Here is a 57,751-nt window from a genome sequence, read left to right on the forward strand (position 1 = left end):
TATTGTTACACGTTTTTTTTTTTTTTTTTTTTTTTTTTTAGAAACAACAGCAAATAACAGAAGTAGAAAAGTTGTATCAAAAAATACTGCAATAAATCAGTGCAATGAGTGCAATGCAATACCTCGGCTCCAGACGTCCCGCCCCCTTGAGAGACGCTCCGCTGCACCTCTCCCAGATTGTAGCTGACCGCAAACAGTGCACCAGACAGGAGGCCGGCTTGTTTTGTTTTTATGACCGAAATTGCGGAAAACAACTCGTGAAGTTTCACCCGCTAGAAGAGCGAGGTGCGCAGGAACACTGGGACCCTTTTTCCACCTGGATCTCCGCTCTTTTTGGCCCTCATGTCTCTCCGTCGTCGGACTAAACTCGCCCCCACTTCCTCACCGCCTCGGCCGTATCTAGACCCACAGCGTGTAGCTCAGACCACGCTGCAATATTGAGAATAATTGAAAAATGTCTGTTTCAAGCTTACTGCAACACACTGCTGTAAGAGAATAACCAGGAAGCGAGGTAGGAGGGCAAAATAGGTTTAGCGCCACCGCAGCACGGGAGGAAGAATTATGTCTAGGAGCAAATGGATAAAAATGGACCGGAGAAAAAAAAAACATGAATCGATACTCTAGCGGACGTGTTGATGCATCGGATAGTCGGCTGTAGGATCGATGCATCGATACAAAACGATTATTTACACCCCTAGTTGCTTATGGGCCTATTGTTGGGTAGTTACGCCATTGATCACTGGTCTATAATCATTCAATCACACTGACCCACATTGATTCAAGGAGTCTTTTTTTTTTGTTGATTAATGAAATCATCCTCTGTTCGTATGTAATCAGATTATCTTTGTAACATTATAAGCGTAGTATATTGAGGCAAATTTGAGTTTCACATAAAGCAGATAAAATGTTTGAATCTGTTTCCACTGCAGTGTGGTAGATCTGCTGTTTCACCTGTCTACTACAGCCTTTTGGAAGACACAGCAGACAGAACAGGGAATGGAAGATGAAAACTTAATTACGGAGCAGATTTTTCTAAACATCAGCTAATTTTGCTGCTTCTCTTTTTTCACATTGAATAAGCAAAAACATAATCCAAAAAATGAATAAAGGCTGACGTGAGCACAATATAATGTACAAAGTGAAGTACCTGCACCACATCCTGCAGCCCGACGTCTGAGTTTGTCTCCTTCCACAGAACACGTCACACTCCTGGTCCGAACTCTGGGATGGAGGTTGTGTGACTCAGCTAGCGAGGCTTCTGTCTCATTGCTCCCTGAGCTGCTTGATTCATTCCTGTTCACACAGTAAGTTGCTTTGCTTCATGCTGGTCAGACTAATTAGTGGAGAGCTGACGCACAGCTGACACTGATGAGCTTTCTCGCCTTCTGTCTCGCTCACGGACTTTACACTCAGTCGTTAATGATTTTAAAACAGTCAAAATAATGTTTTGTGATCATTTAAGCACATCTTTCTACTCTGTCTGGTAGACAAAGGATATAAATAGGCTTTAGTGACCAGCAATTGGATATGACCTATTGACTGTTTAATTCTTTAAACCTCTGCCTCCCAGATCTTTTATCCTATTAAAACCCACAGTTTTATGCTTTTGACCTAGTTTCAGAATGCAGGAAAAATTTCAACTGTAACATTTTTATCAAAATAGACAGGTTAGACGTCCTTAGAATACTTAGATTCTTCACAATTCAACCACCAAGTTCCTTATATGGACACAGCGAGCACCAGAGCACAATTAACACATATAAAGCAGCATCTGAAAATGTAAACAAACATACCTTTGAAGGCATCAAGAAGCCGTATTATGAATCCAATCCTTAACATTTGAAAACAAACAGTGCAAAGAGCAGTTTTGCCAACTTGGTGCTTTTGTCGCTATCTTTAGTGACTTTTAAGACCCCTGTAGTCCTTTAATTTTTAAAAAGCGCCTAGCGCCCAATCTAGCTACTCTCTTCTGCAGACTTTGGCGCCAACATCTAAAAGCAGCGAACTCTGCTCTCCAGAGCGAGTAGATTGGTAACCCCGCCTCCTGCTCTCCTCTATCTTGTCTGCTGTCATGATTCATGCAGCTATTATTTCATCCAAATGAAAAATGGAGAACAGATAAGCAGATCATGGCTTGTCTACAGTGAAAAGAAGGACTGGGTTATTTACTTTGGCCTTTTTGGAAACACAGGAAGGAGCAATCAGCTAAGTGAGCTTAGTGCTTGGAAAAAATCTTATATTATATTGTGCGAGCATACTCGCGCTACTATTGAGCAATGCCAGACCAAACTTCCCGACCTCAAATGTTGTGGGCGGGACTAAGTTCGCAAATGCACCCAGGCTACTGTTTTATGTGTGGTCTTCTCAAATCAGAGGGTTTACAGGTCCAAAGGTATTTGCTTTTCCATTTGGGTATGCAAAATACGTGAGGAATCCTCAAAATTAGGTGGGTTTTAAGATTGTTATTAGCAACCTGCTTTACACTTTGGTGGTAAAGATCATACTTAGAAGATTTAAGACATCTAAAGAACTATGAAAAGTAGAAAGAGAATCTACTCTGGAATAATCCCAATCATACTGGATTAGATCTAGCTAGCTAGCTGGGATGAGTGATGGACCTGACCTGCCATCAAAGACGGAGTCCTCATGGAACAAGTAGCTAGTAGAGTTGGTGCACACCTGACTTTATGATGGTCACAGAGCAGAGGACCATGGGAGGCATAGTGCTGCTCGATTACAGGCTGTAATTATTTATATTAATGGAAGATTAAGTTTAAAGGTAATCCATAAATTCTTTATCCTGATGTAAAGTCATTTTGCTGTGGCAACTAACTTGATTCTGATTAGGGTGATGGGATGGAGGCCTGCTAACCTCATAGGCTGCTGCAGAGCAACTCGGTGCTGCATGTGCTGGTTTGTCTGACAAAAGGACAGCATGAATCCATTTTTCCATACGTGGGACAGCACCATCCTGAACCTGTGCAACCTCTCCTGCTCCTCATCTGCTTAAACTATTGTCTTCACATTAATTCTTCGGGAACTGTTTCAGATGATTGTCACAGTGGATCAGTTAATAGGCCATCAGTTACTAACTTTCCTTAATGCAATAATACTCTGCATATATAGAGCTAATGTGACAAGTTCACTTTTACAGAAATCGCATCTCCTGTCTACTTTTAAGGGGAGATTAAAACGTTTTTCTTATAGTAGCTGCGCCTCGTCTGTTTCTGTTTGGCTGTGACTCCATCCTGGAGAGAAATATCAGATGTGCTGCTTCCATCAACACCTTTGTTTCTAGATGTTGGAGCTTGGCCTGTTTTCCAGTGTAGTCCTGTTTCCCTGACTCTGAATAACTGGATGTGCTCTCTTCATCTTCTTACATGGGAGCTGAAATACTCCTCAACATGAAGGAGGTGTATGTGGAAAGGAACTCTGGTGTCTCTGTTGAGGCTGCTGCCCCTCAGAGTGGAGTGGTTACCACAAAGGAAAAATCCGTTTTCTTGGGTCTAAGTTTGAGAACCAGGACATGATTGAATTTCATAAAATTCACAAAGACCAGTTTGCCCAATGCCGTTAATGGGAAGAAAACTGCTCTGAATTTCTTCAACCACATTATTAGTGGAAATGTGAAGCTCAGTGGAACCTCCGCCTCAGTCCAAGCATGTTAAAGATGAAAAGTAGGTCAGAAATTGGTATCAAATTGTTCAGATTATTAGGATCTGCACCTATGGCAGAAATCTGAGTCATGCTGCGATCACTCAAGTCATCAGAGAAGACAGCAAAGGTGAACGGGCTAAAACTAGGTGTAAAGGAAGTGGATCACGCTGACAGGATTCATGATGAGACTGCAAACCTCTCCTTAAGACAGGAGTTGGAATCTGGGATGAGGGATGGTAGAGGAGTTTTTTTTCTAGGACGCAGATATAAGACCAGAAGACCATAGTAATGCATCATGGACTAGTCTTGATAAATTGTTAATATTAAAGAAATCCATAAATCTGTTACAATAATCACTAGGAATACATGTGTGATAGACCAGTTACCTGGAGCTCTTAATTAGGCTGACAGTAGAAAACCAGTCGGATGTCCCTGTTACTCACATCAATCAGTTTGAACACTGGGCTGGTTTGGTTTTGCACTTTTACTCTTCCTCATTAGGATCCTAATAAAAGTAGTCCAAGAATTCTGAAGGCCCAATTAAAGGGAAAACCTTAAATTGCTTAATCTAAACCCCAAACGAGCCTGTTTCTTTTAATGGGATTCATAAACTGCATAATACCAGAGTCCTTAGAAAAAACATGTTTCTCAGTGCTGTTTTGTGAGAGAATCATACATACAGACATATGTACTCCTGTCACTATGGAGGAAAAAAAGTGCCAAAATTAAATAAATAAATACAGCATTAAATAAATGATTAAACGTGTCAATAATTAATTTAATGTGGAATTAAATAAATAAATGTGTCATTCATTAATTAAAACCACGTCACTAATATAAAGTGCCACAATTAAATAAATAAATGCAGCGATAAACAATTAATTAAATGTGTAATTCATTAAATAAAAAAGGAATTAAATATATAAATGTGTCATTAACTTAATAAAATACGTCTTCATTTTATTAAAAATATATATATAATTATTTCAGTGTGTATTTAATTATTTCATGGTCCTGTGTCGCAGTGTTAAAAGAATTAAAAGAATCTGTCAAACTCACCCATCAATGTTAGGGGGCGGTTATCTAACACCTGATTGGTCACCCTGCACATTAAGGCGAAGCAAATCGATTACAGAGACTGTGATCCACAGGTTGTGAACATACTCTGATACAGTAGGTGGCGACTCGATTCGCGTTAACCCCGCCCCCTAACTTTGATGGGTGATATATATACGTATATATATATATATATATATATATATATATGACATATATATATATATGACACATTTATATATTGATATATTTAATGCCTTACTTATTTAATGAATTACACATTTAATTAATTGTTTATCACTGTATTTATTTAATTGTGGCACTTATATTAGTGACGTGGTTTTAATTAATGAATGACACATTTATTTATTTAATTCCACGTTTAATTAATTATTGACACATTTAATGATTTTTTTAATGCTGTATTTAATTATTTAATTTTGGCACTTTTTATCCACCATATATGTACTCTTGTCACTGCTTCCATGAGCAAATAAAAAGAAAAGGAACGGACAAAGGGGATAATGAGTCTTACCAAAACACTCAGCTTCAGTGGTTCCCTTTGGTCTTATTAATTCATTTTTTTACCATTTGAAAGGGAAACAACTCAAGAAACAAATGCTGGACAACTCATGCGATAATTAGTTAGTCGGGAATATAGCCTGTTCATCGCCATTCTAACTATAAAAAATAGGTCTAAATTTACGGTTGTTTTATTCTAGAAAGTGTGTGTAACAGAGGATTTCATATCAAAACTCTGAAATGAACACCTGGAATCATTGTTTAAATGTGATTGGGAATAAGTACTGAAGCTTCTGCATAAAACTTAAACCTAATAAAAGGAGGTTTATAGGACCAGAATTATAATTTTGAGTCCCCAGTCAATCTGAAGTATGAAAGAATCCCATATTAGGACCCCACCCACCACCTGAAGTCAAACCAGTAGAATCGAAAATGATCCCAAGTAAAATGACAAGTTAACATTTTGACAGGTTTTGATGCAGAGCTGCATTTCCAAAGGTGTCAGATGGTGGATGAAGTCACAGGTTTAGCAGCTGGTCCTAATGACACTGATTGGTGTGAAATAGACAGCTTCAGATTTAGTGGCTAATTGAAAGGATATTTTCAGTTTTACTTTTTAGCCCCAAAATCTGAAACCCAGTGCCAGCGCAGACTTATTGCAGAAATTTGTCTCATAAGGATGCTGGAAAAATAAGGCAGCGAAAGTAATTGCCTCCTTACAGAATTCGCTTTAATGTTTTAAAAGACTAAATTCCCTACTTCTTTAAAATATCTGTTTAATGTATGATTCTGTTATCCATCAAATCAAAACATATAAAAAAAAAAAATAATATATATATATATATATATATATATATATATATATATATATATATATATATATATATATATATATATATATATATATATATGTCGATGTTATGAGATGAGCCGAGGCTTCCTGCCGTGTGTCAAGTAGTGGAGGGGGCGTTTCCACAAAGCGCGTGTCGAGGCTTCCTTCATTTGGGGGAGGAGCCAAAATAGATGTTGTCAGAAACCTCGTTACCCAGCCATACCACATGATTACTTTGGGAACTGGTTCAGCTTGCTAGCAAACTTTAACAGACATTTAAACAGTCTCAGTATTAAGTCAAGATGTGTGGGTTAGTAGGAGAGTTGCTGTCACATGAATCGAGTTTGGTTATATTCTACATTAGGTTGGTTAGAAAAACCAACCTGGTTGTTTAAAATTATTTTTGGTTAGATTAAAAAATGTAATCATCAAAATCTGAGCAAACCACTAGTTACAGTTGTAACATTAGTGCTAAATAGTATTGCTTTCTTTAGTTACCATAGCTAGTGGCGTCTACTGTAAGACATTGACTTCCAATCCTGAGGTTGTTGATTTCAGACCCACTTTAGACTTTTGAAAGATGGTATTTTGGCTAATGTGACTAATTTGTATTGGTTTAACCTTGGATAAATATAGCTAAAACAACAGCCAAATTAGATTGGTTTAGCCAAAAGATCGGTTGAACACTTAACTTCCAACCAGATTAAAACCAAAAACTGTGGAAAAACTATTATTTTTGAATAAAAATGACTAACACCTTTCTTTTTGCACATCATTGCTGAATTTGCACAAGCACTTTCACTGTCTGCTTGAGTTTATTTCACTAAAATGGCAGAAAAACAGTATACCTTAAATGATTGTTGTCTTCTAAGACATTTTACACACAAATGAGAAACTTAAAAAATATTTTGTTATACAGAACAAAATCATTATTTTCAAATGAACTTAAATGGGAAAAAAAAAAAAAACAAGAAAAACAATTGCAAAAAAAATAAAGATTATATTAATAACTGTAGTTATGAACTCCACCAGTAGGTGGTGACATGTTCACATGAAGCTTCATGAACTGTGGGGATGGTTGAAGCAACAGTAGAGTGCCTCATGAGGCTTCATCTCACCATCATCACTAGTAAGGAGCTGGGTTTACACTAATGGTGAAAAGAAGTAACAGAGCTTGGACTGACTGACACAAACCTATTGACTGGAAACAGTTAATCATGACTATTATGTATGCTGACAGTTCAGAATTCATATTTACTTGAATAAACACTTATTAATGCATCTTATTGAATATTATTCATTCTCATCAGCAGATATCATAGTGGCTTTATCAAGCAGTTTGTGATGCATTTTGGAAACAGGACATGAGCCCCTGGTCTAACACACCACCTGGCTTGAAAAACCTGTTCAGAGACTTATTTTTACTTATTATTAAGGCCAGTATTACAGTGAGATCTGTATCAGATTTATGCCGTGGTTATAAAGGGACATGATGTCAGAGGGCTTGGTCATCATTGATAATTGTAACGTGTAACATTTATCTACTAAATATGTTAGTTGAGTTGTCTGAAATCAAAATGTGTTAAATTGTCAGTTAGTTTTTCATTACACAAAGGCAACTGAAGAAACCTGAAGATGTTTTGGAAAAAAAAAAAAAAAAAACGTTTTAAATTCTAGTGGTTAGATATGGTGTTGGTCCTTCATCTTCCTTTCTTGTAACCACCTCTGCTTATTCATTCATTATACCAAAATAAATAGATCCTAGGTTTGGTATTAAAATGAACCTTTACATGAACTCTGGTGGATTTAGTACACCTATGTACAAAAAGGCAAATAAATGATAAAGATATGGTATATCTGAAAATGGCTGGTTCTGCTGGAGGTTTATTCCTGTTAAAAGGTGTTTTTCCTCTTTACTGTTGCTACAAGCATGCTTAGTGTGAGGGATTTCGTTTGAGTCGATTAGTCGATGCAATCAACTGGTTTCCCTTAGGTAGAAAACTTTTAATCAGTTTGATTATATAATCTGGTTGAACTGTAAAGAGCCTTCGGATGTAGTTGTGAATTGGTGCTATAGAAATAAACTGAACTAATTGAAGTGATAGACTCAAGACTTACAAGAAAACTGAGGACAGAAACATGGAGTATCGGAGAAACAAGAGAGTAGAAGCTTAAATGCAACAGAGACAATATCAGCAAGATCCCAGGATCTATGGATGCTGAGTTTTGTCAGTGTGTTGCATGCATGCTTGTTGTGAGGGACTGCTGTGCAATCATTGAGTCGATGCAAACAGCAGGTTTTCATCAACTAAATGTTAGAAAACTTTGAGCCAATCTGAGTAGATGATCTGGTTAACTGTGTCCATAAGGCGCCTTGAGTTGACATGTGTTAAGAATTGGAGCTATAGAAAATAACTGAATTGAATTGTACTGAAAACTGACTTAAGCACACAAAAGTATATTTCAGCATGTAGGTACAGTTGATTTTTGGGCAAAATGTTTCTGGCAGGTTATGGGTGATATGAAATATGTTGAATATGGGTAAGCTGAACGGAAAGAGACAGCAAAGCTCTACTAACCGGTCACTGAAAATATCACATGAAGGACATGCAGCACCAGGTGCTTGGTAACTTTTTTCAATCTCTAGCCTAGATGATAAAGAAAAAGAGCATTTCAAAACCACCCTGGCCTGTCATGCTTTCTGTGGATGGATCAAGAGAACAGTACAGGCCAAAAGAACAGATAGAAAAATAAGAATATCTCATTAAGGCTTTTGACAGAACAGACAGTAAAGGGCTTTTATTGAACTTTAGGTCAATACTGTTGAATTTTGATGCATTGCACAAGATGTCGATGTCTTGTTGAACACACTGCATCACTCTTCAGATAAATCTGTTGCACAAAAACAACAGAGGAATGATTCCAGTTATAGAAAAAGAAAGACTAAATTAGCAGCACAAGTAATTTTGTACGTTTTCCATACTGTTCAAAGCAAAGACAACAATGGAGACTGAACAACCTGTCTATCTTTCTCCCTCTGATCCTTCTATATCTCTAATGATGAATGAGGGGATGTGCTGTAAATCTGGGATAGTGAGACTCACACGCACAGACAGGCGGGGAATCTGGGCTGGTTGGCTCTTTTATAAATGAGCTCTGCTGTGCAGGGATGGCTGCAGTGATGACAATGCAGAAAGCCATGACACAAGCACCCAGCTTCTGCTGACACACTTAGACATGCTTAGGCTTAAACTCTATGGAACCACCAACCAGGCTAGTCATGGAAATGAAAGTTGGAATAAAATAAAAATGGTGGTGGGGTAAGTTCAGAGCTGAATAAAAGCCTGAATAATTCAGGCCATCTCCTCTCTGCTCTTTGATTGATGAGTGAATTCATACACATGAATCAGCCACACATCCTCTGTCTTTCTCTCACATGCAAACAACATTCTGGCTCTACATCAGGACCAACTGTTCATGTGTTCAAGTGAAAAATGACCTAACTGTTGAGGAATTGTGTCCTCATCATCATTCCTGCTTTTCTTCCTATGATTAGAGAGCATATTTAAAACAGGAGCTGCTGCTTTGATTTCTGGGTAAAGCCCCCATCTCTGCCCCATTCCTACTGCTTTAAATTTTCATCCTGTCAATGAAAGTCTGTGTTAAATAATGGTAGAAGACCTCCTTGAATCCCTGGAGCTTCATTTCTCCTCAGAGGGGCTTCTCTGCTGACACCCTTACCTTAGTTGGATTTAGCCTGTTTCTTTAGGTCAAATGCTTTTTGCTACACAATAAACAGCAAAGCGAAGTAAAAAGCTAACGATGTGGGGAAATTTGACAGAATTGTCAGGGTTCTGCCCTCTGCTTAGGTTTATTTTTTAGTTTCAATGTGTTCTGTGCCTTTGCAGTTTATTTCTACCAGTGCCGAGTTCTGTAGTTGCCCTCTTTTGTCCCTTTGCAAGTGTTTCCTTTCCCCTTGGCTTATAGTTGGTCTTGCCCACACCTGCTCCCAGTCTGCTGACTAGCCTGTCTTGGTTGAGTCTCCCAATATATACACCACTTCTGGAGTCACTCAGTGCTGGTTTCTTATTTTGTTGCTTCCTCATCTCTGATTACCAACTTGTGTATTTCTTGATTTGTTTTTTTTTGGTTCTTTGTATTCTTGGTGTTTGGATTTTGGGATTTTACCTCAGGTACCTCATTACATTTGCAAGACTCACTGTGACGGCCCTGCTGTGAAGCAAGTGGCTGGTAATTGTTTGTTCAACGCAGGTCCTTCTAATTACGTGGCCAACTGGATGGTAGTTAAGGAGTGCTGTTCATTATCGAGGTTGTTGGCACCATGTAAGGAGGTGTGTTTGAAGGAGTCTCCACGCACCAGTGGCTCCAGGGGGGACTAGAGAGGACCAGGATTGATCCAGGGGACCAACAGGGTCTAGGACCACAGCTGAGTCCTGGGTGCCGTCGGGTCCTGAGGTCCGGAATCGGCCGGCAGAGAGAGAGAACCAGGCGGCGGGATTGCCTGCTGGAAGCACATCGTGGGCTGCCTGTCACTCATTCATGTCTTCAATAAATGCCTCTGTAGGGCTAAAAACGTTCCTGGTTGCTGTGTCCTCCCTGTTTTGTCATGGCGGTGGGAGCTGTGCCGTAACACTCACCTTTGCCTCCTGATCTCTACATTTGGGTCCTCAAAAACCTCCACCCAACCTTGACACCAAAAACTGGCATGAATAGGGGTGGTGAGCATTAGCTGGGATTAAGGTTCTAATATTCTGAAGGTTCAGATTCTGCAGGAGTGATATGAGATTATGGTTTATGCCGACTGACATATATTCAGCATGCATGTAACCGAAGGTCATCAAGTTATTCTCAATAAAGAAAACTGACTTGAGTGTGGCTGTTCCATATTTCTGTCACGTCTTGGTTGAGGTTTGGAGAACCCAGATGCAGAGACAGAGAGGCTGAGGTGAATACTTGTAGTTTTAATGATGAAAAATGTTAATAAAGGCAGTCCAAAAATCCAACTAAAAATGTAACAGACCAGAAACATGGAGACATCCAGGGAAAAACACGCACAAGGAGCCGGGGAGAGACGAGGTGAGACGACAGCAGCGATGACAGGACCAGCAACAACAAGGAACCAACATGGAGTGATTGCAGAGGGAGAGCATATGTAGCTGACAGACAAAGGCAGGGCTAACGAGCTGACAAGGAGCAGGTGTGAGAGGAGACAACGAGGAAGCCAAGGGGAAAGGAACACACACACACACACAAGAGGGCAACAGAGGACAACCGGAAAACATGAGAACATAAATCTAGAAATTACAACAAAACTGGAATTAAACCAATAAAAACAGAAAAAAAAGGAGCAAAGTAAAGAACAACAGAACCAAGACCATGACAATTTCTACACTGAACAAAAATATAAATGCAACAGTTTTGGTTATATGATGATCTCAAAGATCTCTAACTTTTTCCTCATAACCAGTGTAACCATTTCCCTCCAAAAACATTATACACAAACCAGTCTAAATCTGTGATAGTGAGCACTTCTCCTTTGCTAAAATAATCATCCCACCTCACAGGTGTGCCATGTAAAGATGCTGATTAGACACCAGGATTAGTGAACAAGCACACCTTAGACTACCCCAGTGTTGGGCACGTTACTTTGAAAAAGTAATTACTTATAGTTACTAGTTACTTCTCCGAAAACTGAGTTACTCCACAATAAAGGTAACTAGTTACTAGTAAAAGTAACTACTGCGTTACTTTTGCGTTTCTCGGCCCCGTTACCCTCACCACCCCGGCCCCCACCTTCTCGCCGTGTGTTTCAAAGCCAGCTGAAAAGAGCGGACGACAAAGACAAGAACCTGCAGAGAGTTTAGCATTTATTGCAACTCAACGTAAATGACATCAGGGGGAACGCCATGTGAAGTTTTTTAACAGGGCATTCAGATCTGGTGAGTGTATGAAATTAATAACTGGGGATGTCTAATTCTGAAATCCTGCGTGTTTGGGTTGTTATAGATATTGCAACATCTATCTATCTATCTATCTATCTATCTATCTATCTATCTATCTATCTATCTATCTATCTATCTATCTATCTATCTATCTATCTATCTATCTATCTATCTATCTATCTATCTATCTATCTATCTATCTATCCATCTAGATGTATACTGTGTGTGTGACATAAAATATGGAACTCCATCCCTGCCACAAAGGCCATCAAATAATGTTTAAAATAAAAAAAAAACAGTAGGTTGAAAAGGCAGAGTATCCATCCATCCATCCATCCATCCATCCATCCATCCATCCATCCATCCATCCATCCATCCATCCATCCATCCATCCATCCATCCATCCAGATTTCTCCCTTTCTCCATATAGGCTATCATTTGATCGTTCACGCTCTCCGTAGTTCTCCTGTGGCGCGAGCACAGGGCGACTGTTGCGCGTTTCCTGTCGCTTGCGCGGTGAATCGTGCCGCCTGCGCTGTGCACAGATGCAGGGGAAACTGTATCTGATGGGGAAACGCAGCTCGACGTAACACCGGTATTTCCATCTGGAAAGCGCTGTTTTGCTGCTGGAGTCCTCCTCACTCTCCATCTCTCTGTGTGTGCTGTACGTTAACACCCACCAGCAGAAACACCCACCTACCCAACTGACAGACGGAATCTCACTATACATCAGCCATTCTCATCCTCCCCTCTCTCATGACAAGGCGCGCACGAGTCCTATCATGAAAAAAGGTTCATTGTGAGACCTGAGTAACGCGCAGTAACGGGGTGTCTGCAATGGTAACTGCGTTATAGATACAGTCAAAGTAATTAGTTAGATTATCTCATTACTAAAACAAGGTAACACCGTTAGTAATGCCGTTACTTTCAACGCTGTTAGTCCCATCACTGGACTATCAACAATAAAAGGCCACTCTGAATGGTGCAGTTTGATCACACAGCAAGCAAAATGTAACAGATGCCTCAAGAATTGAGGGACATTCAATCTGAGGACCCCACAGCGCTTTATACTACATTCACTTAAACACCCATCCACAAACTGAATAGCTCTTGTTGGCTTTGAGATTGACCATGAGCTGAAGATATACTCCTGTCTGCTGCAACCCTGCAAGGACAACTTTTTGTGGAAAATAAATGAAAGGAATGACATAAAGCTCAAAGACACACCTTTTTTTTTCAATAGCTAGAAATGTATCTAATATGAGAAACAACTTATAATTAAATTAAAAAGGAAATGCACTGCCTATTCCATGGCCTACTTATTTGATAACCTGCATGATTAAACTATTGAAATCGATCCTGTTTTACATCTTTTTTTTACTAGAATGCTGTAATTTTTCTTTCTTATTTATTCTTTCTTAGATTCGGACAACCCAAGTATATTTAAAACATGTTGTTCACTGTATATAATATTTTTTTATGATCTTAGTGTGCTTGTTATTTTTGATAAATTAATATATGTTTTTATTTATCCGTATCCCTGTAGAATTTTCTTAGCAGATTTCTCTTTAGCCATTTAGTTCTACCACAGATTTTTCCTTCTCCTGTATTTCTTCAATGCGCCATAAATATAAAAACAGCGGGGCAGGCTTCACTGCCCCAGCTTCTCTCCCGTTGGTCTAAGTCAGTAGCTGCTGGTGGCCGTCTGCGCAGCTGATTAGAGCCGGTAGCAGAGGCTAACTTCCATTGTGTTCTTGCTAACAGGGCTTTCAACTCTAACACATTGGGTGTGAGACTCCCGCATCTCAGTGTCTTCACACACTTTCACTTAATATTTTCACGCTCCAAAAATGACGGACATTAAAACTCCATTCCACCTATTTATGTAAAAATACAATGTTGATAAAAATTCAGTTCAACAAGACCTTTGTGCTAACACACCAGGACAGCCAGGTTCATCTCCAGTCCTTATTTTTGCACCAGCACCACTTATTATCGGTGCTGACAGCAGCGAGTTGAAGGATCTGCACCAACTATTAAAAAAAATCAGGATTTCTGAGCAGTTATAATCCGTGTATCATTCGTTCTTTCTATTTTCAATTGTCAATCAAAAAATAAAAAATTGACTGGTTATTTTGTTTTTTATGGTTAAACCAAAAACGAAAAAAGGATTTGTTTTTCATATATCAATTCTAAGCTCAGATCAAGAATACGAAATGGAAAAACGCAGAATTTGATTTTAATATTTAATCGGTACAGTTTACGTGACCCGGAAATAGCTCTTTGCGAGGCAGTGGGGTGATGAAGTGGCTACCATGGCGACGCTAGAACGCTGTTTGTTGTTGCTAGTTAAAAGTACAGTGCACAGAAAAGTTTCAAGAAAAAAGTTATACCTGGAAAATCCTGCTGATTTTCTCCGTTGTCATGTCCTCCTCCTTAAGAGTCACACGCTTGGATCCTCGACCGTAACTGTCCATGGCTGATAGGTCCGACTGCCTTATCTGGTGCAGCTTGATCGAACGTGGTGGGGGTAAGCATAGATATCCATAATAAAGCCTTTATTATGGATATCTATGGGGGTAAGCCAATTGTTTTTTTTTTAGCTAAAGCTCCACCAAACTTCCGGGTCACGTAAACTGTACCGATTAAATATTAAAATCAAATTCTGCGTTGCTGTCCGTTTTTCCATTTCGTATTCTAGATCTGAGCTTAGAATTGATATATGAAAAACAAATCCTTTTTTCGTTTTTGGTTTAACCATAAAAAACAAAAAACAAAATAACCAGTCAATTTTTTATTTTTTGATTGACAATTGAAAATAGAAAGAACGAATGATACACGGATTAGTTATTACCACAAAGATATTCAATTTATTAGTAAGTTACTAAGATGAATCAACATTAATGAAGGAGATTCAGCAGACCTTTATTGTGTTGGTTGATGGTGAACTCATTAACATCAGATGTTGCTCCTCTTGCCTCCATCCATTCTTTTCTTTGGCTGTTTACAGTTCGAATGATTTTTATTCTTACATTGTTCTCTTTTTTATCCTTTTACTTCTGAAATCGCAACCAACTATAATTAAGATTTTAAGCAATTTGGCACTTGTTTAAATATGAATAATATAGAATATATAGCAACTAGCGTAAATTATATGGTGGGTGAATGTAGGATCACAACAAATTGACATCAAATGGTTTGTTTTCTCTACAGTAGCAGCCATTCAAAATGGCCGTTCCCAGTCAAAAACCAGCCGAATGGCAGCAAAATCCCCTGCAACTTCCAGCCACTGGAGTGACCCCCATATTTTTTTACTCTGACTCCACCCTTTCACTGAATTACAGGGTCTGGTCAGGAGATGACGCTTCTCTTTAGATCTTAATGTCAACAAATCATGACAGAAGGAACATCTTAGATGTTTAAAAAGGAATTATAGGGGAATAGCCAAGGGCCCTTCAAGGAAAGTGTGGACATTTTAAATGGCTGTACATTTAGTGCTTAAAAAAAAAAAAAACTTTATTCCTTGTTTACTCGAATTTAGCCTCCTGAAAATAATAATAATAATTTAGCCACCTGATTTAGTTCCAGTGCTAGTCCATGTTTTGCTCAGAAGTTAAATAAATATTGCTCAGTCTGGTTGAATAATTACCAATTGGAATTTAAGACTACTTAAACCAACACAAATATCATTTTTTTTTAAAGCTTTCAAGTTTGCCTCACAAACCAAGAGGAGGTCCACAAGAAAAGAAAAAGAACCATTGCATTTTATTTTACAAAAGACAGAAAAGTCCTACCACATTAGACACAGAGAGGATGTGCAGAACAGCTCAGTTACCCAGGATTGATAAGAGAGAAACCACAGAGGGAACAGTTCTTATTTTATTATTAATTATCTTGTTTATTTATGCTTATTTTGGTCCTTTGGATATCTTTAAAAACTTAATTTCTATCACCTTTTCCAAAATTAAACAGCCAAAGAAGTGCTGTCTTGTACCATGGTGAGTTATTATAGAACTACAGTGGGGCTGCAACTAATGATTATTTTGCAAATCAATTAATTTTTTTCGATGAATCAAGTAATAATCTAAAAAAAAAAGGTTCCATAAAGGAATAGTACACCCAAAACATGATTAGCCTTCATTTTCTACTCACCCCCATGCTGAACAACACTCTGGAGTACTTTTTTGATATCTCAAATGCATCTGGAGATCTGGGAGGCTTCTTGCTGTCTGCTGACATTCAAATAATGGAGGTCTATGGTGACCGAGGCAGAAAGGTCCATAAAAGTCCACAAAAAACGTGTCAATATTCCTTCATACTGCTCATCCAATGTATTCCAAGTGTCCTGAGTGGGTAGCATCCAGAATTTACTCGAAACGAAGTCATTTAGAATGTTTTTAGAGCATAAACAGTAGTGTATAGGATTTCCTAAAAGCGCGTTCACGAGTCTACGGAAACCGCGGCAGACCAAACCAGACGAAAGTGCGCATTCAGCTCGGCAAAGAACTCATGCTCTTCCTCAACACTGAAGTCCTCAGACATTTTTCTTTCGTTGTTTCTTTCTTTGCACAGGTAAACAGCACATTTCTTCTTCTACGCTTGCATTATCGGCAGAGCAGACGCTGAATGCGCACTTTCGTCTGGTTTGGTCTGCCGTGGTTTCCGTAGACTCGTGAACGCGCTTTCAGGAAATCCTATACATTCTAGATTTTGCCGTTTTGTTTCAGTTAAATGTCCTGAAAAACTACAACCTATAGCTGCACCTATCCTCATAGCCTTTTGATCTAATAAGGGTTGGCTGTCCAATATATTTCACTCCAAGATTTGGTAAAAAGTTGTCAGCCCTGTCCTAATGAACTTAGAAGTGTTAGATTTAGAATTAGAGTTAGAGCAGTGCAGTTAGCAGCAGGTAGTGCAGTTACACTTCAGTTTGCAGGAGCAGGAAGGTGCATTGGTTTTCAGGGTGCCTTTAAAATAAAAGCAAGTGCAAAAGAGGGACTATTTTGCACATGTAATCACACAAAATATAATGTAGGTATGGGGCCAAAATGGTAGCTTTAATATTTGCAAATGTGTGTGGAGAGTTGTGTGTCTGTATCTCCAGTGTTGGGAAAGTTCTCTTTCTACGTGAACTAGTTCAAAGTTCAGTTCACACATTTTAAAATGAACTAGTTCAGTTCATAGTTCACAATTCCAAAAAATGAACTAGTTCATAGTTCTTTTTTTTTTTTTTTTTTCATATATTGCTCAATTACACCATAGCCTACTGTAGAACCACAGACAGCCATTATTTTATCAGTTGTAACTCTGAAACTGTGCGTCAGATTTCATCTTCATATCCAGTTTTGAATCCTTATCCAACCAGGGTTTACATTAGCATTGAGGGGACAGCATTTCCCCATTGTTGCTTTAACGCTTTGTTGCTGTCCATTCACTTCACACTAGTAGCAGCTGCAGCTTTCACCCCTATAGTATATTCTCAAAAACATCAGGAAAAATGTGCTGCTTGAATGGTCTTTTTTATGAGTAATTATTAAAAGAAAAATAGGAAAGTAGTCTTTAAGGTGCAAATGTTTTTTTTTTATTTTAATAATTTTTTCCATTTGAAATTCCATTTCAATACATACTAAAAAGGAATTCTGGAATCCTGGAAAATTATACCAGGCAGGTTTAACAAACAAGTTACATGGATAGTAAAACCCTCAAGAACAGGGGTCTTCTTTTCCAGACCAAGGACCCCCAAACTGATGGCGAGATGGAGCGGGGACCCCCTAACTATATATATTGTATGAAATTGTGTCCTATAGTCACTCTATTACAGATGGAGTAATGTAAAGAAATAAATTTCTCCCTGGGATTATTAAAGTTTTTCTGATTCTGATTCCTGGTTGTTGTGAAGGAAACGGTGCCCAGCTTGAAAGAGCTCCTGTGTGTCGCTGAATGTGAGCATTGATGACTGAAAGACATCTTCTGCCTCCATTTATCTGTTTACTACAGTGTGTTGATTTCATGTTAATGAGTATTTAAAGACATTTCAATTAGTGGGGGAAAAAAATGCAGGGGGGGAATATAAAAATATCAACTAACCATGCAGACCCTCATGCAGTACCTCCGTAGACCCCCTAGGGGTCGCGGATCCCCTGTTGAAGACCTCCGCTCAAGAAGATTTTACTAACACAAACTGAGGGACCAGGCTGAGGTAAGAATTTAAGGTTACTGAAGTGCAGATTTTTTTACTGAAAGCCGGTGGGCAAACTTGTTGCCATCATCCTCACCGACCACCTGGTCATAAACCTGTTTTAAGTCGCCTCCGTGCTGCTGTGGCTTCCACGTTGCATTTTGTTTTGATGACGCACGCGGCTGTAGGCTACGACGCTGGTAGCTGGTGTTGCCAGATTGGGTGTTTTTCCCGCTACATATTAAGGCCTGTTTACGGTGTGATTTAGCCGGGGTTTCGCCTGGAGGGCTCTATAGAAATCTGGCAACCTATTGAACGGAGTTGAACTGAGAGAGCGTGCCGTTCACAGACACCAGAATGAACGAGTTCACAATAACGTTCATCAGGCAATAATGCAGTACGTTCAGTTCACGTTCGCCCAAAATATGAACGAGTTCATGAACTTTCGTTCAATGAACGAGTTCAGGCACAACACTGTGTATCTCGATGTGTGTGTGTGCAGTGGGATTTGAAAATGTGTAAATAAATCTGTAAATGTGTGAGGAGATTTGTGTGTCTGTACAACAATCTGCAAATGTGTAAAAGTACTTGTGTGTAATCCGTTTTGCAAATGTGTAAAAAATCCACAAATCTGTATTCAGATCTGCAAATGTGTACTGAGACTTGCAAATGTGTAGATCAATCTGTAAGCACACACAGAGACACTTGTGTCTGAAGTATTTTCGCTTCAAGACCCAGAAATACAGACAAATCATTGGTTACAAGTCAAGCGGTTTTTCGGTTAGCTCTCTTTACACACGTGATTTTTGCTACTCTTCTGCCGCGTGAGATGCACAAATGTGTAGAAGGATTTGTATGTGTATTTTCGCGATTTGTAACCCCTTGCGCAGGCTCGCAGGCTCACATGCTGCCCTGACCGCAGGCTCACAGACAGCCTCTACCTTTTTTTCCCTCCGCTGCGGGAGTTGACGTGACAAGGATGATATATTGATACCATTCAGTAAGGAAAAATTTTTATCTATTATTAAACAAAAGGTTACGGAAAGATGGCAGAAGCTGTGGGAAGAGCATAGAACTGGAAGGTGGCTTTATAGTATTCAAAGGAAAATTGGTGAAATGAGGAGAACGGAAAGGAATAAAAAAGAGGTTATATCTAGATTAAGTTTTGGAAACACGGGGTTAAATGGAAACTTATTTAGAATGGGAACAGGAGGTTGTGGTTTTTGTTATCAAGGGGAGACGGTGGAGCATGTTTTGTTGTTTTGTTATAAATATTCTATGGAGAGAAGGGTTACAAGAAAATAAATGACAGTTAAATATACAAGATATTTTGGGGAAAGAAAATCTACTTATGATTATTTTTGTAATTTGATAAACAATCTTGAAAAAACAAAATTGGTAGAAAGGATATAAGTCTATTTATGTAAATATTGTTAATATTTATTTTTATTTTTCAGTGGGAAAATACATAGCATCCCGATCCACACTCCACTGAAGTAGATGGTGGTAATGCACATCATAAAGTTGCTTGCCAACCGCCATAAAACAGAAGCAGAAGAAGAAGAAACAGTTTTACTAATGCAAACTATAGAAAAAATTTAAGAAATATACTTACAGAAAGCTGACGGGATTCCATTGCTCTCAACTTAGCAGGTACAACCCCTAGGACCCCAGTAACGTCACGTACTGTACAATACCGCCAACTGGTGGTGTGTGGCTGTATGTGAAGCAAGTTGTGCTGAACTGTCGCAGCAGAGAGAGGCTGCCTGTGAGCCTGCGCAAGGGGTTACAAATCGCGAAAATACACATACAAATCCTTCTACGCATTTGTGCATCTCACGCGGCAGAAGAGTAGCAAAAATCACGTGTGTAAAGAGAGCCAACCGAAAAACCGCTTGACTTGTAACCAATGATTTGTCTGTATTTCTGGGTCTTGAAGCGAAAATACTTCAGACACAAGTGTCTCTGTGTGTGCTTACAGATTGATCTACACATTTGCAAGTCTCAGTACACATTTGCAGATCTGAATACAGATTTGTGGATTTTTTACACATTTGCAAATTTCAATACACATTTGCAGATCTGAATACAGATTTGTGGATTTTTTACACATTTGCAAAACGGATTACACACAAGTACTTTTACACATTTGCAGATTGTTGTACAGACACACAAATCTCCTCACACATTTACAGATTTATTTACACATTTTCAAATCCCACTGCACACACACACATCGAGATACAGACACACAACTCTCCACACACATTTGCAAATATTAAAGCTACCATTTTGGCCCCATATGTAGGAACCTCACAGTTGAATTAAAGTTTTATAACCTAAATGCGGGCAATACAGCTAACATCACACTACTGATCACACTAAGCCGGGTTCTGCTGGAGGTTTCTTCCTGTTAAAAGGGGAGTTTTTCCTCTCCACTGTCGCTACAAGCATGCTTAGTGTGAGGGATTGCTGAAGAGTCAATGAGTCGATGCAATCTGCTGGTTTTCCTTAGATAGAAAACTTTAAATCAATTTGATAGTATGATCTGGTGAAATGTAAAGTGCCTTGAGATGACATGTGTTGTAAATTGGCACTATATAAATAAACAGAATTTTATAGAATTAATCATTTTTAACTATCATACAAGGATTATATCTGTCTACTATAAGCTTCTAGTGTCTTTCTTGATTTAAGAATGACTTCCTGTCACAGTAGGAACTTCATGTGTCACACAATATAGAGATCATTTAATTTGAAATACTGCATATATGTATCTGATAAAAGCTGTAGGGTTTATGGCTTATATGGCCCCTAACAGGAACAGGAAGAACAAACTCTGAAACAACAACAAAGACGTCATCATTCATTAAATCAACAGTAACATTGATTGATAAAAACATCTTTTCTTTCTAAACACTAACAGCTGTATTCAGGATAAGGAAAAAAGATACATATTAAGTTTGAATGTCTTCAAAAAGCTTGTGATCTTAGCAGGAGATCAATCGGTGATCTAAGGATAAATCAGGTTAGTTCACCTCTCATTGTGAACATCCAGTCTTTAGACGGGTAAGGTCAGAACTTACCCGTCGAAAGACTGAAGCCATTACAGGGAAGGTAAGACACAGGAAAGAAATCAGCAAAGGAATCCCATTGTTCCTGATGAAAATCATTGTTGTTGAGTTTATGAAGTTCAGTGATCGTTGGCTCACAGCTGAGGGAAATTTCAGGATGGATCCAGGTTGGTGGTTCTTTGAGCACAATTGACACAAGGAACAAGAAACAATCAGAGTATAGAACTATGAGAACATGATAACAACCAAATGGAAATCCTGCCAAGGTCCAGGAGTCTTACATGCCCTTTTTAAATATAGCTTGATGAGATCATTTCAATTAGGTGAGTCAGCAAGAACATGGTTTAGGCGTTCAGGTCTCTGTCCAATGAGGCAAGCTGCCTTCCTCTCACTCTTTGCACCTACCACGGTCCAGTTTCTCAGACACTTCATGTCAGCAATGACTCATCAAGGGCCTTGTCTCAAATTCAAAGCACCTCATTTCTGTTTCTCTCAACACGATCCTTTCAAGCAACGTATCCCTCCCTGTCCTCTACGATTGAGTGGACTCAAGTCTCAGAAAATCCCAGGGACATCCACAGACAAATGTCCGGTGGCTCCAGTCTCTAGTTTGTAGCATATATATTTTGCATGAACAGGGTATCAGGGACATCTCTATTTCTAGGGACCAGTTAAAGCTGGGAATTGCTTTTCGTAAAACTCCTGTAACATTTCTGGTTAGTTTTTTGACCTTTCAATTCAATATTAAACTTAGAGGGGGTCACTCCAGTGGCTGGAGGTTGGAGGGGATATTGCTGGGAGTTGCAGGGAAGTGGGATGCCATTCAGCTGGGGTTTGACAGGGAAGGGCCATTTTGAATGGCTCCTACAGTAAGGAGAATTTAGAGAAGCCTACTAGCCTAACAGTCATCTTTTTGGACTGTGGGAGGAAGCCAAAGTACACTGCAAAAAATATAAATCTCAATAAGTTATTTTTTCTTAAAATAAGTGTGTTTTTCCTTGATTTGAGGAGGTAAGTAAGACACTTTGCCAATGGAACAAGACAATTTCCTTTTAAAATAAGAAAAAACTATTTTTATCGTCTTATTTCAAGTAAATATTATCTAACTATCTTATTTTAAGAGTGAAAATACTCATTCCATTGGCAAATCATCTTATTTACCTGCTCAAATTAAGGCTAAATATACTTAATTTAAGCCATTTTTTACTTATTTCTGGATTGTTTTTGCAGTGTACCTGGAGAGAACCCAAGCATGCACATGAAAACTGCATGCAGAAAGACCCCAGGCAAGGCAGCAGTGCCACCCACTGTGCCACTAAGCAGCAACACATCAGATTCAATACATTTTCTGAACTTCAGTGAATGATCCTAGATTATCCTCCTAAACCTGATGCAGTCCACCTGTGTGAGGAGTGTTCATGAGTAATGTAGATCTGCATAAGTACTGCCTCGATTATTCCGTATCAGGCTACGACTTCCCACGCCTCTTTGAATGAACACGTAGAATTAAAGGACCAGTGAAAGCCAAGCAGTGGGGAATAAATCAAAAGAGCTGCATATGCTCTGGTTGCGATTTCAGAAGTAAAAGAATAAAAAAAGAGAACAATGTAAGAATAAAAATCATTTGAACTGTAAACAGCCGAAGAAAAGAATGGATGGAGGCAAGAGGAGCAACATCTGGTGTTAATGAGTTCACCGCCAACCAACAAGACAAAATTCTGCTAAATCTCCTTTTAATTGATCCACACACCTCTACTGTACATCTCCACACCATGTCTGTCATCCCTTACTCTACTCTCCATCGCTCTCAAACAGAAACATACAGTATTTAAAATATTGATGGCAAAGCTCTAATTTAAAAGTCAGACAAACCCAAACACAAATACTCTGATTTTAATGTAATAATAAAGTCAAGGAGCTGCGATGAGAGAAGAAATAGGAGAAAAATGGTGAATGCGTCATTTTCTCTCATATCACTTGTATGAACGATTTAATGAGGGAGCATTGTTGCCAAAGCAACAGTTGGATAATCGTTTTACAGCTTTAGAAAATAAACATCACATGATCAGACTTGACTTATTATTTTTGACACTTTCCGAATGGAATAATTGTTTTAAAAAAGAAGATATAGGATGTCAAAATCTTCAGGGTTTTATAAATCTTCACTGTTTTTCACTAATTGAAAAAGAAATATATATAAATTGATAAGCCGGTCTTAAGCAGATATATTTAACTGATGGAATTTGGAAAAAAGAATCTCTAAATTCATTTTATTTCCTTTTTCTTATGACAGCTACTATTCACAATTTACCACATGTCATCTCAGGTCACTCTCTAGATCCAGATCAACCAGATCATCGTTTAAAGTTTCTATCTAACGGAAATCAGCTGATTACATCCAGTCATTGTTTCCCTCATCCTGGATAACCAGGTAGAGACAGGAGATATTGACTCTGCAGAAATCCCTCAATCTAAACATGCATGCAGCGACAGTGGAGAGGAAAAATTCCCTTGAACAGGAAGAAACCTCCAGGGGAACCAGAACCAGGCTTACTGTGAGAGGCCATCTGCTGAGGCCGGCTGGCTGTATGATGTTCATTAGCAGCAACTCAACTCTGTTACTTTTTTATTCCTGTTTTTATAGTCCTTTTTATATGGTTTTACCCTGTTTGAGTTAAGAATAGTGCTCCAGGAAAAGAACCTGTAGGGAAGTTCTGAGGCGCAGCCGCTATCATGGGGACCTAACCTCCATATTAACAAGAGAAAATAATGGAAAAAGGGTTCCATCATTAAGTTTGTACAATTTTCCTGAAACTGAACCCTTCTCTGAAGGCATCACTGTTAAGTTCTGTGATAGTTTGGTTCAGCTTTAGATATCAGTGTCCATGGATGGATGGCTCTATAAAGGGACTGGAAACCCAGCTACTTCTCACCCACTGACTGCAGGAGATAGGTATGTATTGGTTCCTGAAGGTTGGCAACATTTCTGCTGTGCAGAAACTCAAAAGTCTATCCAAAACATTCAACAAAAGCAACAAAGTCAGTCCTGTCAAACCAGGAAATATCTATTTTGTTGTATTAATAAGTAGCTCTTTTCCACTGCGCTAATCGTTTCCCTTCTTTCTTTTCAAAAGGTGCCTTGCAAAATTCTATTACACAATTCTGGATTCATCTGTATCCAAACATCACCTCCACTTCTGCTTGTTCAGGACTTCAGATGAGAAAAGTCCTCACCTACTCACACACACTCATCTCCCACACAGGCCTCCCCTTGGGTCTGGGATATTGACCTTGTCATCGAAATGCAGCAACCCTGAAATAACAAATAATGAAGGGTTTGATATCAGAAAGTGCTGAGATAATGGAAGCTGGGCAGCCACAGGTTTGCTGTACCAGCAGTTTAGCCATGCTAAGATGTTTTTAGACGTAGAGTTGTAGTGGAGCTCAATAATAGTACAGGTTACTGTCTAAAAACTAAAACATTTCAGTCCCTAGATAGTTAGTCTGTTTAATAATAATAATGATTGAACTTTATTGATCTCACATTGCATAAATATACCTCTGCATTTAACCCATCCCCTCGGGGGGCCATCGTGGGGCACCCGGGGAGCAGTGTGGGGTTAAGGGTCTTGCTCAGAGACCCAGAGTGGCAGTCTGTGGGAGTGAGGCTCCAACTCAGAACCTTAGGATTTCACAGATTTCACCTGCTTGACTTAAATGTTTTGGATCAGGGATTCCCAAAGTGGTGGGTGCACCCCAGTGGTGCGGGAGCTGCCCCTAGATCAGGGGCCTTCAACATTTTCCAGGCCAAAGACCCCCAAACTGATGGCAAGATGGAGCGGGGACCCCCTGATTATATATATTATATGAATTTGTGTTCTATCAAACTGGTCCTATAGTCACTATTACAGATATTCCGTAAAAATTCAAAAAATATCCACTGGACTTGGTTTTCAAGATTTGAAGACTTTTCGCCACCTCTCCAGGAAGCTTTCTCAATTCAAATGTCTGGATCCGCAGTGAGTTTGAGTCTTATATAGACAACGCCTTGTATCGCTTGGAAACATGCAATAGAAACCGATGCATGTTTCCAAGCGATACAAGGCGTTGTCTATATAAGACTCAAACTCACTGCGGATCCAGACATTTGAATTGAGAAAGCTTCCTGGAGAGGTGGCGAAAAGTCTTCAAATCTTGAAAACCAAGTCCAGTGGATATTTTTTGAATTTTTACGGAATGACTTTGACCTGGATGACTGAGAACCTTCATCAGCACTATTACAGATGGTTTCATGTAACTAAAGTAATTCCTCCCTGGGATTTTTAAAGTATTTTTGATTCTGGTTCCTGGTTGATGGGACAGGTGTTGTGAATGAAACGGTGCCCAGCTTGAAAGAGCTCCTGTGTGTCGCTGAATGTGTGCATTGATGACTGAAAGACATCTTCTGCCTCCATTTATCTGTTTACTACAGTGTGCTGAATTCATGTTAATGTGGAATTAAAGACATTTCAGTTAGTGAAAAAAATTGCAGGGGGGAATATTAAAAAAGTCTAATCAACCAAAATTTTGTGACCCTCATGCAGTACCTCCATGGACCCCATAGGGGTTTAAAGAAATCTGCCCTAGAGGGTTTGGTTATTTTTCTTTTTGAGTTTTGATGGCACTAGTAGCTTGTTTTTCTGACAGTAGGCTGACAGGACAGGAGGTATTGGAGAGAGGGACACAGGCCGGATCGAACCCCGGTCGCCGGCCTCGAAGACTAAGGCCTCCTTAATGGGTCGTGAGCGCTAACCACTGCACCACCTACATGCCCTAGGGTTTGGTTATTTCTTCATTTTATTCCCTCACATAACAAAGATGCGTAAAGAAACATCCATTGATCCATTTTCCATCACGCTTATCCCAAGAGGGGTCATAAGGGGTACTGCTGGTGCCTATCTCCAGCTGTCTATGGGAAAGAGGGGGGGGTCCACTCTGGATAGGTCAGTCCATTGCAGGGCGTAAAGAAACATTTAATTAAAAAAAATATATATAATAATTAATACAGTTATTTTGATAAATAAGTAGGTTTATTCACAGAGAAATTGTATTTAATTAGAATAAGTCTTTTTCTATGCTTCATTTTAAGATGCATTATAGAGAAAGTTATCCTTCTATGCGTTGCAAGTCATGGCTAACCTCTGGCCTCTTACATACTATATATAAATATAATTATAATAATCTGAAGTCCATGTTTTAACATTTAACAAAAGCACTCTTCTCTGAGTTGTTTCATTTATTATATATAAGTTATATATATATATATATATATATATATATATATATATATATATATATATATATATATATATATATATATATATATATATATATAGTTTACATATAAACAATTCTAAGCATACTTAGAAATGTTTACACATTAAATGCAATTATGATCTACAAGACACATTTCATCCTAGTCACAATAATGCAAATTATTACTTAAAAAAATAGAAATATGGAGGTCCGAAATATATTTTAAGACATCCAGAATGTTTATTCTGGATATGAAGAATGTCATTTTTGATGTCTGAATTTTCATTTTGAGTATGAAGAAATATAAACATCTAAAATACAGATTGACTCAAATTGATATATCTCAATATGACCTGCCTGTATTACCATGGTTACACGGTAACACCTAATATTACTCCTTGAATGGCAGTGGATTAGGGTATTCTATTTCGGGGCAATCATATGATAGTCCCTAGTAGACTAAATATACAGTTTTTCTCACATGCACAGATAAGCCCTCACAGAATAAAAACTATTCAATTCTATAAAGTCAAACAAACCCTCTCACAACTGCCATTATATTCTTAATGTCTCACACAAAAGCCATCAAACTTTGTTACATAAACCAGTATTTTCATTCTGTCACTCATTTGTATCTCTCAAATTAATGTTAAATAAATAAGGGTATTCGTTTATTATAGTATATGGGATAATTTTGAAGACATTTTTACTACATGAAAATTTATTTACCAATACAATAACCCAAAAGCTAAAGCAAAATGTTTTAAATTTAATATTTTTGTCTTAGAATCAAATAATTACAAATAATATTTACTGTTACTGGTCTGCACAGTGAAACACTGGGTAGTGCTGTTGTCTTGTAGCATTTCCCGGCCTGGGGTCTTTCTGCATGGAGTTTGCATGTTCTCATAGGAGACAATGGCTGACCCTAAACGATGGGCAGCTACAGACCACTCTGGACAGCCTAAAAGCAACAAAAACGCACAACAATAATATACTTTTTTTTTTTTCTAACAGTGTCCTGTCTGGCAATGTGGGAATAAGAATAATTGTCTTGATGCCAAAAAGAGCTCAACAGATTTTACTTTCACAAGTGGAGCAATACGGCAATTGCCATATTGCTCCGCTTGTTTCATGCATATAAATCGCTTTATTATAATTATGCAGGGAGTTTTACAGTTTATATGGACACTGCAATGTAAATAGAGCAGAAGAGGAAAAACAGAAGAAGAAAAATAAAAAAAGAGAAAAGATGAAGGAAAGAAGAGATAGAAAGGAGACAATGACAAAACATTTTCAGTCTGCTTCATCACCTGCAACGAGATGCAAAAAGATCAGCACAACCGAAAGACACGGTACGAGACATACAATAAAGCAACACCTTGAAACTATAGCTAAAGTAATATTATTTAGTCTGACATGTACTCTGTGTTACCTGAAGATATGAATGTGGGGTTTCTGTATGGAAGTGAATCTCTGAGTACCTGGAACCAAACACCTGTAGTTGATTGTGAGAGTGCACTTGTGCATGTAAAGTTTATCGAAAGGAAAAATGCTCAATAGTGGTTGTGGAGAGGCGAAGAGGCGCCCCCCCAGTGCACTGAGTCGAGCGGCGGCAGACCCAAAGCCCCAGACGCCCAAAGGGACCCCAAGAGCGAAGGCACCAAGGAGGGGCCAGCCCCGGAATTCAGACCCCCACCAAGGGAGGAGGAGAGACAGCCCTGAGGAAGCCCCCCAGCCACCGCAATGCCGGCGCCCCGGGGAGCCACAGGGACGAGTCCGCGGGCTCTGCCAGCACCCGGCCACCCTGAAGTGAATCCGGCCCTGGGCCCCAGGGATCCGAGGCCCCAGGAGCGCCCGACCCCCAGACAGGAGCCCCAGCAAGGCTTGGCTGGCCGGGCCCCACGGAGAGGCCGCCAGAAATGAGCCAGCAGCCACCCGGGCATCCACCCCCAAACCCCGAGCTCCGCCAGTGCACCGGCGAGCCCCGGTGCACTTTGCCATCGCAAATATGGACAAACATCACTAATCATCTCAACATTGAGCACAGAGCATTTCTTCTAAATACAGAATGATCCCACTTTACAAGGGTTGGCTGGAAACCCTAGACTGTAAACATCCTTTCAATAAACAAACCAACAGCTACACCAACACCTCACATGTAGCCTAAGCTGCTAACGGCCTCTATCTACTGCTAAAAAAAAGTAATTTAACATGAGCACACTTTCAGAATTACTGAAGATATATTTTTGGGAAAGACTGTTTGTGAAACACAGAAAAGACTATCCATCTTATAAAAAGAACTTCTTATCAAAATAACCAAGGAGACAAAGATTAGCTGCAGTGCTAGCGTGTTTACAGGCTACCACTCTAAGTCTGTCCCAGACTGTCACTACCCAATCCAAACTGGTAGCTGGATCCATACCATCATCGTATTTTGGCATACTCATCCAGAAATACTTCTGGATACTTTATAAAAAAAGGGTTCTCTAGCTGTACAAAACTACAAAGTGTAAGTGGTTCATAATATATTTTCTGAGAATATAAATTCATCTAAATCATTTCTTTTTTACCACTCGACTGGGGCAATGGGATCTACTTCCAGTAGCGAACATTTTCAAGTTTGGAGTTCTATATAAATGTTATCCTTTTGAGTTTTCCTTTCTTTTAACCTTTCATGGTATATAATGCATAATCTAAAGAAAGCTAAAATGCATATAAACGCTGTGAAATTATATTTCCACTGTGTTATCGATCCACTCTTCAATATAAGGTATGCAGAGAAGCCTGCTTTATTAGGACCAATGTCTTGAAGGAATCCTTTGAGAAGCATAGCATACTGACGCTAACAAAAATAAAATTAATAAGAGCATTTTTACTAAAAAATCTGAAACTTTTTAAATATGATTTAATTTTTAAATGCTATGAATAAATTCAGATTTTCTTATAGCTTCACAAAATCTTCTAAGATTCCAAAAATTTGCCGGGGAAGATTCTCAGTCATCCAAAAAGGTAAAAAAAAAACAATCCACTGGACTTTGTTTCAGAGTTTGAAGACGTTTCTCTTCCCATCCAGGAAGCTTTTTCAGTTCAAAATGTCAGAAATAGGGTTGAGTTTGAGACTTTTTGGCAAACTGAACTGGATGAACGGTTTCGCCGCTTTTGAATGGGAGTTGTTTGGGATCTTTGTTAGCATGCAATACCTGATACTGGTCTAGGTCTCTGAAAGTTTTTTTAAAGGATATTGTTGGCCTGGCTGAAAAGGTGAGGTGTTCTGTTCCCCTGTAAGGCAGTTTTGTTCCCCGTGACGCAGCAGTTACTTATGTCCTTTTTAGAACAGAGTTCGATTTGGAGATGATCCATTTTGTTATCCAGTGAGCGGATGTTGGAGAGCTGGATTGATGGGATTAGTATTCTGTGTTAATTGTTTATTAGCCTCACCTTTAGCCCTCCTCTGCTGCCTGGCTTACGTCGCCTTACACAAAACTTCCTCTGGCCTTCTCTTCATCCTTGCCTGCTCCTAGGGTGGCCATTTCTATAGCACCAAAAAGGAGGACATTGTGCAACATATCAATAAATTACTAAGGTGTACATAAGAATCGGGTAAAGTCACATTTATAGCACAATTCTTAATAGTTTAAAGAGGATGCTTGTGTAGCTGAATAGAACAAAATATTGAAGAAATGTAAAAAAGAATTGGTTCCCAGCATTTGTATTTATTTGATACATTGTGGTGTTTAAAACGTGACCACCGAGATAAATATTAAAGGCAGAATACCACAAAGTATAAGATGTGTGGACTTAAACGTTAAAAAAATCTTTTTAACAAGAAATATTTATAATAAAATAGCCTAATATATTTTTTTAAACAACAAAAGCGATTGTAGAAAACACATTCAACTGCTCTAAAAGTACAGCTTTATTTTGAAGAGCCTCAGTCTTTTGGGAACTTATCTTAAGTGTGTGTGTGTGCAGCAGCTGTCTTTATGGTCATGCCTTTAGCTACGGGCGAATCACTGAAATCCACTTTCACGTCACAGTCTACACTTCCGTAGGACTAGTGATGTTTTATAGTATAGTCCACCTTGCAGCTCTGCACAAGTTACTTTAGCATCCAGGCGCGACAAAACTTAATGTAAAAGCCAACATTGAAGAGTTCGCTGCTGCACGTTTATTACTTTTATGTTAATCAGTACTTGCACGCAGTTCGATTGCAGCTTTTCCTCGACACATCGACAAAGTGGCAGAAACCATGGAATGAATCTCCACAACCTTTGGTCATAAATTCACGCTCTTTTGTCCATTCTGGTTTAAACGACGTCCTGGTTTTGACAGGATGCTAACTTTAACATTTAGCATCAGTAATTCTGATCCTTGTTTACTTTTGTAACCAATGACAAGCAGATCTTTATCTGACATGCCGCAACTCTTACCCAATCATCTGTTAGATCAGATAGTGATGCATTTTTGATGATTGGATATTGTGTTGCAGCCCAGCAAAAAAAATAAAAAAATAATAATAAAAATCTGCTCTACAAAGCCTAGTGCCTCATAAAGATGGACAAATACACGTCCGGCTGGATGCGGTGGCGGACGCCGGACAGTGCAATGAAAATCTCTAAAGCCGGACATCTGGCCACCCTGCCTGCTCCGTGAGCCCACAGCTTCGTTTACATCCGTCCGTAGCAGTCCGCAGCTTTTTAAATGATTAAGCTTGGCTGCATTTAAAATATTATGTGACTGTAGCTCCAGCAGGCATTGGCCGTCTTAGATGTGGGGTCGATGCCTGGTTTGTAGCATTCTAAACATGTTATGAATGGCATTTTTTTGTGGAATTGTCCAGAGAATTGCGGAGAGCTGCACCAGGCCGCTGCTGCCAGGCACCTCCAAGATAATCAGAACTCTGGATGATCTTTGAGAGATTGTTTTGCAAATATCAATACGAAGGTAGAAGCTGAGAGAGATGAGACATCCAGAATCTTGGCGAATATTCTTCATTCGTGTTTCTGTGAGCTGATCTTTCTTTAGAAAGGACTTCTTTTTCATTTTGTTGCAAATGGCTTCAGATTTATACCACTAGCTGCCAGTGCTGCATTGTTCTACTGACACTCACCCTCTTCACTGCTTCTACAGTTGTTACAGTATTTGGGTAAAAAAACAACTATACATGTGAAAGTAATCAGAAGTTGCCATTTTGTTGTCTATATTTGGACTTTCTTACTGGTAAAAGAAGGAGTGTTTCTGCATCGACCTTTCCAGTGCCTGGGGTCATAATTTCTTCAGACTTTTTCTGGCAAGTGTCCTGGATTATCTCTCTGAACATCAGGGGATTGAGCATTGTTGGCAATATTTTTCACACACTAGAGCTTTGTTGTCTGGCCTCATAAATGGATGGTGTCCCTCTCCTCAGAGTATTGATCCGGATAAGAGGTGAGATTTGGACTGCTTCCTGTTCATGACTTCTTTTTCTAAAATCACACAAATACTGCAAGCTCTGAACACAAACTCAGTGGTGGGCTTAGACAACACACATTTACAAAATGTCTAACTTATGCAGAATGAGCACCTTTGGTTAGAATTATCATATGTATCACTGATGCTACTTAACAATAAATTAAGCAAAAAAACAAAAAAAATCATATTTATTGACTGATCATTATGAGGTCTATCTACTTTGCTCTAGTGAAAGTGAGCCTGGATAAATCTGATGATGGATGTTGCGATTCGATGTGTCCCGATACTTGAGTCATGATACAATATTATCACAATATTTCAATATCACTATATGTTGCACTATTTTTCAAGCTATCAACATCAAATGAATGGATAAGAACGTGCTGTAGCCTATATGTTCATCAGAAGATATTCATTATTTAGTTATTTTGGTATTCATGTTTTTTTGGGGTTTGAGTTGGTCGACGTCTTAAACTGTGACAGCCTCAAATAAAGATATGGCGCACAGCAAGAGATCCACAGTGCTTTCTGCCAGAGTGTGGAGCAGAGGTAGCCCATTTTACCTCTTTGTTTTCGGTAACCATGTTTTTTTTTTTTTATCGATATTAAAAGAACGATATTATCTTGGGCACCCAAATATCACAAGATAGATTCTCACACTCCTACCAAAAAGGGACCTTCATCACATAGACCAACCTACATACCAGAGGAAACTGGTGGAAACACTCGAGCATGAACGTCTAAATAAAGATTGTAATTAGCAAGAAAAAGCAGCATGATTTCAGCTCAAGTTTTTATTTCACTCATGGTCTTAAATATTCGGTTAGCTATGGTGACATAAATAAATAGGGAATTTTATGTGTGAGTAGGGAAATCTAAAACAGAAACCTAAAAAAAATCCCATGCGGGGTTCCTCAAGGCTTTATTCTAGAGCCCCTCCTATTCAGTATCTATATGATCTGCTTGGCTCAGACGACACCCATCAGAGTGTTAGCTAGATGCTTAGAACAGATCGATGTGGATGCAGAATAATTTTCTGCTCAGAATAAAAACAAAACTGGGGTAATCATCTTCGAACGGAAGGAGGTTAGCATCCAGAGTCAGCTTACAGCTTCAGCTACTACAGCTAGAAACCAGATTATGACTGAAGTCTTGCTGTCATCATGGACTCAGACCTGAACCTTCAGAGGCACATTTACTAAAGCTTGGCTTACTCTGTACAATTTTTTCAATCGTTGCATGGAGCTACAGCTCACACCGTATGAGAAAACTGCAGGGTTTAAAAGTTGTCAGCTAACAATGTTTGTTCTCACACTGAGCGGCGATCTACCTGCTCACACTGTACTTTTAAAAACCACGTTGGACTCGGCTCCCAAGTGAGATGATGATACTCGTACTCATCTATCCGGAAACGAGTAGAAGAGAAAAAAGACGGAAGTGTTTATGCCTCCTTGCTTTATTGGCCCCTGGTCTGATGAAACCAAGCCAAAATGTTCAAGCCACAATTTCAGAAAATATGCAGGAAAAAAAAACTGCTCCACGCTGAGAGAACCTTACCTGCATTATGAGTTGACATTTTTGTCCAACAACAAAATGCAAGCAAAGGTTGTCGCTGCAGGCTCATCCATGAGGAGCATGTCTCCAAGTCAATGACTGCATGCACTAAATTGGTTCTCTTTACCAATCTGACAGAACTGTCTCTGTGAAGTGCCTGTAGATGACATGTTGTGAATTGGCGATAAATAAACTAATTTGAAAGTTTAAAATCGAAAGGAGTTCTCTAAATTATCCCAGCAAACATAGGCTATGGCTTGAAGTTATGCATAAAATAAATATTCCAGTCAGAATGCTGGAGTCAAATGCTGGATTCAGAAAAACTATAAAGATAACCTCAATATTGTTTTTTTATGTGTTTGAACAAGCATGGTGTCAAGGTTTTTGCTGCTTTTGTGATGTGTTTGTTTTTCATCAATAACCAGTAATATTTTTATGTTCATATTACAGTAGCAGTCATTCAAAATGGCAATTCCCAGTCAAAAGCGAGTGAAAGGCAGCAAAATCCCCTCAAACTTCCAGCCACTGGCCTTCTCATAGTCATGCATATTTTTTTTTTAGTCTGACTCCACCCTCTTACTGAATTACAGGGTCTGACAAGGAGATAATGCTTTTCTTTAGGTCTTAACGTCCAAAAATCATGACAGATGGAATATTTTAGAAAAAGGAATTGTAGTGGACTAGCCAAGGACCAGCTTCAATTACAGGGGAGTCACACTCTTAAGCCTCCCCGGCAAGGTCTATTCGGCGGTGCTGGAGAGGAGGGTCCATTGGATAGTCGAACCTCGGATTCAGGAAGAGCAGTGTGGTCGTGGAACACTGGACCAGCTCTACAGCCTAACAGGGTCCTGGAGGGTGCATGGGAGTTCGCCAACCAGTCTACATGTGCTTTGTGGACTTGGAGAAGGCGTTCGACCATGTCCCTCGGGGGGCCCTGTGGGGGGTTCTCCGGGAGTACGGGGTGCCGGGCCCTTTGATACGGGCTGTCAGGTCCCTGTATGACCGGTGTCAGAGTCTGGTCCCCATTGCCAGCAGTAAGTCGGGCTTGTTTCCGGTGAGAGTTGGACTCCGCCAGGGCTGCCCTTTGTCACCCATTCTGTTCATTACCTTCATGGACAGAATTTCTAGATGCAGCCCAGGTGTTGAGGGGATCCGTTTTGATGGCCTTAGGATTGCGTCTCTGCTTTTTGCAGATGATGTGTTCCTATTGGCTTCATCAGGTCGTGATCTGCAGCTCTCGCTGGATCGGTTCGCAGCCGAGTGTGAAGCGGCCGGGATGGGGATCAGTGCCTCCAAATCCGAGGCCATGGTCTTGAGCCGGAAAAGGGTAGAGTGCCTTCTCCGGGTCAGGGGGGGTGTCCTGCCCCAAGTGGAGGAGTTTAAGTATCTCGGGATCTTGTTCACAAATGAGGGAAGAAGGGAGCGGGAGACAAACAGGCGGATTGGCGCAGCGTCTTACGTGAAGTGGGCGCTGTACCGGTCCGTCGTGGTGAAGAGAGAGCTGAGTCAAAAAGCGAAGCTCTCGATTTACCGGTCGATCTACGTTCCTACCCTCATCTATGGTCATGAACTCTGGGTCATGACCGAAAGAACGAGATCGCGGATACAAGCGGCCGAAATGGGTTTCCTCCGTAGGGTGGCTGGGCTCTCCCTAAGAGATAGGGTGAGAAGCTCGGTCATCCGGGAGGGACTCGGAGTAGAACTGCTGCTCCTCTACGTTGAGAGGAGCCAGTTGAGGTGGCTTGGGCATCTGTTTAGGATGCCTCCTGGACGCCTCCCTGGTGAGGTGTTCCAGGCACATCACCGGTGGGAGGCGCCGGGGAAGATCCAGGACAAGCTGGAGAGACTATGTTTCTCGGCTGGCCTGGGAACGCCTTGGGGATCCTCCTGAGGGGCTAAAAGAGGTGGCTGGGGAGAGGGAAGTCTGGGCCTCCCTTCTTAAGCTGCTGCCCCCACGACCCGACCCCAGATAAGCGGAGGAAGATGGATGGATGGATGGATGGATGGATGGATAGCCAAGGACCAGCCAAGGGCCCATCAAGTAAAGTGAGGAAATGTTGAATGGCTACTACTGTAAGTAACAGACACACTTCACATCGGGGGTGGAAAAGTTTTAACTTTTAAAATTATCATCCGCCCATTTATTTCCAATGCAAACACTTTACTACAAAACTGGTGAAGGTACAACTCAAATACAGTAGCAATAACCCGATCACAGCTTGACACGAGTCCACTCAAGTACTCAGTCTGCGCCAATGAACATTCACTGACCAACATCATAGTTTGAACACTAGTTTAACACTTTTTACTCCTTATAGGTATTTTTGGACTTGATGTTTGCAAATAATCCTCACTTAACACTGAATTACTTGCATTTTTAAACACATGGTAATTTTTTAGACATTTAGAACAAGATAGAGTGAAGTCTATGGCAGCAGTTATAAGAAAGTTACCTTTTGCTCACGTAGCCACTCCTTTCACATGGCTATATTACATTTTGGCTCTGTGTAAGTGTAATACGCTTTAGAAAAGTTGTGGTTGGACAGTCGATCCGGATACTTGCAAACGGCGACAGCATATAAAGGAGACAAAAAGGCTCATTGAATCCACTGCTATTGTGTTTTGTAAGGAGCCTGCATTTTAGACTGTTGCTGAGCTCATCAGTTTGTTCTTCTCCTTAAGAATATACTAATCTCTCTCTGACAATCATCAATGTATAATTCCGCTGCTCATCTTCCAGTCTGACTACCTTACTTTCATTGAATGCTCCTTTTGCATTGAGATAAAAAAAAAAAATCTATATCTGGTCCCTTTCAAACAGACGGGCAGAGGAAATCATTAGCCTATTTACCCCCATTGATTCTGAATTGGATCCAATCTGGATTGTCGCTCTGTTGCTGTTGTTTCATCAAACTGAATTAGTGAGCTAAGACTTTTTCTTTTTGTAAAACTAAGAGGTTGGAAAATGTTAGAGATTGGGGAAACACATGAAATAAGAAAAATAATAAAAAGATCTGATTTTTAGAAGGGGGTTGTGATGATTAGATTTGGTTCATTTACATGAATCAGGCTGGTCTGGTGATAGAGCATGGAGAGCATAGCCTTGCATCCCATACTGCAGATTACTGGTTCCCTAGGCTGACTTCCATGTGGGAAGTTGACCCTGGTAACTAGCAGATCAATAGTCAGAAACATGGCATTACAGATGCCAGGAACCTTACAGTGGAAACAACCTATTTCTAAATAATTCTTTCTTTTCCTAAAATAGGTGGTTTTGTTTTTGAATTGAGGAGATAAGTGAGACACTTTGCCAATGGAACAAGATAATTCACATTTAAAATAAGAGAAAAATATTGCATTGTCTTATTTCAAGTGAGTATTATCTAATTATCTTATTTTAAGAGAAAAAAACTTTCATTGACCAATTAACGTATTTACATACTCAAAAGGGTAAATACAATAGCATAACTATCGGTAAGCAGAGACTGCAGTTGCTTAGCGGCCCCCGACTTCTTAGGGGCCCGCTGACACCTGGTGGGTCCTCTACGCAATTGTGAACAAGGACGTCTCTTTACGTCTCTTTATCAGATAGTGCAGTTATGCATTTTAAAGAATCTGCTTCACTTTCTCTCTCCTTTGTGTTGCTGAACAGTGCTGCAGAATGCAAAAGCTTAGTTTATTCCCCTTCACAGGTTGATGATTTTGTTGATGGGGTTGCTAGTTCTCTGCGTACTGCCTTAGACAACGCAGCTCCTTTGAAAATGAAAACAGTTAAAAATAGAATGCTTGCTCCTTGGTTTAATGCAGAGCTGCACACTTTGCAGCAAAATGCTAGGAAACTGGAGAGAAAATATCGCTCCACAGGCCTGCGGGAGTCCTTCCTAGTCTGGAAAAATAGTTTACTGCTGTATAAGAGGACCCTTTGTAAAGCAAGAGCAGCATACTTCTCCTCATTAATAGAGGAGAATAAGAATAATCCTAGATTTCTTTTTAATACAGTTGCCAAACTTACCCAGAGCCATAGCTTAGTTGAACCGTCCATTCCACCTACTCTTGGAAGTAATGATTTTATGGGATTCTTTATAAATAAGATTGATCTTATTAAAAATAAGATCATTAGCACTCCTCTATCCGTATCCGGGGCAGCATCTGAGGTAGTCATGGAATCTGAACCGAGTTTAGACTGCTTTGATCCAGTTGAACTCTCAGAGTTAGCAAAACTATTGTCTTCATCTAAGCCCTCAACTTGTATGTTAGATCCAGTTCCAACCAGGTTATTTAAGGAGGTATTCCCTTTGATCTCCTCCTCCATTTTAGATGTGATTAATCTATCTCTGTTACAGGGATATGTACCAAAGGCTTTTAAGGTTGCTGTAATTAAACCTCTGCTTAAGAAACCGTCTCTTGACCCAGATGACTTGGTCAATTATAGACCTATATCCAAACTTCCTTTCTTATCTAAAATTCTTGAGAAAGTAGTTGCCATACAAGTGTGCGATCACTTCCACCATAATGAACTTTTTGAAGAGTTTCAGTCTGGCTTTAGAGCTCATCATAGCACTGAAACAGCTCTGGTGAAAGTCACTAATGATATTCTCAGGGCCTCAGATAATGGACTTGTATCTGTGCTCGTCCTGGGTTTAAATGGAGACAAAGCCATTCTAAAGCACATATCAAGGAGTTCATTCTGAGCCTGGATCCATATTTAGTTTTTCTTCTGTTCATGGTGGAGAATCATCCTTCACCGCAGCAGGTTGCGCCAAACTAACCCTTAATGTTCAGGCTCCGAGGGAAAACAAACCCAAAGACAATTTGTCTGATCAGCAGGTCAGCTACCTGCAGTGTTTGTATAGATGATAAAATGTGAAACTATGTTTAATTAGGTTAGAGTTAAAGTTTAATTATTTGCTATGGTTTTAGGTCCTTGCATAGGTCAGTTACTAACCATAACACTTTCTTCTTACCAGGTGATTCTCCCTACAAGTAGGCTACACTGGATAAAGGTATGTAACTTTCAATAAATTAGTTTATTGTAGTGAGAAAACTGGGATAAGTCATAATAACTTAATGGTACTTAACTAAAGCATTAATTGGCTATATTCAACATATGTAATTAATGATGGGATTTTTTTTTAAATAACTGGTATGTTATTGTTTTTGCCAGCATTGTTCACCCATCCTTCTAAAGGTTAGTTGACACTGATTGTCTTGTAGGTGTTTAATTTTTGCAAACCTCACTTTATATTAATCATATAGGCTATATGTATATTTTCAGCTAAAGTAAAGGGAGTGTTATTTAAGTGAATAAATGTGCAGTAGATCTAACGGTGTTGGGGGGGAAAAATAGGTGAATGGAAACTAAAATATATGAATAGAAAAGTAGAGCTGAAAGTGCCAAAATTTGACCCAGAATAAATTATTGGTCTCATTCTGATAAGTTCTGTTATTAATCTTGTGGGTCTCTGACTATGGAACACCTTTACACTATAACTGAGTGCAGCAGTAATTGTGGCATTAAGATTGAAACTCTGAAAGATGTACATGTCTCTTAGTTCTTCCTTAGCAGGAACCCTACTCTGAAATAAAAATATGTTATACAGCTATAAAATCCAAGACTACTGTATTTTTCATGTAATCTGGCTAAATTAGTTTATCTATACTAAGTAATTTAAAATAAATGATAACTGTAACTGGATTATTTTCTTAATCCCTGTATATTGTAATAATCTCAGGTTTTGGACAGGTGTAATGTAGCCTCTGTGTGCTCGTTTGATGTTGCTCACAGAGGTCAGTCGATTGCTCAGGGAGTCAGGAACATTGCTCATGACTATGGCTATTGGTTGACTACGCCCTGTGATCACAACAAAAATTGAGTTAAATACCAACACAGCTAAAAACTACCACAGCAACTCATGTATTCACACCCAAATGCCGACAACACACAGCAGATTCTTCGAGTGCTGTTCGGGGACAAATTGTACATAAGTATATGAATCAAAACTACCACAGCAACCACGTAATTCCACCCAGATTTCCGTTCATAGCAAAGAGCTATATGCATTCTTCACATTATTAAACAAAGGAGGTTAAACTCTCTTTGATATATTTCACAAGTTTGTGATGACGATTATTCTGCAGCCATCTAAGAGGCCATCACTACATTTGTACTCAACATCTTTAGGGTCAGCAAAGCCCGGGATGGAGTTCTCGAAAAGCAAGCTGGAGTTGCCATTTAGGGAGCAGAGGTCCTTTTTGGTATTCCCAGTGTAGCACATGCTTGCACATACCTTATGGGCCTTATTTATGCCTTGGAACTTAGCTATACAAAGAAGCTAAAATACACCTTTGAAGTATTTCAGAAGATCTTTCTAGAGCTGGAAGATGTTAAGAAAAAAATGTCCGAATTCACTTTCTAGTTGCACTACTGCATTTTCTTATAGCGATGTTAAGAGAGTAATGTTTAACTTATGTTTAATTTACGTTTGTGAGTTTCTTAATGAGCATTTGAAGGAAAGATTACTGTAAATAAGCGAGAAACATCTGATTCATTTAAAATGTTTTGCACAATGAGAATATATTGTAATTTTATTTTTGTCATGATTTTACTAAAGTTCAGACCCAAATGCAGAAGACCAAACAGGAAGACCAGGGGAAAAGCTTTAACAGGTTTTATTGAAGAGATAATGCAGAGAGAAGTTTTGCTCTGAACTCTGCTCAACCGGAACTGAAAAGTGAGGGGAAGACACAGCGATTAGTTCAGGCTCAGCGGAAAAATATATTTGTGAACTTGGAGAAGAGGATTTGGTTGCTGACTTACGTTTCCAGACAAGTTGTTGAATCTTTGACCCCAGTCTGTATGCTGTAGTTCCAGTGTTTGTCTGATTCAGTGGAGGGCGGAACAGGGTTACCCAGAAAGCGGTTGTTTGTAGGTGAACGGAAAAACTGACTGCCACTCAGATTTCCTGCGGTACTTAAACGGGTCGTAGTGGAGATGAATCCCTTTCTCAGTGTGAAGCTCAAACGATCTCTTGGGGAAAGTGGATCCAAACCTCCTGTTTGAACACCAGCTCAGCTTGAAGCTCAGTTGATCCTTCCAGGGAGAGAAGGTCCGAAACATCCAGTTTGCAGGATGACTTCCTGCCGAGAGGCAAAAGACAAACAATGTTAAAACTCCGATTGACAAGAATTCAGTTTGACTCAGCAAACTCAGCTTGGCTAGAGTACCCAAAACTGGCAAACACTCTGGTGCGAGGTAGTGGCAGTCAGCAGCTTAAGAACACTCCGTTAACAAGGAAACCATCAGCAGGTGTGTGAGGAGGCGGACAAACACAGAACACAAACACACAGACAGGAGTCTTGACAGTACCCCCCCTCAACGACCGCCACCCGGCAGTCCAGAGGAACCGGAGGGCTGAGAGAGACGGAAGTCCCTAATGAGGGAGGGGTCTACGATGTACAATCCCAGGACCCAAGAGCAATCCTCGGGAGCGTAACCCTCCCAATCGTCCAAATATTGGGACCCTTGCCCACGGGGACGAGCATCAACGCTGCATTGAACCGTGTAGGCGGGGTGGCCATCAATGCCCAAAGGGGGAGGGGGCTCAGCGGGTGGGCACAAAGGACTAGACAAGACTGGCTTGACCTGGGAGACGTGGAATGTAGGGTGTATACGAACGGAGGATGGAAGACGGAGACGGACTGCAGACTCTCCCATTGTTTTCTTCACTTCGTAGGAACCAATGAATTTGGGTGACAGTTTGCGTGACATCGCTTTGAGCGGGATGTAATGGGCCAGACCTTCTGGACTGGGCGATAGGATGGGGCAACCCTCCTCCTGCAATTTGCCCACCTCTGATTCTGCTGGGAGGTCCTTCCCAGGGCCGTCCTGGCGCGGTTCCAGAAGGTCCGGCAGCAGCTGATGTGTTGCTGGACGGAGGGTACGGCGATTTCAGCCCCTTTAGATGGGAAAAGGGGTGGCTGGCAACTAGTGGGAAAATGTTACTTTCTCCTTTAAGAAAAAAAACGTTACTCTCAATTATTACAAATTAATCCAGACAAGAATAAATGTATTTTAACATTTCTCTCTATGTAAGGATCAGATTGTAACATAATTTCTTATCTCAATCCAGAGCATGAGAAAGACGTGCCAGTCAGGGTTGGGCTACTATTTTTTGAAAGTGGGTAGTAGGTGATTGTTTGGGGAGGAGGGATCAATATGTGTCACTAAGATTAGCTTTAGCAGCTTGTGCCACAGGCAGCAACCTATCTGACCTATTCAAAGAACCAGCCCAGGACTGACCTCTGTTAACGTTGGAGGTAGAGTCACAAAATCACAAAGGGATGATTTCAATCCAACCCTGGTCTTTATTCCGGCCTCAGTGGTAGCTGGGCTGAAATAGTGAGATCTTAAATGCATTTGAAGCATAGCGTTTCTCCACGGGGTTCCATCTTATAAATTCAGTGGAGCCAATTAAGGAGCTCTGGAGACCCGGTGGAAAAGATTCTACCACCAAAAGTCTAATCAAACTTGCAATTTTCCCTTTCAGGAGTTTTAATTTTTCATAGGGTTTCAATGATGTCAAAATAAGACCAAAAAATATATTTCTAACAAGTAAATAAAGATAAAAAGTGAATATGAAAATGGAGTATTATACATATTGATTGTATTATAACGTGATTAGAATTTCTATCACATTTTGATTAATACAATTAATATGCTCAAAGTGATATTGCATGCTTTAGTTAAATTAGTAGACAGAAGAATGACCTACTTTTACTCCATAATGACTAATAAAGATTTGTAAAAAAGCAGTACCAGTACTACTCATAGTAGCAATTATATCAACTCCCTCACTAGTGAATGCATGAAGTAATTGCTTTTTGGATTGGTTTTAGTTTTTCATAGAGCTGTTTCATAGAGCTTGGAATCCTAAGTTTCTGAGTTTGAGCCCCTCTCCGCCAGACTGCCACTCTGGGTCCCTGAGCAAGACCCTTAACCTGTGATATCTCCCCAGGTGCCCCACAATGGCAGCCCACTGCTCCCCAAGGGGATGGGTTAAATGCAAACAGCTTCAACACTAGCAACACTGTGTTGGAACATATTTTAGAATTAAAAAAACATCCTGCAGATTATTTACGGAACAAAAAAATTTTTGAACCAAGTGTTTGTCTGGAGAGCTTCATTTATTATTAGTGTGAGTGTGTTTAGAGGTGTTGTCTGAGTTGGATGGTCAACTTGTTAAGCCATAGACCTGAGGAAGAGGCTCAGCTGATCCAACCCTACCTGCTCCTACCTTCTGATCTGCCACAGAAATCTCCTTGATAACTCCATCGTAACACAATGAGGCCACTCACTTCATTGACACACTGGAACCTCCCTCTCTGAGCCACCTCCTTCATGGATACACGGTAGGCTTGAGATGTCTTATTTATATTTCATCTCCAGTGATCAAGAACAGAGAACTTAATTGACCACATTACCTGACACCAACCGGTCACATGGAGGGAAATTTCAGCAGCAGTGGTTGAAAAAGCCTCTTTGATGGGTCCCTTTAGGGGATTGAATACTTTACATGTTTTTGATTTTAGTTTCCTAAGGTGGTAATAATAAACAATTTCAAATATGACAATAGAACTCCCATGAGCCTAGCTGGCATAGTCATTGGTCTGTTCGTGGGGCCCTGGTGTGGTGCCACATTCTAGTTGTCAGAAGAACATTGACACACATGCTACCCATAATATCCTAAATAAAACACAGGCAATACTAAGGCCAGCTTTGTTTTTTGGTGGCCCCAACAGGACCTCCTCAGCACTGTGTGCTTTTCTTATGGTTGCTTAGAGATAGAACCCAATCAGTTGCAATGCTCTCTGTCACTTTGGTCATTCAACCACATCCTCAGAAGAAAACACTTGCAAAACAAGACAGAGGAAGTAAATCCTTGGCTGAACACAGTCTGTAGGGATGAGTATGGAAATAGATGTCAGACTGTTAGCAGGTGTTTACAATGGTGCACAGCTACCTCTAAGCCCGGGAACTGAGCATATTATGGTCTGTTAAAATGGGCTAAAGTTAGAGTTATATTCTATTTATATTATACTCTGTTGGAAACAATCATCTAAGAACTAAAATGGAAAATTTTTGAAGCACTGAGAGGTAAGTCGGTGTACTCTTGAACCTTGAATAAGGAACCAAATCCAAACCACGGCGCCCTCTGTTTTGAGAAAACAGTTTGGATTGCCCTTTAATGAAACTGTATCACTGGCGTAACTTTCTGAAGGACTGGTGTGGACATGTCCCCTTCAAATTTGAAATGGGTGGGGCCAGTCCCCACCAATAATTTGTACATTAGTGTTTGGCTCATTTACTTTAGCCAACAACAGTAACCTCAGGACGCGCCCGGCTGTGTGTGTTCTGAGAGTTTTCAGTCAGCATTTCTGTCTCACTCCCCCTGCTCCTGAGTCCCGCCTACTGCTATTACATCATTGGATCCTATGTCAATTGCTCTACGTCTGTCACTTTATGATAGAACATGATTGGCGGTTGTTACAAAAGAGCCACTTAAGGGAACCAGTCTATCTGTACATTATAATTTTTTTATTTAGTTACTGTTGTATTCTCAGCAATATGAAAGCACTGAATACATGTGTGGCATTCAAATTTGTGTTTGGGCTTATTTTTGGCTAAGTAAAAAAACCTTTAAATCCTGTAATTACAGGTTCATCATCCCTCACTCTTATAGCAGGGGGAACCAATTAAAAAACCAGCAGGGCTAGAATAAATGAAATCATCAACCAGTAAAGGTCTGGAGACAATTTAACGATCTGTTACTTTAAACAGAATTTAACACTGAAATAAAAAGAGGGGTTTATCTACCATCTCATCTACTGGGTTGCAGCCCAAGGTTGAACTAGCAGAGTAAGCTTGAACAAAACTTTCTGTCCCCCAGATAACATGCAGTAATTTATAAATCTTTTAAATCAGGTTGAGTCTGGATTAGCCAGCAGGTGGATCCGGATCCGGACCCTGGTCCGCTAATCCGTGACCTCTGCCATAACCTTCTGAGACCCAGCCCATTCATTTATGTCCATTATGGTGGACATTTTGTTTACCTGTATCTCCGTTAGGTATCTGGAGTTACCCTATTAAGCTCTATGGTATTTTGTAGAGGACATCCTGGGATTTCCTGTGATGTGTCACGGTACGATATTTAGTGCGATATTGTGGAAAAGCTCACGGTACTGTTAAATAGCTCACAATAGTGTTTTTGATGATAATACCAAAAAAATACAGACATTTTTTCTGCTTTTGCCAGTCAACAGGCAATTTATTTTTGTATTTATGGATCATTACAACAGAAAACGCTGATCACATAGTGCTTTTAAAGTGCAAGTTGTAGTCAGGAACATCAATATTCTGTTGATTCTTCTGTGCAATGTTCAAGTTAAGAAGTAACCAGAACAATTGTAAACAATAGGGAATTCCCTTTAAGTGCAAACAAATATCAAGTTAAGTCAGGTTTAAATATGCAAGGCAAGTAAAATCAGCCTTTTAAAACTGGTATTTAGGAACAGAACTTAAACTTAAATAAAATAGTCAGTCAAAAAGCCTTTTAAAAAAACAATAACCCATCAGATAGCTTATGTTCGGGTTTTTCATCAGAAAGATCAAAAGATCTAAATTTCAAGAAAAAAAAAACCTGAAACAGTTCAGCAAAAAGCCTTCTGAAAAACATTGAACTATCCTTTAGCTAATGTTCAAGTTTTTCTTTTAGAAAGATCAAAAGGTCTACATTGCATTGGAGAAGAAGAGACCTCTGGGCATTTACAATATCCCCTGCTGTTGAAAATACCCTTTCAATGGGCACCAAAGTAGCCGGTATACACAGGTCTTTCCACCACCTTCTCTCCTTTAGCGTTTTTTGACACGGCGAAACCAAAATGTTTCCAGACATCTGACTTAAAAGCTGCAGGGCTGGCACAATCTCAACTTCCGGGTTGTTGTATTTATCCTTACAACTATCGCTGTCGACCATGCTAGCTTGCTTTGAGCTTGTGTGGACAGCGTAGAATCCCCGTGCAATCCGCTTAAGAACAGTTGGTATGACGACGCAGTGCAAAGGATCATGGTCTATGTAGTTAACAATGAATTGTTCCGTGGGACTGTGTTTAATCCTCTTGCTTTTTGACGGACACCTGTCCTTTTATTATTGTAACCCAACTACGATGATATCGAGACACGTTTACCACCGCGATAGCGCGATAATGTCAATATCGTTACACCTCTAGTGTCATGTGATAGGTTTGATTGCAGGGAACTTTACTTTTTTCTCTCACAAGATGGCAGCCATACCAAAAACCACATTTTATGGAAAGAGGAGAGGTAAGTAAGATATTCTTTATCTATTGCTGTTTTTACCATGATAATTATATATATTCTTGTTTATTAATGTTCCATCAACAATATTATTACATCTGAAAACAATTTTATTATTTTTGTTTTAAAATAACAGTCATTTAATGAATGTCAACTGTAGTGGACACCGGGACCATTTTATAGGTGTACTATGCAACCGGTGTTGATTTTCCAGCGAGGCTCCCCCCAGAGGGCGAAAGTAAAAGTGCACTGTCGTAAATATGCACAGCTGTTCTCCTGGTTTCTCCGTCAAGCCAGGCGCGGTTGTTTTGAGCTTAGCAGAGAGGCGAACGCAACGAATGACTAACACAGTGAAAATATGAACATGCACACACAGAGAGAGAAACCATTCCAATGTTACTTACAATCGCATCAGCAGAGACGCGAGGTCCGCGTCAGCCTTCTTTTTGTTTTAGCTAGCAACGAGCATGCTTTTAACTGGGGGCGTGTAGCAGTTCTCGCCGTAAAGCAAGACCGACTCTCGCGAGACTTCTGAGCCTGTGGGTGCGGGCCGAGGGCTCCTGCAATTGCAAGTGCGGTATTTCCCCCACAGACCACCAGGGCGGCCGAGAACACCTTTGTTCGACCTGAAATGACTCATTTAATCATCCAAAACATTATGGAACACATTAATTAACTGAAAAATATTGCATAGTGTGCCTTTAATGTATTTAATAAACGCACATTTTTAAGGAGACAGAAGCGAAGCAGAGAGGATTCTATACCGGATGATACGATAGGAAGCCAGGACAAACTTGTATGTTTTATTTAGTTTCAGGCTAATGTAATCAATTTTATTATCATGTTACTGTAGATTATTGTAGAATTTGTAGTCTGTATAACCGATCTTAAATGTATGCAAATTGCCTAAAAAAATGCTTGTGAGGTTGTTCAATACTACATCCACGACACGGAAATTATGGCATTGATCAAAATTTATGTGTAAAAAAATTAGTGTTTTTAATAACTTTATTTTTTCCCCATCCCATTATAATAGATTCATACCTGTACTCCCTGGGTTTCCTGCCTACCAGGATGACCCTAAAATCCATGAATACTGGAGTCCAATATAATACTTTTCACAGTACATCAATTACAAAATCTTTGAAGATCTGGCATCTTTCACGAATCAAAGACTGCTGCAAACTACAGGAGTGTCACTGAATACTACTGCCCAAGAAATCAAAATTTTCTTTGGCATATCAGTCCACATGGCCTGCCTTGGCTATCCCAGAGTGAAAATGTTTTGGGCTAAAAAACCAAAGTACCAGTCATTAGTAAAAAGATGATAAGGGACAGGTTCTACAAGCTAAGAAGCTCACTTAAGATTGTCAATGACCTGGATGTAACTGAAGAGAAGACAGACATTCTTTGGGAAGTCAGACCATTGCTTGACCATGTAAGGCAGGGTTGTCTCAGCCTTCCAAGGTGTGACAAAGTGTGCATTAATGAGCAAATAATCCCATTCACAGGCCGTTGTCCATTCAGGTAGTATGTGCCAGGAAAGCCAAATCCTACTGACCTGAAGGTCTTTGTGCTTACCTCACCAAACGGTCTCATCCTTGATTTTTGAGGTTTATCAAGGCAAGAACACATTCAGGGGCCAAAGTATGGGAGTTGGAGCTGCAGCAGTCTTGCGAATGGTTGAGCCTTTTCCTTAAAGAACTTATGTGTTCTTTGATCGAATCTTCACAACAATCGATCTCATGGATGCTTTGCTGTCAAAGGGTCTTCCAGCAACTGAGCAGGCACTGATGAAATGGTTCGATAATAAACCCGTTCTGATGGCCTCCACTGTCTATCCAGAGGATATCTGAAGCAGATGGTCCAACAAAGACAAACATCATGTCTAGGTGCCACGTCCAGCAGTAATCAGAGAATATAATGACAACTTACTACACAGGTTCACTCTACACTCTACTGATTTATTTTTAATATAAATTTAGAACACAAATAATAATAGCATACAATACAGCCTTTGAAAAAAATATATAAAACCTGTTTTAAGGTTTACATTGATGACACAATCACTACTCATGCGTTCCATTGGTAAAAATGTCACCCGTCAAATTGACGGCCAGTGGGAGTTGTAGTAGGATCAGAATTCTGGGAGTCCTAGTGTTAAAGAAGGATGGACCAAATCATTTGCTTTCATTTTCAATGCGGAAGGATTGCCTGCATGTTTGCCTTGGCATGAGAATTTGTCAAATAATAAAAATAGTAATTTGGAAAGGCATATTCAGGGAACGCTAAATATGCAGCCAATGACAAAGTGGTGAGTGAGAGAAAGAATGCAATTGCAGAACTTTTGGATAAATTATAGGAGAGCAAAGATAGATTTTAGAAATGGATTTAATCTCCAAACTCCACTACTGCTGCTAGTTTTCTTTCAAGCATGAAAAAAATTCCACAGATCAAACCGGTAGCTCTCTGATGCAGGTATGTGAATTTTTTTCTCCCAAATCCTCAAAGTATAAATCACACCAAGGAATGCTTGTGACGGAGGATGTGGGATTTCGGGGTTAGAGAGCTCTGCTCTGATGGATGTCAGTTCCTGTTTGGTTCCTCCTGACTCCATCAACTCCTCCCAAAAGAAAAACGTCCGACATAGAGAGATTCCTTTATTGTGTTTTTATAATCGTGTTTTTTAATTCCACGTGGTGGGAGCGTTCACTGCTTGTCCCTCACCTCATGCTACTATGTGACATTTGCTCCAGGATTAACATTCAATCATGAATGCTTAATATATATTTAAGCACACGTAGTCCTTTTTTTAATAATAGTCTAATACACTTAGAGCATGTGTTATCATACAAGGCTTATATATGACTTTTACAATTTTGCGGCTCCAGACAGATTTGTTTGTTGTTATTTTTTATTTTTTTTGTCCAATATGGCTCTTTGAGCAGTTTGGGTTGCCGACCCCTGGTCTAAAGAGATGGTTCTAGCAGTTGTGTTGGGGGTGACTAGCATAGTTGATTTAATTGATCCATAATTGCTTTATTTTTCAAGGAAATATTGGAAAAAAAGGATGTTTTAATATAAAAGCTACCCCTGAGATAAACATCTCTGCTAATGTTAGAAATGAGTAATGCCCTCACAGAGCGAGAAGATGGGAGTGAAAAAACTGGCCTCTCTCTGTAACAGCTTCACAAATACCTTGGTGAAAAAATCTACTTGCTGTGTATCTAGGTTTATTTCATCACTATTAAACCCTCCTGAGTTTGGAAGAGTTATGACAGAATATGAAGCTTTGCTGAACAGTTTTTCAGTATTGAATTTTCCACAAAAAAAAGAAAAAGAAATTCTTATTCTAATCTAGAATTTAAGCAGAGGGAGCAACTATGATAGCTGAGTTACAGCTAACAAGGTTCCAGCAGTAATTTTCTACAAAGTGCAGTAGAGACTTGAATGCTTGAATGCATTCAGGATCCAAAAGAACATCACCACCCGGGCCAGCCAACGACCCTGGATTAAAGGGGAGGTTCCAATATCGCCAAAAGTACAGAACTCAGCTTTCAAGTCTGGTGATAGAGAGGCTCTGAGGACACTACGGGCCAACATGAACGGTGCCGTCAGATCAGCGAAGCAGAACAACAGCCAGAAGATCCAGGATCTCTTCCACAATGCCATCAACACCAGGAGGGTGTGGCAAGACATAGAGGCGATCATAGGCTAAAACACATTTTCCCCCCAGTGGCTGCAGCTGATGCTGACTTCCTAAATGGACTTTTTTCTCCCAGTTTGTTCACTGCTGCACTTTATGGAATGGAAATGTTCATTCACTGTCTGAAAGATGTACTAAACAAAATTTCGTTTTGTATACATTCTGTGTATACAAAATGACAATAAAAGTTGTCTAAGTTTAAGTCTAAGTACCTTCCTGAAGGGGAATCATGGAGAGCTAAATGATGTTCAAGCTTCCTGACACATTTGTCAAACACACACTGCAGAGTGACACAGCTTCTGGTCTCCACCAACAGGAACACCAACTGTCTGGGATCATCTCATGAGCTCAGGTGTTTCATGAATTATTTAATTACATGTAATCAGAATTCTTTATTTTACACTGTTAACAAAAGATCCAATCTAATCAATCTAATAAAGGGAAAACTTAACTTTTGCACTAATATGGCTAGAATTTGAGGTTGGTGGTAACTTCTTACTTTAATATCAGTTACTTTTGCTTGGGTTGAAATATGATAAAATATCACCTCTATTACTTGAGCAAAATGTCTCCTCCCTACTGAATTTGTGTCATGATCTTGGCCTTGATGACTGGCTTAATTAATCATTAGAATTACCTGTCTAACTCTGCCAGTATCTCAACACTGCTCATCTGATCCATCTGCTCCGGCCTCTATTTAAAGTGGTTGCATCCAGTTTTCAGAGCCAGATTATCTTGTTTTCTCATGCCAGTGGTAAGAGGGCTTTTAGCGGTCCTTAGTTCCCCTCTGATCTCAGTGGTGAGAGGGTTTTTGGTAGTGATGTTATGAGATGAGCCGAGGCTTTGAGGCATGTGTCGAGCAGTTGAGGTGGTGTTTCTGTGAAGCACATATCGAGACTTGCTTCGTTTAGGGGAAGGGCCAAAATCCATGTCGTCCAAAGCCTCACTACCCCACCATACCACGTGACTGCTTCAGGAAGTGCTTCAGCTCACCCAAAACTTCGACAGGCATTTAAAACTCCTCAGTATGTGGTGAAGATGTGGGAGCTTATAGGACAGTTGCGGTCATTTGGATAGATTTTAAGAATAGATTGGCTGTAAAAACAACCAATCTAGTTGGTTAAAACAATTTTGTTTAGATTAAACAATATAATAACCAGAATCTGAACAAGCCATTGGTACAGTTGTATCATTAATATTATCCACTGTTGCTTTCTGAGGATGAGATAGTATTGTAAGTGGTGTCTGCTGCAAGTCATTGCCTTGCAATCCAAAGGTTGAGGGTTTGAGACTTGGTATAAGCTTTAGAAAGTTGTTATACTACTTAACACTGCCAATTAGATGGGATGTTTTAACCAAAAGATTGGTTGCACTATAATGTTTGATACTAATTTTACTAAAATCTTTCATTTTGCTCATCATTAGCTGATTTGCACAAGCATCTTCACTGTGTACTTAAGCTTAGTCCTGTAAAATGACAGTGACTGTGTACTTTAAAAGATTGTTCTCTTCTAAGACATTTTACACACAAAAAAACCTTACTATGCACACCAATCATGAACAATTCAAGGGACTTGAATGAAAAATGATAACAAGAAAAAACATTGCAAACTTTGGATGATATTGCTAACTGTGCTGGTGAAGATTCTCAGTCATCCAGGTCATAGTCATTCTGTGATGGGCCATGCGTCTGTGGAGAGGTTGTTTGGTTTCTCCAATTTAAAGATCAGAGCATTCCTCACTGCATTCAGCTGCAGACACCACTCTACTCATATTCGTTCTGGGGGTTTTATCTTTAGGATGCACTAGCCTCTGTTTAAGGGTCTTATTAGGTATGAAATGTACTGGGATTTTGTGTTAGGAGAAAATCCTCATCAACATATGGGATTGTGATTTTTTGCGTTTAATTTTCTCATCACTGTCTTCTCTTACGTGTCTTTTGGATTTCCTTGCTGATTTGATAAACGTCCAGTTTGGGTATCCACAGGTTTGGAGAGCATCTTTGATGTGTTTCTGTTCTTTGTGCTTCCCTTCTGTTTTAGTAGGGACATGTTCTGCCCGGTGTTGTAAGGTTCTGATGACTGAGAGTTTGTGTTCCAGTGGGTGGTGTGAGTCAAAAAGAAGATACTGGTCTGTGTGAGTTGGTTTCCTATACACTTCAATGTTTAGGCTTCCATCTCCTTCCATGCTCACCAGACAGTCCAGAAAAGGTAGTTTGTTGTCCTTGGCATCCTCTCTGGTGAATTTGATATTGTTGTCAACCGAGTTGATGTGTCTTGTGAAAGCTTCCACTTCTTTTTGCTGGATTTTGACAAATGTGTCATCCACATATCTAAACCAGTGGCTTGGTGGTGTTACTTTGAAAGTGTCTAAAGCCCTTTTTTCCATTTCTTCCATGTAAAGATTGGCCACAATTGGTGGCGCTGGAGATCCCATTGCACAACCATGCTTCTGTCTGTAAAAATTATCTCTGAATTTGAAATAGGTTGTGGAAAGACAAAGGCCCAGTAGGGTGCAGATCTGGTCCGGAGGGAAATTAGTCCTATTGTTTAAGCCACTATCTTGTTGAAGACGTGTCCTGACTGTTTCCTCTGCCTCTGTTATAGGTATGCAAGTGAAAAGTGAAGTAACATCAAACAATACCAGGGTTTCTCCTGGCGCCATTCTTAAATGTTTGACTTTGTTGGCAAAGTCTTTGGAGTTTTCTATGTGATGTGGTTTGTTTCCCACCACTATATTAGTAAGCTATTTCAGGATGTTGTATGTTACTGATTTAACACTAGAAATCCCACAGATACGAGAATTTTCATCAGCCTCCAGTTCCCCCGCAGTACTTATCAACTCATGAATCCCTTTTTAGATGGAAATGCCCCATTTGCGCTGTGGCTGGAGAACCATTCCACCCCTTTCCTCTTTGAGAAAGTTGGAGAACCATTCCACCCCCTTCAGTTTCGGTTTAAGCTCAAGTCTCTCTCTTTGAGAAAGTTTTACCTGAGAGCAGGAGGTGGGAAAAAATCATATTTGTAATTAAATATAACTAGGTCTATGTCATCGGTGTCGCCAACATCGCAACGATTTCAGCGCTGCCACCAGCGCAGCGATCAGATGATAACTGATCTGAGCTGGAACGCTGTAGGAAGCAACATTATTTATACAATAATGAGCATTATTTATTTGGGGGAAAATATACCTCACGCGATCTCTCCCTCTCCTCTCTCCTCCGCTGCAGCCGTGCAGACAGCATCGTGAAACTGCAGTAAAGTTGGCAATATATGCACAGATTCGGCTTCTCTGGAATAATAACTCGTCTGCTGATTATTTATTCTACAAAACAGACACTAGAGCAAGGCAGACAGTGCGCTGCAACTATAGTTTCCTAAAAACGAGTTTCCTACCGTGCTGTGAGATTTACATTGTACCTATGGGGAACTCGCTTCTCCAAAAATGCACAGGAGGAGCAAGCTCTGCAAATTGTAAAATAATCAGTGAGAAATATTCAAAAGTGTCACCAAGGAGAGGTGGATTATTATCACTTTTATTGGATTCAAAAATAATACTTTTCTGAGGAATTTCCAAAAGCCTAAATGATAAATGGCACCTCTATTCTATTATTAGAATAATTATAAAATAAGCAATGACTACACTATAGATCACTGTAGTGCCTTCAAAGTTGTAGGATACACATATAATGTCATCTGGATCAGAATACAACTCCTACTTTGGGAATATAGGCCAAACTGTATTTTTGGAGATTTATTCATTGTTATTATAAGCCCATAATAGCCAATAATTACACTATAGATCATTGTAGTGCCTCCAAACATAAATAACCTCACCTAGTTCACACTACAACTCTTACTTTGGGAAAATGTGCTAAACTCTATTTCTTTAGATTTTTCATTGTTATTATAAGAATATAAAAGCCAATAATTACTTAAGATTTAGACAGATTTATTTTGTCATTTTGTATACACAATTGTAAACAAAAGGAAATTTAATTTAGAATAGCTCTAGTAAATTTTATATTTTAAAGTGCAGCTTCGAAAACAGTAATAAATACATTAGAAAAATAGTAGTATAAACATATGACTGTATATTTAAAGTTCCAACATTCTTTTTTTTCTTAGATCATTGTAGTGCCTCCAAACATAAATAACCTCACCTAGTTCACACTACAACTCTTACTTTGGGAAAATGTGCTAAACTCTATTTTTTCAGATTTTTTTCATTGTTATTATAAGCAGGCCAGTTGTGCAATCTCTGCAACAGGAACCACAGCACTGAGCGTTGTGTGCACTGCACAAAGTATACCTGTCACAATTGCAGCTTCATATGTAGAGCTTTTCCTTGGGTGAAATAAATGTTACTCCAGTACTGAAATCATACTGTTTGTCATTCTCTAAGCGGAAATGTTTAATGACGTGAAAAGGCGAGACAAGACAAAATACAATTATTCTCTGTTTCTTTCACATATTGAGCTTTGCAATATAAATCAGTCTGTTGGTGAATGGACAATATAAATAGGCTCTGCCTTGCCTTGTTGGAAAAGCATGGCTATGACCTGTTCTCAGCTCAGGAACTAGGACCCGTATGATATCTGATTGTCCAATAGGTTTGCCTAAATAAAAGATTTAGATATGACTTATCAAGATATTCCTGCAAAAAGGTCTGATGTTGCAGGGGAAGGTAATGAAAAGTGTTTGGAACATGCTCTTGTTGTGATGCCAGTTTGTTTCAGCCTTATCCAGTCTCATGTAGACCTGTTCTGCCTCTCAACCACTTAGCCTGCCTGTTCCCATTTGAACGGTTTGCTTGGACTGTCCTGGACTTCAGAACCTGTTCTGATCTGTTTTCGCGACCTGGCTCTAGATTTCTGGACCTCAGAACCAGTCTGTTCATGTTCTGATCTGTTTGCCTGACCTGGCTTTAGACTTCTGGACCTCTGAACCTGCCTGTTCCTTTTCTGATCTGTTTGCCTGACCTGGCTTTAGACTTCTGGACCTCTGAACCTGCCTGTTCCTTTTCTGATCTGTTTGCCTGACCTGGCTTTGGACTCCTGCTGGTTCTCTGTTCTCTAGAGCTGCAACATCTGGGACACTCTGGGCAGCGCCCGTCGCATCTTATTGGCAGCCCACTGGCTGGATCCTACCTCCCTCTCAGCACACAGGCTGAACTGTTAAACCAGGTTAGTGACTCACAAATTCATGTCATCCTCCATTGGATATATGTAATCACTAACCAGTGTTTCCTTTTACAGATAGACTCCATAGCAGCTGCTGAAGTCCAGACCATTAAATAAATGCATTTTAATTATCTTAGTCATGTCATTGGAAGGAACTTCACTTCATGACATCAAGCTTGTTTTAAATACATTTCCACCACAGAGAACCTTTCTTCTTTGAACTTTGAGCTTCTAACAGTAATACTGTTATTATTGACTTTTTGAATTTCATTATAACACATATTCTGAAGTGTTGAAACCACCTGAAATTGTTATTGTGTGGGTTTTATTTTTTATTCTTTGAAGCATCAGATTGTACTTTATATTTACATTTACATTGTTTTATGTCAAATCAGAACTTGTAACAATAATTAGTTGGTAGACCAGTTATTCAGTACTTCAGTAGCCTTTTTATCAAATACTTTTCACTTTTACTGGAATAAAAATTGAGTAATGCTACTCTTATTTAGGTACAATTTATAGGCACTTTATCACCCTCTGTCCAGGTTATAAAAAACAACACTGTGTCCCACCTTGGAGCTGTTTTCCTCAATGATGCACGAGGACTAAACTTCCAACACGTTTAAGAAAAATACAGCTAATGTGGGCTGACAGTGACTCAGCTAAAACGGAGCCTCAGGCTTAGGAAATAGGAGAAACACGTTCTGACCAAACCCTGCCACCAAACGGCCTTCCAGTGAGCTTGCACACACAAACAGACTCACCAAACTGATTCTACATCTAGCCCGCAGGCTTTATCCCATTTTTAATACGCTGCAAAGGTCAGACTTTCAAAAAGTCACTTGATAGAAAATTGGGACAATGTCTGAAAATGTGAAACACCCACTGTCCAACCTGCTCGCTGACGACTCCCATTATCTTGCTCGGTTAGCTGGCTGCAGTGAGGCAAAGTAACAGCTGACATTTAGTGGGATTACATATTCTGATTACATGGGCAACTATGAATAATAATAGAGGAAACTGAACTCATTTGAGAAAACTATTTAAGAGGGAAAGCATTTTGCTGGAGGAAAACAAAACACTGATTGGAATCAAAGCCAATCATGTATTTCAACAATTTTACAAATATTATTTCCTTGGCAGTAATTCTTTATTCTCTGAATGTAACATTTTGGGGCTTTAATGGGAAATTATCATCATTTAGTGTGATAGCAGGAACCAGCAGGAACCACATTTTCCCAGTGGCTCCATCTCCAACTAAAACAAAAGATCCTTAAACATTTTCTGAATGGATGCCGGACAGACTGGGAGCTGCGGGGGACTAAGCTGGTCCAGATTTGACTTTATAGACTTAGACCAGCTTGACCAGCACTCTGAGGGAATGAAGACCTGTATTGGGACCTTTAAGGCTATGCTGGCGCACTTTATTTAATCAATCCTACCAGAAGACATTGCAGATATGGTTATTATGAGATTTAGTTAAAATCCTTTTTCTTTTTAACTGTTTGCATCAAGTCATTGATTTTGCATCGGTTCCTCTTCTAGCTGAGCATGAAGTAACGGTATATGGTTAATTACACTGAGTCTTTCATTTCAGCGCTTTCTCCCAGCAAGAAACTTCACTTTACCTGCTGATGCTAATGAGGGTGAGCGACAGGGGAACCCACACATCTAATGAGCACAGCCGCCTGGTTCTGAGCAGCATAAAGTACAGCCTCGGCTTTCCGTCTCATCATCCTGTTCTCCTGTAATCAGTCCTCTGCTCCTGCACCTGCACTCATTGTTTTTTTCCAGAATTGGGTCATTTGCTGTTGTTTTCTCCATGCTCGTTTATTTTTTGATGAGCTGTTTGGTTGAATTAGTAACATTACAGGCCGAGCAACTGACCCAGATCCACAGCCTATAGTCATGATGATTTCCCCTCCTTATTCTACTATTATTTATTTAATCTGTAGACGTGAGAAGTTCTTTTTTTGAGCTATGAACGCCTGAATTCTCAAAGGGTCATAGAGAGGCTGCTGCCACATCCAGCACCCATCAGGTGTGTATCTCAGCAGTTAAATATATTTAACATATTATCATTTTAATACTCTCATTGTTAATGTGATGTTTTAGCTTCTTAAAAATTATAAGAAAAAGCTGAGTAGAATTGTGTAACTCCAATTTATGTCCTAGAATGACCTTGAATACTGTAAGGAAATAGCTTTTATTTCCCTGTGGTAGGTATTAAAAACATATCAGCGTTTTTTTATTTTATTTGGAAGATTGTGGTGTGTTTGTTCTAGAAATGTTGTAGACCCGTATTGTCTAACCTTCTAGCTGAAAAAATACATCTCTTTCCTATAAAATCAATCAGCCGCAGAGGGTTTCATGCAATAGAGCAGATGTTTACTTGTCCAAACCTCTGAAAAGAAGCATAACAAATACTGCAGAATGCGAGAACAGAGACAGAATGAAGCAGAATGTTGAAAGGGGGTCCCTATGTCCTCCAGCAGTCTAAGCCTATAGCAGCATAACTATAGAGATAGCTCAGGATAACCTGAGCCACTCTAACTATAACGTTATCAAAAGGAAGGTTTTAAGCCTAGCCTTAAAAGTAGACAGCATGTCTGCCTCAGACTAATACTGGTAGTTGGTTCCACAGGGGGCTGTGCCTCCCATTCTACTTTTAGAAATTCTAGGAACCACTACACTGTTAAAAGTCATACTCTCAATTAGTTATCATAACGTTTTTCTATAAATTACTTCCAATTAACATAATGAGTTTTGTAATTTCAACTTAATTTTCTGAGTTACTGGCATTTCAACTCGAGGATGTGAGTCAGTTCAGTGAAACATAAATTTAAATGTCTGAACATAACTTGACAATCTGAGTTTGAAAAAAGGTAACCGGATCTTATAAAAA

At 39.6% G+C, this 57,751-nt stretch overlaps 1 long non-coding RNA gene across 1 annotated transcript; it reads left to right on the top strand.

Moving 5' to 3' along the window:
• The first annotated feature begins 19,166 nt into the window (after positions 1 to 19,166).
• LOC119788433 lies at positions 19,167 to 19,775 on the top strand. Its single transcript, XR_005281470.1, has 2 exons — positions 19,167 to 19,208; positions 19,666 to 19,775. It is a non-coding gene; the product is annotated as an uncharacterized LOC119788433 (long non-coding RNA).
• Positions 19,776 to 57,751: the final 37,976 nt, after the last annotated feature.

Source organism: Cyprinodon tularosa, unplaced genomic scaffold (assembly GCF_016077235.1).
Source record: "Cyprinodon tularosa strain WSP-4 unplaced genomic scaffold, ASM1607723v1 ctg317, whole genome shotgun sequence".
NCBI classification, from domain to species: Eukaryota; Metazoa; Chordata; class Actinopteri; order Cyprinodontiformes; family Cyprinodontidae; genus Cyprinodon; species Cyprinodon tularosa.